The sequence below is a fragment of the Silene latifolia genome, chromosome Y (assembly GCF_048544455.1).
Source record: "Silene latifolia isolate original U9 population chromosome Y, ASM4854445v1, whole genome shotgun sequence".
In the NCBI taxonomy this organism is placed as follows: domain Eukaryota; kingdom Viridiplantae; phylum Streptophyta; class Magnoliopsida; order Caryophyllales; family Caryophyllaceae; genus Silene; species Silene latifolia.
In genome coordinates this window covers 469,239,726-469,311,814 of record NC_133538.1, presented here as the reverse complement: position 1 = coordinate 469,311,814, position 72,089 = coordinate 469,239,726, and the positions used below count along the sequence as shown (strand labels likewise).

The following is a 72,089-nucleotide window of genomic DNA, read 5'->3' as shown; positions in this document are numbered from 1 at the left end:
CAAGTCCAGGACCAACAAATCCAAAGCCCATGACCAACATTTCTTCCCTCCAAACTCCGGGACCAACAAGTACAAAACACAAAAATACAAAAACCTAATGTCAAAGAGCTAAAACAAGAGATCAAGACTCGTCAACAAACCCAACACTGCTTTACCCCTAAGTCCTTCCAGAGACTGTTACAGGGAGACCTATCAAGGATCCTGGGAATTTCCCTCAAGATCAAGACCAACAGTGCTTCACCCTTAAGTCCTTCTAGAGACTACTACAGGGAGACCTATCTAGGCTTCTGAGGATTCCCCTCAAGCTCGTAATATCACACCTTAACCTGTAAGGTCCAGACATGGAAATCTGATCCCATATTATTCACCAACCATTTTGTGCTCAGGCCACATCCAGCCTGAGACCCCATTCCGCACCACACTACAACCCGTTACCCGTCGGCCTAAACAACACAAAATTCTTGCTCCAGATTTTTATCTGTTAAGCAAACCCATTATTACCAAGCTCCACATTCCCTAATGTTGAAGCCATTTTTCACCACAATCCCCACGGAATCCTCGAATGCTTTGCTATCGAGAACGGGACATACCTAATCTACCCTTAGAGTCCACTTTTTAGTGTGCTCAAATGATAAGGAACATTCTCACAAATTACACCTCTTCGATTCATGATCAAGAGGTATTTATCTCCAATCAACCTTCGAGTCACCAAATGGAATTTTCTGTCGAGACGCTCATCTCCAGATTTTTATCTGTCAAACAAACCATTATTACCAAGCTCCACATTCCATAATGTCAAAGCCATTTTCACCCTGACCAAGATACGGAGTCCTCGAATACTTTGCTATCGAAAACGGGATATACCCAATCTACCCTTAGGGTCCACTTTTTAGTGTGCTCACATGATAAGGAACATTTTTACAAATTACACCTCTTCGATTCATGATCAAAGAGGAATTCTCTCAAATCAATTTTTCGAGTCACCAAACGGAATTTACCATCGCGACTCTCACACTTTAAGGTCCTAACATCTCGCTTAGGCACACACACATTCAGAACTACGATCTGGTTTGATTTCACATCACGTGAATACGTAGGCAGTCCTTCAAGGACACAACCATACACCTCAACATCACTTCAAGGTCCTAACATCTAGCTTAGGCACACACTCAGAAATACGATCTGGTTTGATTTTGCAAACACGCGAATACGTAGGCAGTCCTATTACTAGGACACAACCACACCCCCACACACATTCAATTTTCACACCTTCAATTTGCAACACATTGCACACACAGCTCAGAACTACGATCTGGTTTGATTTCGAAAACACGCGAATACGTAGGCAGTCCTATTACAAGGGCACAACCGCATACTCCTTTCACAACCCTTTCCAATTTTCAATCCTCAATAACCAGCTCAGAACTATGATCTGATTTGATTTCGCAAACACGCGAATACGTAGGCAGTCCCCCAACAGGGACACAACCGCATACCTCTTTCAATCTCAACCATTAACATCAATCCTCAAAAGCAGCCCACCCAGCTGCAAATTTTAATCGTACACCTCTTTACTGGGGGCTTCTTCCTTAAGACGTCGCCCATTCCTTGTTTTGTCAAATTCCCGCTTTCTCACTCTGGGGGCTTCTCTTTCAAGACGCCACCCATCCTTTACCCCCAAACATCTTTCGAGTCTCAACTACAGTCCAAAAATAATGGCCATAGCCTAGTGCTCGGTTCGGACGATGACAGGGTCTTGGTTCCGCTCTCCGAATCATCATACCTCGAGAAGGGATCTCAAAACAAGCAAATGATGGCGAAGATGTCTGGAGAAGATAATCAATTCATGTTCCCCAGCCGAGCGAACCTTCTACTTCAGAGATCTGATGCGCGTTGTCACCCTTTCTTGGCTAGGAGTTGCACTTACATGTGCAAAGTCTGTCAGAGTCACCCCCGTGTTATGTCGACACTGACTTTGGGTCACGTTCACAACTGCCCATTTGTCAGTCTGTCAGTGTGCGTCTGTGTGAGCTAGTATCCCAACGGTCACGTGTCTCTAATCTATCAAATCACAGATCTATGAGTAACAAGACTCGTCTTCAAGCTTCACAACATTCAAAACCTTATCTCCCCTCGCGTGAGATATTACATGCTGGTTGCTTATATGCTAACTGCTCACATGCTTATGTGCTTACGTGCTTATATGCTTACATGCTAGTTGCTAATATGCTAATTGCTCACATGCTTATGTGCTTACGTGCTTATATGCTTGCGTGCTACATGCCTGTCTATGCAACTGCGGATTTGTGTGGTCACTAACCATGTAGGTAATCTTGAGAAGACAAGCTCACTCCAACTGAGTACTGGGTTCTTCCCAACAAATGGCAACCCATCAAGTCCAAGAGCTTTAACCCCGCCGATTACATGGCTTACGCTACCTCCCAGCGAGCAGCAACTCATATCCCCGACGAGTCCTGAGAAGTTTCTAACTCCCAGCGAGTGTCAATTTTTTAAATGAAAGTCATACAGGCTATTTTTCACAGTCGATCATTCGACCATAGATGGTTGGCGAGCCTTACAACGCATATGGCTGGCGAGCCTTTATCCGCAAACAAGATACAACTCAAGGACGTATCCCGAAGATGCCTCGGGTACGACTCCTTATCACACCTGGCGAGCCTTTGCACGCACACAAGATACGACTCAAGGACATATCCCGAAGATGCCTCAGGTATGACTCCTTCCTATGGCTGGCGAGCCTCAAAACGCACCACCTTCAACACCAGCTGGCGAGCCTTTGTCCGCAAACGCGCAAGGACGTATCCCGATGATGCCTCGGGTATGACTCCTTCTTATGGCTGGCGAGCCTTTATACGTAGTCTAATGGACTTTAAACGACCCGAATCGAAAGTCGACGGACTCTAAACTGTTCGCGACGGCAGGTCCTTGACTCGAATCCCCGAGTCGCCTCGACATCGCCCTTCCCGACGGCGGGTCCTTGGCTCAAACCCTTTTGAGTCGCCTCGACGTCGCAATGGTCTTCAGGTTGTAATCTTTGATTGACCTGGAGATCATAATTTGACTTTCGCCCTGTCCAAGCCTCAGTCAAAGTGGGGGCTCTTAGATACCCAGTATCTGCACCTTCTAAAAACCACCCGATGATGATCGGCCTGTAACGTGTTTTTGATATGCGTGCGTGGATTGACTATATATGAGACGGTTTAATGCACTACTCGGATATGAAAAATGATTTCAAAAGTTTTCTAACTTCATTTGCATTAAAATAACACTATTTAGAGTTAACACCGTCTTCGGACCCAAAACCGACCCAGAAACCCGCAACTCGAGTCAACCTGAGTCAACCCAAATCTCGAATGTCAAAAATAATGCCATGAATGTATTCATCATGTCATTTCAATTAAAATAACTCTATTTAGAGTTAAAACCATCTTCGGACCCAAAACCGACTCAAAAACCCGCAACTCGAGTCAACCCGAGTCAACCCAAATCTCAAATGTCGAAAATAATGCCATGAATGTCTACATTATGTCATTTCCATTAAAATGACCCTATTTAGAGTCTAAACCGACATCGAGCCAAAAACCGACTCTAAATTCAAATCCCGACTCGCACGAGTCAAACCCAAGTCAAAGACACAAAATACCTACCCCAAATATCACCCAAGAGTAAGCTTACACGGCTAAGCAAACCTCAAAGACCACAAATCACAACTAACAAAACATTGGTTAGAATAAATGCAAAATCCAAATTTGCGAAAGGGACAGTACACCCCATTGAGTCATGGGGTGGCTCGCGCCTAAAGCAGGTGTCTGCTTAGTCTCTAAGCAAACACAACCGACCTACCATCCCACATTTCTCTATAAATACCCACCATCACACACCATAATCTTCACGCGAGTGTCCGCCCCCTCTTTTCTCCCTTAAAATTCTCGACTCGACTTCTTAAGTCACAATCCGACGCGTATTTACGACCTACCAATCGTAAATACAAGCCTTACACATTGTTTGGTACCGTCATCGTGCATTAAATCACTTGACTGACCACTTCGACCACTACACCGTCACTAAACTTAAAACACTCTTTTTACTTATCAAAACGGTTTTAAACCGAGTTTTTTCCGATCAAACGAGTTGTTACACTTACGTCGGTCACTCGCCATAACCAAACATGTAAGTATGAGGATGTAAAAATTCCTTTTATTATGTTTTCATTTGTTTCATGACTATAACATGCTAAAACGTGCATAACATGAACCAAAACATGGAATAAACGAGCCAAAACTGATTTTTGGCCTGAGGCAGAAGACCCTTTGGTTCGCCGGCTTGCCCGTGCCTAAATGGAGTGACCAGGTCAGAGATCAACCGTGTTTGTTCTCGTCATTTCCCTTTAATTCATTTTCATATTTGTAATCGGTTCGCACCATTTCAAATATTCTCAAACCCTTTTTATTTTATCTTATTTGTTTTAACCATAAAGCATTTTTCACCCTTGGTTCCATATACCATGACGGTTAAATCCGTGTTTCGGTGATAATATTTGGTTAATAACATTTAAAAGGTATTTTAAAACCTTTTATTTCATTTCTTTACATTTTCAAAATAAACATATTAGTCACCAACACAAAATCATCCTTGGTTCTACATACCATGCCGGATTTCAACCCGGGTACGATGACGAGTATCGACTAATTACATTCAAATGAACTTAAAACAATTAGTTCATAATTATTTTCAAAACTATCAATGTCAAGTTTGTCAAATCGAACCCGACACCGAATATTATCAAAATAATGATGATTATTCGAGTCTAGTTCTTCAAATCAACAAATGCAGTCTAAACGACCCTTTCAAATCAAACCGGGTTCAAACACCCATTTTTCAACACGCTTTATAACGTATTTCAAATAGTCAGAACACGGTATACAACCGTAGACTAACCCGCACCTTAAGCAGGCCTTTTCTTTCTCATTTTTAGAACCAGGGGAGGCCCCTTTATACCACCGGCTGGCTCACGCCTCATGTAGCCGTCTGGTACAGGGCCTGTTCCCTTCCAGCATTAGTCTAGGACGATCCCGACTCCGGTTAGTCCGGATATAGGACGGATCAGATGACTATTTACTCGTTCAAAATCATATTTGCAAAGTGCCTTATTAAATGGATCACGTTATGCACCCTAAACCTAATACGGTAAATGAATGTCTAAATTCCGTCCTGCATGCAAATCAATCATTAATCCAACTCAACATCTTATACTTGATACTTGGATTAAATCAACCGACTTAGAAAGCTCTCACATGTTAGGTTTAAATTAATGGATGCGCATTCATGCATTTAAACCGTTTTATCAACTTTTGCATTCAACCAACCAAGATCGATCAGTAGAGGTCGCTAACGCGGGCGGGATTGGGTGTCTGATTAAAGGGCTTCCCAATACGTACCTTCACCTCTTACTCAGAAACTTTGGATAGTGGACGACCTTATCTAGGGCGTACGAGAGTCATTCTAGAGATAAGATGCTAAAGAGGGGCGATTTCCTTATCTTTAGTACCTATGTCAAACGATGCTTTGTGCTTCGATTTGACCGAGGTATAAAGTGGAATTCGAACGGGTTCCAAGCATCCCACAAATGCTTGGTGGTGACTTCGAACATCTCTAATCGTTTTGAGACCCTTACCGAGACGAAACCGACCGATCTAAAACGATCCGGTCGAAAGCATTTTTACGCAGCCGAGCGTGGCTTTCAAAAGACCACTGCATGTCCACAGATTGGCCTGGCGTGCAGGTGGCCCGCGACTACGGACCGGTAGGTGGCCCCAAATCCACAGACCGAGACGTGGCCCATGTCCACAATTCTTATCACAAATTAGTGTTTCAAAAGGCCATTTTTCGTCTAAATCTTCAGACGACATATGTGAATATTTTATGATTAAATGTAACAACAATGATAGAGTTAGTTGCAACTTATGGAGCATATTTTTCAATAATGGTCACATTTAGTTGTAAAATGGTTAAAAAATTTGGTCTTGTTACTTAGACTAAAATGGCGCGTCTGAAACAATACAAACCGTATTCTTATTTCTAAATCCAACAAGTGGATTTACTAATAAGGGGTAGATTTCATCGCGTACGCAGTACGCAGGTAATTAGTCTCATTATAGACGGATATATCCGTCTAAAGTGAAAGACACGTCAAATATGCATAAAGTGGTGATATTTTTGGGTTCCACCATATAACTTACTAGTATTGGTGCCCGGCTTCACACGGGCTACCTCTACTTACCATTATTTTTTTTTTCATTAAATAGAATTACTTAAAGTTGCATAACGCATAAATTTTTTTATGATATATCCTAAAATTACGATGAAATAAATTTTGAGACAAATTCACTACTCCCGCTATTAATATTTTACTTTTATTAATGAAACAATAGTAATAACATTTCACTACTTGCCCGTTCATTGTTAGTTTCACTACTCCTGCCGTAATTATTGTTACTGTCACTACTGCCACATTAATATTGATAATTTCACTACTCCCGTCGTAATTATTGTTACTTTCACTATTGACGCATTAATATTGATTATTTCACTACTCCTGTTGTTGTTTCTACCACTTTCTCGATGATAATATTGTTACTTTTACTATTCAGATGAGTGATTACTATCATATAACTATATCCAATGTTACTACAATTCTTTTATTTACTGACGAAATTACTTTTACTACTTAGGCATGCAATTTTAAGAGGATTATATATTTATATAAATTTATTACATATATGCATTAAATCAAATCGAAAGAATTATGCAATTAATACTATATATTAATTCCAGAAAACAAGGGACTTCCATGTAATCAAATCGAAAGAATTATGCAATCAGATATTTTAATAGGCATTGAAGTAGTGAACGTAATAGTATTAACAGGGGATGTAGTGAAAATAATAATATTAACAACGGGAGAGGTGAACGTGTCTCATAATTTGTTGATTAATTTTACCTCTCATCATAATTTCAATATATAAATTGTAAATGTATGTGATAACCAAATTTAGAAAAATCATATTTCATAGAAAATAAAATTTAAATGTTAAATAAATGTAGCCCGGGCATAGCCGGGCACCAAACCTAGTATTATATATTATGGAATCTAACTTGAATTATTTATAACCTACTTATATTATATTTTTGTATGTTAAATAATTAACATCTCTATACATCTAATAAACTATGAAATTTAATAAAATTGCATAGATTTTAAATTTAATATATAATTTTATGATGATAATAATTAATACCATAAGTGTGCATGTTTATACTATATTTTATTTTAAGAAAATTGACCATCTTCTAGTCTTTTATAAATATTTAGGAAAATTATCAAATATCTTCTTTCTTTTAGTCTTCTTGAAATTGACCATCTTAATTAATTATTTTATTTTAAGGAAATTGACCATGTTTTAGTCTCTTACAAATGTTTAGGAAAATTACCAAGCTTATATATAATTTAATTTTAACCAAAACTATATAATATTTGCACTGAGATCCCTTAATCGGGTCCTTCACACGGTGCTAGTGATTTAAAACTATATAGTATAATTAATTTGTATAACTTTCTTTAATTACATTGAAATCCATTAATTTCTGGATTTAATATATAGTATAGATATTCACATTCTAGTCGTATTCTCTCTCTAGTCTAGAGAGAGCTTTTTTCTCTCATTTTCTGAGAGCCCCTAGTTTTCTACGTCTTGAAAAATTAAAAAACAAAACTCATCTCTGCATCTTCCATGAATATCTATTGGGTTTTTGAAGAACCCTAGATTTCTCTGACAGTTTTCTGTCATTTAATCCCAAAAAACGCTCCAAAAAATTCACTAATCATTACTCAACCCTTTCATTAGTGGTTGATTAATATTTTATTTAAACCCTATTTTCATTCTTCGGTCCTATTGGCTTACAGATTCTGTTAAGTCTTAATCAGATGATCTTTTAATCCAAAAATATTTCTTTATTATTACAATCATTGCAAAATAGTTCATTTAATTGGCGTTTGGGGTGCCTTGTGAGGCTTTTACAAGTTAATCCAATCAAATGATGCAGCTTTTTCTGGGATTGGGGGAGATGAATCGTTAACCCTTCCTTCTACATGCATTAGGGTTTTCCATCACACTATATATTCTGCTTCACCATCAAAATTCAAATCATCTTCCTCTTATTTCAAATATACTAATCATCAGACAAATAACTTTCAATCATCAACAAAAAAATCACAAAAATTACCAATGGAGTTTGAAGCTCAGTTTGGGCGGTTTGGAAATGATGGGCGTAATGGAGCTGATGTTCATCAGAACATTTATCATCATCAAAATTATCATCAACCTTATCAGAATGCTGATTTTAACCCTAATAATCCTTTGCATGCAAACCTATGGCGGTTTCCGAGGTCTGGTGAGGTAATTAATGTGGATCCTGCTGAGTTAGGACGATCTAGGGATTTTTGGGGAAATTGCTGCTTAGGGTTCTTGGTTGATTACAGATTATTTGAGGATGATTTAATTAATGACATGATTAGAAAGAAGTGGAGTACTGATGGTAGAATTACAGTGTTTAGGATGGGGGAGATATATGTTTTACACTGTGAGAGTGTATCTGATCTTGAGGGACTTCTGGCTAGGAGTACTGTCACGTTTGATAGGGCTGTTATGGTGCTTGCTAAATGGTATCCTGATACCATACCCAGAACGGTTCGTTTTCCGTTTGCAGAACTTTGGGTTAGGGTTTGTGGGTTGCCATTTGAATGCTTGAATATGCATGTGGCACACGTTGCAGGTAAACTATTGAGTCACCATTATAATGTTGAACCTTTTGAAATACTGCCAAGGAATGATTACCTAAGGTTAAGGGTTTGTCTTAAACTCAATGAGCCATTGATGCCAGGGTTCTTTCTGGCTATGGATGATGGTCATCTTCTGTGGGTGCAATTTAAGTATGAAGAGGTGTTCAAATATTGTATAAGATGTGGTAAGATAAGGCACAAGGGTTCACAGTGTCGGGAAAATATGATGTTTGTGGTGTCGTCTGTGAATAGTATGTTGGATAGATCACTTGAGAGAGGGTTTGTGGTTTTTCAGGCAAATAGTAACCACACGATGTTTAATTTGGATTTGAGGGCGACACCTTCTACTACCAGGTATATCTCTTCACGGCTGCATTTAGGAGATAGGCGCCTGGCTTCTGAAAATCCAGGAAGGCATACAAGAGAAAGGGCGGTAGATGATGATTTGGGGACTACGCCCGGTGGTAGAGTTTTGCCAGGTATGAGTTTTGCAGTCACGGCCCACCCTTTTGCTGGCCCCGTGGTGTTTCAGGTGGGTAGTGGGGCTGTTCATCTGGGGGAGGAGGAGGGGTTTCCTAATCAGGGGGTTCTGTTCCTCATATGGGTCAAACTAATTCACAAGGGCAGACTTAGGATGTGGTCATGGGTGAAGGGGGTGCTGGAGGTGAGGGTGGTTTAAGGACTATGAATGAGGGGGTTGAGGGAACACCTGTTACTGGTTTGAATGGGACTGATGGAGAGGAGGGAGATGGGAGTGGTGGGGTGCAGGGTCAGCAGGGGAGGAGGTTAGGTGCTGGTGGTTGGCTTGTTGAGGAGGGGAGTAATCCAAATCAGGAAATGCACTTTAGTGCGGGGGAAGACTTTGAGGGTCCTGGGGATCAGGTTGCTGGTGTGCCTGTTTCTGGTGTGCCTGTTTTGTTGCAGCAGGTGCAAGCAACTGATCCATATGTTATCTATGCTGGGATTAGTCAACAGAGGAGGACACTGGATCGTGATTTAAGGCTGCAGGAGGCAATTTTGAACCGTGTGGAAAGTGATATTGAATGGGCAAGGGTGCTTGATGATGATCGTGGATATAATCAGACTTTTGATCCACCAACTGAGGGGATACCCATAACATATCATTATCTGGAGGTTGTTTTGGGTGAGAATAATGTACATGTGGGAGGAGAATTGGACCCAATGAATCCTGATGTTGTTGGTAATAGCCCAAATAATGCTATTGTCATAAGTTCTGACAGTGAAGAGGAGATTTTTGGAGGGGAAGAGGAGTCTGACTCTTACCCTAGTAGCTGGATGATACAACCAGGTGATGGGAGAACTCCCTCTAATCAATCCTCTCCCTTTCATCATAGCTCTGCCATTAATCTTTTGACAAGCTCTGAATATATGGAGGATGTGACTGGGGATGAGGTAAATACTGAACTGTGTCTCAATGGTCTCCCTCAATCTGTGGAGGGGGGTGTGGAAGTTGCAGACCAAGGTGAGGCAACAGAGGTGGTTCTCTCAGTTACTCCAGCAGCAATCATCAGGAAGGACAAAGAATTGGAGGCCCAATTGGCTACTGTTAAGCCATTGAAAGAGCTTTGGAAGGACGTGCAAGGTGGTCACCTGTCTGTTTTGGATGCTGGTGAGGGTTCAGTTTTGAAGAAAGTAAAGCTGTTTGATTTCCCGTCTTATGGAACGCCTTCTGCCAAGTTAATTGCTAGGATGGATGATGGTCAGAAGGCGGCCAGTATATCTGATAGTTTTATGGGCTTAGCAGACTGCTATGCTAAGACTGATGTGGAAGGGGACTATAAGGAGGCAATTGTAGCTGCGAGGAAGAGAAAATGTTGTTCAGAGATTAATGATGGACTGGTTCCTGAAGAGGCAGTTGAAACTTTAGGTAGTGCTAAGAAGTATCTGTATCAGTTGGCTAAAAAGAGATGCTTGGGGGAAGAGTTGCAGGTTCTTGAGGCAGTGGGTGTTGGGGGTTTCAGAGTGGCTGTTTCTGATATGGAAATTGAGATTTCGACTGATTCATCGCATGCTAGTAACACTGGTGGTTTTGCGGAGGTTGGATCAAGTCAACCTCCTGGTTCGGTATGAATGGACTCACTTGGAATTGTCGGGGTCTCAATAATGCGCTCGCCCCGACAATTCCCAAATTAAGGGCGCTAATAACTAATAAGTATTATGATTTTGTTTTTTAGTTGAAACTAAATGTAATGTTGGTTGTATTTCTCCTTTGTTTAGGCATTTTGGTTTCCATAATAATGTAGGCATAGATGCCAATGGAAACTCGGGGGGGCTTTGGGTAGGGTGGAGGAAAGAGGCGAAGATGCGCCACATTTTGACTTGTAATAACTTTATCATTTTATTAGTCGAAAAATGTAATGGTCGATTATGGTACTTGGTGCTTTTTTATGGTGCCCCTTCCTTTCATTTGAGACAGCCAGTCTTTGAGGAATTGGAGGACTGCTTGTCTGCACTTATTCATCCATTCCTTATTTTGGGAGATTTTAATCAAGTTGAGTTTGGAAATGATAAACTAAGTTTAAACACAAGACCGATTAGTGGGGCAGTGGAGTTCAACCATTGGAAAATTAATAATCAGTTGGTGGATATTCCATTTAAAGGACCACGATTCACTTGGTGTAATAATCGTAAAGGTTCTAAGCGAGTATATGAAAGGCTTGATAGAGCGCTTGGTTCAAAGGATTGGCTTATGTTGTTTCCAGAAACGGGAATTAAACATTATCCTATACAAATATCGGATCATGCACCGATTGAATTGGATTTGCATCTCACACGAAATAAAGGTAACAAACCTTACAAAATGGATGCTTGGGTCTTAGAGTATGATGAGTGTATTCGTATCATTCAAGATGTTTGGAAGCGATATATTCGGGGATCACCGGCTTTCAAAGTTGCAAGAAAACTTTCTATGGTACGAGATGAAGTACGACACTGGGCTTTAGATAAGTGGCTAGAGTGGCATCAAAAATGGGACAATTTTGATCTAGAACTGGAAAAGGGTATGGATGACGCAATTAATAATGGCGATGATACTTTGTATATAAGGGCAAATGATAATGTTCGCGAATTCGCAAAGGCTGCTGCGGTTTTTTGGCGCCAGAGGGCTAAATTAAAATGGATGATTGAAGGGGATACTTGTACGAAGTACTTCTTCAATTGGGTCTAAGGACGAGCGGGTCGGAATTTTATTCTAGGGGTCAAGAATGGCAATGATAGTTGGATTTATGAGCCGGACCTTGTTGGGGATATGTTCCATGAATCGTTCTATAATTTATTTAATCCGCCAATTGAGGCTGATGATGCCTACAGGGGGAATTTGATAGAGGACGTTTTATCGGGGGTAAGTAAGAAAGTTCATAGTGACGACTGTGATGGGTTAAGCCGGCCCTTTACGGCTCAAGAAGTAAGAACTGCAGTATTCCAAATGGGTGCGCTTAAATCACCGGGGCCGGATGGAATACCTGCAATCTTTTATCAAAAATGTTGGTTTTATATTAAAAAGGATGCCACAACGGCAGTTCTGTCAGTTCTTAATTCGGGGATGGTTCTCAAGGAGCATAATAGGACTTTCATTACCTTAATTCCTAAAAGTGATAACCCGGAAAAGGTGGGTGATTATCGACCGATAAGTTTGTGTAATGTTTTCATGCGTATTGTCTCTAAGTGTATTACAAACAGAATGGCAAAGGTGATGTGTTATTTAGTTGGGGATTTCCAAAATGCCTTTATTCCGGGGAGACAAATATCGGATAACATTCTGTTGGCAAATGAAGCTCTTCATAAAGTCAATTCACATAAGAAAGGAAAGTCTGGTCGGTACGCTTTTAAAGCGGATATGAGTAAAGCTTATGATCGCGTACGTTGGGATTTTTTTGCGGGCTGTGCTTTATAAGTTTGGGGTGCCGGAAAGGTTGATTTTATTAATCATGAATTGTGTGACAACAGTCTCGTATCAGGTCCTTTTCAATGGAGCGCCTTTACGGCTGTTTCAACCGAAATGTGGTTTAAGGCAGGGGGATCCGCTTTCCCCTTATCTTTTCGTATTGTGCATGGAGGTTTTATCATGTAATGTGCTCAAAGCATAAGAGCGTGGCTCCTTGAAAGGGATTACTTTGTGCCGAGGGGAGGAAGCTTTGTCTCACTTGTTCTTCGCCGATGATGCGGTTTTCTTTTTAAATGATAGGAAAAATTCGACGAAAAATCTACGCCTAATTCTGAAGAAATATTGCAAGGTGTCCGACCAAGTAATGAATGAAGATAAATCGGGAATTCTTTTTAGTCCGAGTACTACACTTGCTCAGGCACGTTGTGGAATGCGGAATCTACGAGTAAAAGGAAATAAAGGATTAGGTAAGTATCTTGGTTTACCAACGGACTTGCACGGGTCGAAGAGGGAACTTTTCAAAGGACTTATTGACATTGTTATGAGGCGTATCTCCTCATGGAATGGGATTTTTTTGACTCCAGCGGGAAGGTTAACTTTAATCTCATCTGTCCTATCAAATATCTCTATTTACTTTCTATCGGTATTTAAAATACCGGTAAGTGTGACTAATAAGGTGAATTCCTTATTATCACATTTTTGGTGGGCGGGTGGTAGATCGGGGAGAACAATCCATTGGTGTAGTCAGATATTTCTCAGTTTACCAAAGAGGGAGGGTGGACTTGGAATTCGGAATATTGAGTGTCTTAACCAAGCCTTGCTTGGGAAGCATGCATGGAGGATTGTATCGGGGGATCGGTCCTTTTTTGCACGTGTTTTCCGTCAAAAATTGTTAAGGGGTGGCGGATGGAAGGAACACGGGGTGATGCAAAGTGGTAGCAACTTATCATGGGGTGCTAGAAGTATTCTACATGGTCTAGATTTTGTGAGCAAACATTTTGGATGGAAACCGAGTTTGGATTCTAATTTGAATATATGGAGTAATAAGTGGGTTAATGGAGAGTATCCGGAACCTAAAGAAGGTTTTTTGGACCTGGAACATGTGGCTCTTCGACACTTGATGGTTAAGGATTTACAGTTATATGGTACTCATGATGTGGGGATACGGTGGAATGAGGATTTTATTCGTACTATTTTGGTGGATGGAAGTGCTCAAGCTATTTTAGCAAAACCAATTTGTAGAACCCAAACTAGCGATGAAATCTATTGGTTGCATAATGGTGATGGCCAGTATAGTGTCAAAAGTGGTTATGGAGTTCTATTCCAAGCCTATATGGAAAAAAGAGGATCACCTAAGGATATGGGGAGGCTAAGTATTACGGGACGGAATTTTTGTAAGACTAAACTATGGAAATTGTCGGGTCCACCAACTTGGAAACTTCTTATTTGGAGGATTATTTCTAACTCTCTCTCTCTGTGGGCTTTAATTTCGTGAAGCGAAATATTGAGGTTGATCCGAGTTGTAAGTTTTGTGAGGGAGGGGAAATGGCCATTGAAACTATGGAGCACTTATTTCGGGACTGCCCGGTGTCCCGACGTTTGTGGGCTGGTTCCGAGCTAGGATTACGTACGGATCATGACTCGTTTCTGCGCATTGATACATGGATAATTGATTGGTTAGCATATTTGGAAAAAGACAAGGATAAAGAGGAGCAACAGCTGCGTTTTTTGGCTACAATTTGGTGCATTTGGGGTATTTGTAATTAGATTATTTTTAAAGGATTAGATTTTCATCCGATGATTTTCTTTAACAGTTGGGCGCAAATTGTTAGCACTGGGATCCAAGCTATTGCGGAGCTGAAAAAAGATTCATGCTTGGGTGGGAATAGTCTAATGTTAGAGGGGGCTCGTGTACATTGGGTGCGTAATAGTAACCCAGTGTGTGTTGTGGGCAGGATTGGTGAATGTGGACATGTTCGAGTAATGGTTGATGCCGGCTGGAAGGCATTAAACAGAGCGGGAATTGGATGGATAGCTATGTCTGATAATGGAGAGATTTTTAATAGCACGGAGAGGAAAATAAAAGCAGAATCAGCTTTACAGGCTGAAGGCCTTGGCGTATCTTTGGTGCTTCTATGGGCTCGAGATAGGGGTTTCCGACATTTGGAGGTCTCTTCGGACTGTTTGTCGCTGATTCTACAAATTGCAGGAACGGAACGACCACATCATCTGCTAAAGGCAATTTTGGAGGATATCCAAGATTGTTTTTCATCTTTTCATTGTTTAGCTTTTAGTTACATTCCTAGACGTTTTAATAATGTTGCCCATAGCCTTGCTTGTAAGGCTATGGATAGTTAGGTATAACTGAATTTACTGCTGCCAAAAAAAAAAAAAAAAATATATATATATATAGTATAGATTACCTATCATATGATTAAAGTGGGTGGATATTTGACTATTTTTTTTTTTTTTTTGGATTAGGAAAGAAAATTAGGTTGATCCTCTAGAATAAGACCAATCTATCTCATCCTTTCGAATGAGGAAGGTAAGTTGAAGCCACCGGCTATCAAACCACCTCGAAAGAGTTGGACATGAATGTCCAGTAGAAGCCATGAAGTCAGCAACCTTGTTGGCTTTACGAAAACAATGTTTAATTATCACTTCATCGAAAAAATAAAGGTCTAATTTCACATCCTTGATAATATTAGAAATTTCCCAAGGAATTTTGCAGTAAGGGTGGATATTTGACTTGTTAAGAGCATGTACAATAGAGAGGATTGTGTCTCCTCTTAGCACACTCTCTCCTCTTAGAGGAGGTCCTCTCTATTGTGGAACTAATGTAGAGGATCCTCTTAGTAAGAGGATGAAGAGGATATCCTCTAATTTTAGAGGAAGTTGTGTCTTGGCCCTTGTGCCATTCAACCAATCAATATTGTCATATATTATTATTTTCTTATATTTTTTAAAAAAAATTGAAAATTAGAGTGTAGTGATTAATATAAGAGGAAGAGAAAGCTTTCCTCTCTATTGTGGAAAAATATAAGAAAAATATAGAGGAAGAGGATGAAGATAGTGGAAAATGAGGTGGTTAAAAAGTGAATGAGGTGTCAAGAAAATAGAAGGGGAGAAGAAAATTAAGAGGATCAAAAGCTCCTCTCTATAGTACATGCTCTTATAGACGTATATCTCGCATCTATAATGAGAATTTGTGTTACGTAGGTGCTATCGTACTTTCCTCCCCTTGTCCCCAACTTGATATCCTTTGTTTGAACAGATCAAAACTCAGAAATCCAGCTGAAAAAAAAAGGGTTTCTGAGGGATCATCATAAAGTTTCAATCTTTCTGTAATTTCATTTAGATTAAATTAATCAAAGAAGATGGATCAAATATTTAACAAGGTGGGATCTTATTGGTTAGGCCAAAAAGCCAACAAAGAGTTCAATTCTGTTGGTAATGACATTAATGTATGTATCTTTTCTTCTTCTTCTTCTTCTTAATCATGCAATTATGTCATGTTCAATTCTGTTAATTTTATCTGGTTTTTTTTATTGTTTTCTGCCTCATCATCTATTTAATAACACTGGAATATCTAATTTTTTGGTCATAATTGTATTATAGAATTATTTCACAACTTTATGATAAGCTGATTGTTGAATCTGGTAATAAATAAATGCCCGGATCATGGAATTCAATTGTTTGATACTATCCTGGCTTGTATTCAGGATTTGAGGCTGTCATTTGCTTAAAGGGCGACATCTTTTGTTAATTTTTTTGTTCAAATGAGCGCGCACTATGTCGCGGGTGAGAATCGAACCCCCAACCTCACGGTTGGAGTAAAACAGTTTTTACCACTTGAGCTAACTCTTGTTCTTTTTTGTTAATCGTTTTATGCTATAATGACTCGGTCATCACAAATTATGGAATAAGACCCGTTTTACATAATGAAATCGTCCATCCCGTTTATTTGTTAAACACTCATTTAAACAATCAATATGTGTTTTTTTGTTTTTCACTGTACAAAGGTCTTATATATTAGTCCCTCATTTATTAATGAGAAATATTTAGTGAGCCTTTATAGACGAGTCGAGTTTATAAAATTTGATGTCATAGAGTTGCAGGAAATAGTTAACTAATTATTTAGCTCCTCTAGAGTTGTTCTAGTAAACCTGCATTTTTTATAAATTTTTCCTAATAAATAAAATTTGACATTAGTGTTATTGGCGTGCTCCATAGTTAATCAATATCCTAGTTTGATACCTTCTGCTAAGTGCTAAGCATTCATTTTTCTATACCTTTAGGCCTTTGAGCTGTGAACTGTGCCATTCCCTGTAAATTCAAGGGGCGATAAAGGAGTAGCTTCCCATTTTAGCTTTCTTGCCTTTATGACCTCTTGTTCTACCTTGACCAGTTTGCCTGACTAATACCTTTTCAAGTGATATTGACTCTTGAGTTATGTTGTTGCCATAATACTCAAACATTTTGTAGATTACCAATTTGGCTGTGCTATTGAAGGTGTTGATTATTTGATTTAATGGAATAGGATCGAGTTCTTTTCTTCAGTAGAACTAGGAATGGGTTGGATTAGTTAAAAACATACTCCGTATAATTCTCTGCGATGATGACAGTTGGAGGAGAAAGGGTGATTGATAGAAGACATAGCTAGCCTTTTGAATGAAATGTAATTCTGTTTGCCCAAATGTTACCATTGAGGTTAATGTTCAGGGAAAAGTGTTGACATACTGTCAGCCTAAGCAAACTTCCTTCCATGAACTTATCGCCATCTCTGAACTGTGATGGCTTTATGCACTATCTATTCATATTTTGCACAATATCTGAAGATCTTTTCATAGTTGCATTGCTTCTAAAGTAGCAATCCATATAATGAAAAATCTGAGAATTAAGAGGTTGGAGGTTACCTCATAGATGATGATGCCCCAATAAGCCGGATTTTGAGAATTGCAATTCCTAGTCAAAGGTGCTATTACATAAATACAAGGTTTTTTTTTTGTGTGTCGGAATTCTGATTTAAGGACTACGTTACGTAGTGCATAATCGGTATCCAAAACTCCATCTATATGACTTTAACTCATATGGTGGATTCACAAGCGTACTGAGAAAAAATTGTCCTCCTGAATCTAAAAGATTTGTCTTTCTCCATATTGAGCTAATTCGCAAATATTTCAAATTTTAGGTTCAGTTGCATTTTTTTGCTCTTGATTAAATGTTAGGGTTGTCATTAGAAAAAAAGTAAATCGTTAGTTGAATTTCGACTAAGAAACTCACTTTGTCACTTTCTTTAGTTCACATGGATTCTTATTCCTCCAGCCTAATAATGTCTTTACCCGGAAGTCTGGTAGTGATTATGCCTTTTTTTTTTCATGGATTAGATCAAACTAAATAGCAAATTTAAAACTTCTGCCTCCTGTATTGCTTGTTGTTACAAACACATAGTACTGGTCATACACGTTCAAATTTCTCTTTTTCGAAGGATCTCCGTAGGACTTTTTAAAGGAGGGCAGTGGGTTAGTATTTGACAACCGGTTTCCTTGCACATGAAGAGCTTATTAGCTTGTGCCTTGTGGTCCTTTTCTTTATCGTACATGGTATAAATGTGGGATTAGTAACCGTGTAACATAACAGATTGTGGCCATTGTGGCCAAATTTCAGCAATATTTGTCGAATGCGTTAATTCTTCACTTCTTCTTAAGATCCAGAATTTAGGTCGACTCTCCATTTTGAGTCAGGAATGTATTGATAAAGTCACAGTGGTATTTAGAATTATCAACATACAAGGATGATATTGTTCCGATGGAGTCCGTTTTGGTAAAAACTTACGTTTTGCATACTAAAGCTTATTTTTTCATTGTAAGCTATAGCTGAACCGGTGTCCAAGATTTCTGCAGTAGCGTGTTGTTTAGGTTGTTGCTGTTTCTATTTGCTGGTCTATGTTGTGTATAACTCCAGGCATTTTGTTTTAAGAATATGGCCTGAATTCTATCCTGTTTATTGTTAGTCACTGGGAAGCAGCATTGGAGAGGGCACCAAGTGGATAGTCAATAAACTCAAAGGTTTGAGATGTTTTTGCTCCTTATATATATATATATATATATATATATATATATATATATATATATATATATATATATATATATATATATATATATATATATATATATATATATATATATGTATACTATTTGCTTTCTAGTCTGAACGCTTTGCAATTCGACTTTTTATCTTGGGTTTACGTAGATAAATGCTTCCAGCTCTTTTTTCATATCTATTGGGGCAGAAGATGGATCGTGCGTTGGCATTGGAGTAGACAGTTGGATATATAGCTTGTTATATTTTCGAGATCTTATTATATTTCTATATTATATGTTGGAAAAATCAGTCGTGGCTGTCTTTGTTTTTTTGCTTATAGAGATAAATTTGCAGGTAAGATGCAAGTGCCATTGCCAGATCTTCTAAAGGAGTATGATATTGCAGTAGGTATCTTCCCTCGGGATGCAACCCATTATGAGTTTGATGAGCAAACTAAGAAGCTTACGGTATATGTACCTCAAATTTGCGAAGTGGGTTACAAGGATTCATCTGTCTTGCGGTTTTTCACCACTGTGACTGGGTACCTTGATAAAGGTAAACTAGCTGATATAGAAGGGTTGAAGACAAAGGTAATGATCTGGGTCAAAGTAACTTCCATTACTTCCGATGGGTCAAAGCTCCATTTCGCAGCCGGGGTAAAGAAAACCCGAAGCAGAGAGGCATACGAGGTTCTCCGTGATGGTGTTGGTGTAGATAAGTTTTAATGTCAGCTTAAGTTGTCCGAGCTATGGATGTTTGTCAGTTGTAATGTGATTTGTGAGATCTGAATTCTAACCAAATCCTCAAATGGATGCGAGTTCTTGTGAGACAGACTTGGCCAACGCCAATGTGATCATGCTAGTTCATTCATGTGTGCTACGTTTGTATTTAATACCAATGAGTTTAAGTCATATATTCTCCGCAATTGTTCTAAAGTATGGTCGCAGTATAAGGATCCCAGAGCTTTCAAAGTAATATAGTCTCGGAAGATGCAATTTTAGACGTATAAAAGAAAGATGCCTATGCGCTAGCCAACTCTAACTGCTCCATCATCCCTTTTACGGAGTATAATGTTCTACTGGAAGTTCATCTTGGTGATTACGAACGCGTACTAAAATTTGTCCGACAGACCAAAAATAATGTGCACCAGCCGGGAATCGAACACGGGTCTGTACCGTGGCAGGGTACTATTCTACCAGTAGACCACTGGTGCTTGATGATTACAAGCTAGGTTAGCTTATCTTATTACCACACATTATTTCACATTTTAAATTTCTATTAATCAATAATTTCTAAAAAGATAAAATAAATGCTCAAAACTAAGTTAATTAGCAAAATGAAACTGTGTTGAATTTGGGTGTATGTTGGATCAAATTTTAGCTTATCCCGTTTTGCACAGATTACCGCGTCCATATTGAAATTTTGGTTCGCATAAAACTAACACTGGTGAAACTATTAAGCCACTTTACAATTTAACTCAACATCATTATCACTATGTAAGTCAACTTCTTAAAATAAATAAAAGAAAAACTTTAGCATGGTCCAACTTTTCCTTTAACCTAAAATCTATGAAAATTTCAAATTATATCCTATGAAAAACAGAAAAACACTTCGAGCATTCTAATGGTTGCTTTTAGTAACTTACTCGCAATATTTATAAAATTACAAGCAAATAGCTTACCATTGAAGAGGGAATGAATGAGAGTTGTACGAAAGCATTGTAGAAGCTTTGTAGCAGGAGGTGTTTTCCATTAGAGGGTTTGTAACCGAAAAGCAAAGTAGCTTAAAACCGACTTGACAAATCTAGCTATAATGTGTTGGAACTGTCCATTGAAGATGCTCTTACACTTGAGCCCTTCGTTATAAATTGTTTTTAAGTGTTCACCACTGACCATAACAGCATAACCCCATTTTGATTATATCTTTCTTCCAGAGCATTATTTTTTATAATAAAACTAGTTTTATGCCCCGTGAAATTCACGGGCTCGTTCAAGAAAACTGTTTTAATTATCCTACATACATTGTGTAATAGGACACTAGATTAAAACTTTTAAAAAATAAAGTTTTTTTTTCTTCTCATTTTTCAATAATCGAGCAAAACATGAATTCCATAAATCGCATTGTAAATATCACTAACATTGTGAGGGTGATCTAGTAAATATAAAATAAGGGTTTTTTTTTGTCAAACACAACCTTTAAAAAAAAATTTCTTCCAAACACCACCTTTAAAAAAAAGTTTGTAAAACACAACCTTTAATAAATTTCTTATTGTCAAACACGACTTTTTGGCTAAAGGACTTAACATTTTGCAATGGGGTAACTTTCAATCGATGTTTGGGATAGCAAACGATGTCGGTTTGAGGTGTTCTTAGACTCTTTGGAAAGGTGGAAATACAAGCTTTCTATGGGTTATCAACACGATGGTCAAAGGTGGTCTTATGTGGAGTCTATTGATGTGTAAAGTAAGGCTGGTTGGAGAGATTAGCGAGTGGTCGGGGATTTTTAATGGGTCTGTTAAAGAGGTTATGATGCTTTGTTTGGTCTGAAATTTGGTATGTAGGTAGCGGGGAGTGTAAGGTAGGTCTTAGTTGTGTTGTTTGTGGTAGTTGTTGGTTACAAGTGGTGGTTCGAGGGGAGTTAAATTGAAGGTAAAAAACATTCAAAAGAATGTCAAAGTAAGATTTTTTTTGTGGGTCAATTCACTCACCTCAAACCACCACTTACAGCAAACAACCACAAAAAAACAACACAACTACGGCCTACCTTACACTCCCCGCTACCTACATACCAAATTTCAGACCAAACAAAGCATCATAACCTCTTTAAAAGACCCACTAAAAATCCCCGACCACCCGCTAATCTCTCCGACCAGCCTTACTTTAGACATCAATAGACCCCACATAAGGCCACCTTTGACCATCGTATTTATGACCCCTGGAAAGCTTGTATTTCCACCTTTCCAACGACTCTAAAATCGCCTCAAACCGACATCGTTTGCTATCTCAAACATCGACTGAAAATTACCCCATTGCAAAATGTTAAGTCGTTCGGGCAAAAAGTCGTGTTTGACAACAAAAAATTTATTAAAGGTTGTGTTTTACAAACCTTTTTTTTAAAGGTGATGTTTGGAAGAATTTTCTTTTTAAAGGTTGTGTTTGACAAAAAAACCCAATAAATAAAGTAGTCTCTTTTATATCCGTCTTAACATTAAAACGGGTAAAGTATCATCCCATATGTGCATATAAGACAAATTTGTTGTTTTTCCCTATGCATTCTACTTTTGTTTTACTTCAATTACTTGACCCGTTTTAAGTTTAAGACGGATATATCAGTCTTAAATGAGAATTTGTGATATAAAATATACTCTATATAAAAGAAAAGTAGAAGGTAGTGTTGGTGGTGGTCGAAAGAAGAAAATATATAAGACAGACATTAGATGACAACCATATCATGGCGCGGATGAAAATGAATAATAACACCTGATAAGAGACTAGTTTTGTCATCTCACCGTGTTCTATTTAAAATCATAGGTGCTCAATTTTATTATTCATCATATTAATTTTCTTAGAGTTCATTAAAGATAGAATCATAAATTCACAATTTTAAGAATTAAAATCAAAATACAGAACATTTTTGCTCAAATTAAAACTATGCTCAACGGCACACATAATGAGTCTAGGGTTCCTAGGTCCGTCTATTCTTCTTAGGGTTTCTGTCTAAAATTCTTGGTTTTTCCTCCTTTTCGAGGCTCATCTTACGGTTTCGATCGTAAGATTGGCTATGTCTTTGTTTGTTTTTTTTTTCTTTGGGTGCTTTGTTTTCTTGTGCAGGGTCAGATGTCAAACGTAGCAAGGGGCCAAAAACGGAATGGGAAGGATGTTGTGACGGTTGAGGAGGGAAGTGAAGCCCTTGAGATTGAATGGGAGGAAAATGCGGAGAGTACTAGTGTTAAGAATAAGCCGATGTTAGTTGCGAAATTATGGGCGTCGAGGGCTATAAATGTGAAGGCTGCGATAGAGTCTATGGTGCGGCTATGGAATTCATCACAATCCATTGCTCGGAATGTCGTGGATGCGAAGGATAAGACTTTTATATTTCGATTCGATCTGGAGCGCGACAAAGCTAGGGTTTTGGAAGGACAGCCGTGGCACTTTGATAATTTCCTTTGGTGTTTCAATGAACCGAATCAAGTTGGTAAGCTTACTGATGTTCCTCTTTTTCATGTCCCAATTTGGGCTAGGGTTTATGATTTACCATTATCGGGACGTACACGTCGATCAAATGCCATGCGTATTGGGAGTTGTTTGGAGACCTTTATTGACGTTGAAATGGGACCAAATGTGAACTGGATAGGGCCATTCGAATCAGGTTCCTTCATGATGTTCGAAGACCGCTTAAATCCTTTGTTCCTATCAAAATGAAAAATGGCAATAAAGTGAAATTTAATGTGAAATACGAAAGAATACCACTGTTCTGCTATGACTGTGGAACGATTGGTCATGGCGAGAAAGATTGCGAGGATGGACCATACGAGGAAGACTACTTAATGTTCGGGGAGTGGCTGAGGGCATCTCCTTGGAAGGTGGTGAAGACAGCGAATGAGGGGCCTGGGAGAGCTGCTCGTGATTTGAGGGGCAAATTTGATGAGGAAAGTGGCTTTGATCAGGAGAGGGACATTTCTACAATGATAGCCAAACTTCAATCTATTGCTATTGATTTACGATGTAAAAAAGGGCAGCCAAAGCGGGATACGGATGAAGAGGTGGGGGACAGGGATAAGGGTGGACAACAGACGGTATTATCTAATAATGTTAGGGCAGAGGAGGAGGAAGATGGGGAGAGAGGGGGCCGAGACACTGTCGTAGGGAGACCATTAGTTGCGGATGGGGTGCAGCAGTGGGGACATACAATGTTGGGAGGGGCAGAACAAACTAGTTTGGAATCTGGGTATGGAGCAGGGAAGGGGAGTACGGATATGGATGGGGGAACTGATCAGGGAAGGTTGAAAGCAAAGAAGGGCAGCTGGAGTGGGGGGAAGGGTGATGGAAGTGAGGGAATGGCTGGTGACAACAGGGGGAGAGGGTGGACACGGGTGCCTAGGGAGAAAGGGGGGGAGGGGATAAAGAGGCGAGAAGGGGAATGCTTTGATAAGGTGGGAAAAGAAGCAGAGAGTGCTCGGTTCTGGATGAAGGGCAAAAGCGTGTGAAGATAAATTGTGATGGGGGCGTCGTTATACTTGAGGCGGAGGTTGATGGTGACCAACCCCGCCGGGCCCAATGAATATCTTAAGTATTAACTGTCGGGGCTTGGGCAACCCCGACACGGTGCGTGCTCTCCGGTCCCTTATACGGAGAGAAGCCCCGACCATGCTTTTTCTATGTGAAACTAAATTGTGTGGTCGTGATATGAGGAGAGTGAGGGAGGGTATGGAGGGATATTATGGGATGGAAGTAGATAGTGCGGGAAGGTCCGGAGGGTTGGCGTTTATGTGGAAAAAGGAAATTAATTGTGTTTTTATGTCCTCATCGATGCATCATATGGGTTTTACTATACGAAGTGAGGAATGGGAATGGAGGGTCACTGGGTTTTATGGGTGGGCTGCGGTTGCGGAACGATACCTGTCGTGGGATCTGCTACGTCTTCTTAGTCAGCAGACCTCGCTACCTTGGCTTTGTATTGGAGATTTTAATGAAATTCTCTTTTCTACCGAGATGAAGGGTGGGAGCCGACCGCAATGGCAGATGAACAATTTTCAGCAGGCTGTTGATGAGTGTGGGCTGCGTGACGTATCGTGGGAAGGGTACAAGTACTCGTTTGATAATGGGTAATGTGGAGAAGCGAATAGGCAATGTATGTTGGATAGAGCGATGAGCACTTGTTCGTGGTTGGATTTATTTCCTTATGCAAAGCTAATATATATGGAAAGGGAGTGGTCAGACCATGCTCCGATTAAATTGGTGCTTAACAGAAGGGAGGTAGACATAGATAGGACGAGACCCTTTCGTTTTGAGCAGGTGTGGGTGGGGGAGGAGGGATGTGCGGAGGCTGTTGAACGTGGGATTGCTCGGGGTTTTGGCGACTTGGGGACGATTTTGAAGGAGTGTACTGCTGAGTTACAGGCATGAAAGAAATTTAATATCCGGAAAATTGGGTGAGCTATTCAAAGGAAACGTAATCAAATAGCAAAGCTTAATGCGAGGGATAGGTCCGATTTTACCGTGCGAAAGAGGAAGAAGTTGGTAGCGGAGATAGCAGGTCTAGAGCGACAAGAGGAACAATATTGGCGTCAACGATCCCGAGCCCTATGGTTAAAAGATGGAGACCGCAATACTAAGTTCTTTCACACGCGTGCGGGGGAAAGAAAAAGAAAAAATCATATTCAGAAATTGATCGATGATAACGGGGTGGTGAGGGAGGGGAATGAGGCAGTGGCAGCTGTGGCTGTGGATTATTTTAAAAGCTTATTTACCACCTCGCATCCCCTGGAATTCGATGAGGTGCTGATGGGGCTGGAGGGGAGGGTTTCGAATTTGATGAATGAGGGGTTGAGACGAGACTTTGATGAGGAGGAAGTTACGGAAGCACTGAACCAAATGAACCCGCTTAAAGCGCCCGGACCCGATGGGATGAATGGTCTTTTCTACCAGACATATTGGAATTGTTGGAATATGTGTCCTCCGAAAATAATGCGATCATAACTGTTGATCATGATGATCACATGTTTAAGTCTCATTCTAAAGAATACAATTGGGAAGTAATATTTTACTGTCAACTGGTCCACACATATCGGTAATGATTGGCTGACTAGAGTTTGACATTACTATCGTGCGACGGTTGTAACACCCGCGAATTTCGCATTTTTGACATTTAAAATTTATTTAACCGTTCAATTACCTTATTTTATATTTTTAAATTATTTAATTTTATTAATTCACTCTAAGCAAGATTTTAATGAAAAGAATATTTTAAAGTTTAATTTGTATAAAATACGTATTTTTGGTCGGATAATAATAATGACCATGATAATGATAATAATAATGCCCGTCTTAATTTCCGTCTAACATAAGACCGTCACATTTCTCTTGATAAGACTAGAACTAATCTGAACCAATCCGATCCCGACAACACGTACACACACTCAACAAATATCTTATTCTATGACTCACTCTCTCACCCTCACTCACAATTCCCAACCACCCAATCCCCTTTCTTTTTCGAAAACAAAATCAGCAAAGCAACAACAACCAGTAGACCTCAAGACGCCATTTTTGTAGAGCTTCAATCCCAGATTTCGGCTCCATTTCTTCACCATTCCCCTTAATTTTTGTACCATTCTTCTCCTTATTTCCTCCTTCATCTTCCAAGGTAAGAAAGACTCGTTTTTGTGTTGGTTTCGAATCTCGCTGTCTTATAAAAGTTTCGATTTTTGCCTCAATTTCTTCGTTTTCTCGCTCCTTGTTGAAGGTTTCGAAGACCCGGTGGAAGACTCAAGCTTTGGAGACCGTTTATTCGAAGAATAAGGAGCGTTTAAGGTAACGATGATAGGTTACTCGACAAAATGTCGATATTTCACCCTTCCTACTCGTTTTTCACCTTTGTGTGTGTAAAGTTTAGTCCTTTCTGTTTTCCTCTTACCTGTGGTTAAGTTCGTGGTGTTAGTAGTGATTTCGCGCGGCTGTTTGGGAAGCTTGAATTCGTTTCAAGCTGGAATCGAGTATGGGAAAGGGTTGTCGGGTTCACTGCGCGTCCCGTGTTTATGTGCTATCACTATTTCTGTTTTATTCCCTTCCTTAGCCTTCTTAGAAGAGATTTGCGTGGGCTGTCAGTACCCTGAGCTTGTTGAGTCCCGTCTCGAAATTAAGCGGGAAATGGACTGTTTACTCCTCTGTTTTGGGACGGACCTGAGAACGGATGTATACTACATCTTTGTACTATTTTTGTGTTGCTTTTACATGTCCAAAATCATCTGCTAGTACTTATTTCATTGGGAAAGCTTAGTCTGGTTTGCACTCGTAAATATCGTGTCTAATTGTCATGGTGTAGTATGTGTTGGCGGGTCTGGTAGCCTGCTTTGTGACTCTGTTTTGGGCAGGGATTGGTATGGTGCGACACGGTTGTCGGGCTGCAATAAAGGCTGTTCGTGACCTATTTTTGTGCTGCACTTGGCTGCCTTGTCTAGGCGGTAGTAGGTACTGTTTATGGGGTGTTGCGGTTGGTTGTTTGGTGACGGGTATGGGCTGTCCATTGGCTCTTTTGAGGCGTGGGTTAAGTGTTTTGGCGCAAGTTTGGATACTTGATATATTTGAATTTCCGTCTCGTGTTTTTATAACGCGATTCATTAAATATCATTCTTTTACTTGCTTATTTTGTGGGATTCATTTGTTTTGTTGGTTGGGCTCAATTGATTTAATTTGTTGGGCTTTATGTGAGTAAATAGTTGGGCTTTATGTGAGTAAATATTTGGATTTTACATGAGTAATATGTTGGGTCTAACATGTCTTGTTTGTTGGGCTTAATGTTATTTAATTGTTGGACTCCCCTTTAATTTGTTTATTGGGCTCATAAATGAGTCCCTTGGACACGGTCACATTTTATCCCGTAAATTTCACATAACGTAAATTATGCATTATCACTCATTATATTTTATTTAACCGGCATGTTAAACTATAAAATGGAACATTCATTAATATAATACGAGTATGAGATATTCATTATAAGTACTTGTAAGAGTCACATTCTTGATTATGTCTTGTATTGTTCTGTTGTGAGAGTCTTGGTCCTATCGGATACTAGGGGTGAGCTATAAGCCCTCTAGTTGCGATATGATCGTCGGGATTGATGTTCCCATCCGTACTCATGGTGAGATGCAAGCCATGAGTATGAATGTGACATTAATGGTCCCGTGTCATATGATGTTTGCATGATCATTTTTACTCTTATTGTGACTCAAGTGTGACGTTTTACATTGCGTGACTACTTGACATTCCTTGTTTACCCCTTTCGGACCTTTGGTTACGAGTGTGTGCCATGTTTCCGGATTGGGTTATCTTTCCTCTTTCGGACCTTTGGTTACGAGTGTGTGCCATGTTTCCGAATTAGGATATCCTTCCGCCTTTCTTCGGACCTTTGGTTACGAGTGTGTGCCATGTTTCCGATTAGAGGTTACTCGACCTTTGGTTACGAGTGTGAGCCATGTTTTGAGTCTTGGATACGATTGGTATATCGTTTGTCGAATCGGGTGACGTCCATCCCGAGAGTCTGGATCCAGGTTTAGACTAGGACAGTATTATGATCGTCGTCCTACCAAGAGGTTGGAGTCTAGATGGTTTGTCTTGTGAGTTCATACTAAGTATATGTCTTACACTTGTTGAGTCGAGTCAATATGAGTTGGTTGACTTGATTGTTCTATGCCCTTGATCGCATGTTTATTCTATCGTATCATGCCTATTTCATTAAGGAAGTATTATGCCTATCTCATTATGATTATCAATTATATCCTCTCTTGTTCTTTGTTGTTCATATATGATGTGTGATTAATATGTTTTTATTAAGTGGTTGTTTACTTGCATTTCGACATATTGTGACTGGGAGAACCTTGAGTTACTGCCCACTGACTGTGGCGTTCATGTTTACATGAATGACAGGTGGTGAAGATGCTTACGTGGGGAAGACGTGTGGGCTAGCGAGAACTAAACCCTTGGACCTTAGTTTGCTAGTTAGAAACCCTTTATTTGTTTATTCGTGGGATATCTTTTCCCCGCTTTCTAGACTTGGGTTGTAATAACCTAAATTTGTCTATTATCGTATTTGTTTCATTTCGTTTTTGGCACCCGCGTGTTAATCTTTAGCTCGTAATAAATTTTTTTAAAAATATCACAAATTCCGCTTTAGTTTATTAGTTATATTTTTCGCTTTATCGCGGGGTGTCACAGTTGGTATCAGAGCCTATGTTGCTCCCGACGCACACACGTGTACCCCAAATTTAAATTGAACTTGACCTTGAATAATGAATGAGATATGGGTAGACTTAAGGACCTAAGGTGGTAGTCTGTAGTGTGTTTGCTCTTTGTTAGGTTTTAACATGTTTGTTGATTGCCATTTTAATAATTGTTGTGCCCTTGGATCAATGACCGTAAGCCTACCAACGTGAAGATCAAGATTTGGTGCCTATTGCCAGAAATGGAAGATTTGTTCAACTTTGAAGAATGCTTCTACTTCCTCGAAGATGTTTCTCAATCTTTGTGTACCTTGCCTTATTCTTTAGTTCTTGATGCTTATTTCCTCTTCTTAACCTTCTTTTCTTTTCCGTGGAAGTTATTCTTGTACCCTCCTACCTTGTTCTTTGTTCTTTGCTAATTCTCCTTAACGCCCTTTTATAGTACTCTTTCTTGAGGGATGTTGACCTTGGTTGGGGATTTTGACTTTTGAGGAGATTGCTTGTGGTTGACCCTTAATCCTGGTTTTGAGAGGATTTGATGTTGGAAAGACTTAGGTAATGTGATGAGACATACTTGGGATTCTTATACCTAGTTCCTTGATAAAGTGATTGCGGTTGTTTAGTGGGATTATTTGTGTTGTCAAGTTTGAATTGCATTTGTTACTAAGGTTATAGAGCTTGGCTTTGTTGTTTATGTCTGGGACTTGAAAGGCTTGGGAAATATAGTGAGACGTGTCATGGGATACTAGTGCTTAGTACTTAACTTAAAATGGATGAAATTGGATGGTGGATTTGAGGATGTAGGATTGACTAACTAAGTCGAGTTCGTGATTGGCTTTCGTAGTCGCTTTGGATATGAGGACCTTGTGGAATATTTGAGGAACCTTTTCTGAGAATTTAGAACTTGAGATTAGGACCCTTGATTGAGGATTTTACCATTTTGGGAAACTTATAGATGACACCAGTTGGATATGAGTATAGCTTTGCTGGAAACCTTGACCTTGATCTTGTGGAAGTTGTTTGTGGATGTTGGAGGATTTGGAGTGATGAGATCACACTTATAGTGGAGTACCTTGTTTCAGGGAGTAGATTAGGATGAAGTAACATGAGTGTTTTGAGGAAATCCTTGGGAGTGCTATGTTTATAAGTTTTGTTGTTAGGAAGATTTGAACAGATTCGGATGATGTTGTTGTTGAGATATGAGTACCTGGCGTTTCCTTCTTGTCTAATTCCCTTTCTTCTTTGGCCATAAGCGTTATTGTTCATACCTCTTTTCCTCGCTTCGTCTTGCTCCCTCCTAAAATTTGATGCTAGTGACCTATGAAAACTCTACCCTTGACATTCTTATTGTTTTGAGTTCAATTCTTACCCTATGAAGTTCATCATAGCTCTTTTTGTCGGTTAAGTTAGGACTCTGTTAGCGTACCTGGTATTTATGCTGTCTAAATTGCTTTTCATTTCATACAATTTCTAAACATTTCAAGCTACCATTTTTGTTTCGTTGTCAAAAGTTTATGTTACTTTTACAAAACCCTACGTAATTTAAAGGTTTGAAAATAAAAACTTGGTTTAATTCCCTACTTGCTCTTTAAATATAAACTTATCTATCATGATTTTGATTACTAAACCCGAGATTTCTTAGAATTTTATCAAATTTCTGTTAACTTTGATCTAATTATGACTTCTTTGTCAAAGTTTAAGATTTCATTTTCAGAAATTCGACCCCCTTTTGAGTTTAAAAGTGAAACTTCTATTTCCATTTTTGGCTCTTACAAGAGAAATTTGAGTAAATTACCTTTCTCTTTTGATTTTAACGTTGATCGGATGATAGAACTCGTTATTGGAGACGTTTGATAACTTGTTCTACGCTTGTCGGCGAATGATTTTGTTTTAAATTTGTCTTTGACTTGGAGAGTAAGTGTTCTTGTGTGCATGATAAGAGCAATTTCGTTCCATGAATGAGACTTACAATTTTGAAAACTCATTATTAATGTTTATGAAAGTATTTTGATTTTCGATTTATACAAATGATTTGCCTTTTGACCTTATCATTGATTTGGAATGTGATGTTCTTGAATACGTAACGAGAACACTTTCGTTCCTTTGATGAGAATCTGGTTCTGTCGAAAAAATTTATTTGAAATTTTTGAAAGAATTTTAATTCTTACTATTTGTAACCTTTTTAAATGCTTTGGTTACCGATTCCAAAATTCCAGTTTTGTTTTATGTAACCTTTCATTTCTACTTTCAAGTTTCGAGGACGAAACTTTTTAAAAGGTGGGGTGATTGTAACACCCGCGAATTTCGCATTTTTGACATTTAAAATTTTTTTAACCGTTCAATTACCTTATTTTATATTTTTAAATTATTTAATTTTATTAATTCACTCTAAGCAAGATTTTAATGAAAAGAATATTTTAAAGTTTAATTTGTATAAAATACGTATTTTTGGTCGGATAATAATAATGACCATGATAATGATAATAATAATGCCCGTCTTAATTTTCGTCTAACATAAGACCGTCACATTTCTCTTGATAAGACTAGAACTAATCTGAACCAATCCGATCCCGACAACACGTACACACACTCAACAAATATCGTATTCTATGACTCACTCTCTCACCCTCACTCACAATTCCCAACCACCCAATCCCCTTTCTTTTTCGAAAACAAAATCAGCAAAGCAACAACAACCAGCAGACCTCAAGACGCCATTTTTGTAGAGCTTCAATCCCAGATTTCGGCTCCATTTCTTCACCATTCCCCTTAATTTTTGTACCATTCTTCTCCTTATTTCCTCCTTCATCTTCCAAGGTAAGAAAGACTCGTTTTTGTGTTGGTTTCGAATCTCGCCGTCTTATAAAAGTTTCAATTTTTGCCTTAATTTCTTCGTTTTCTCGCTCCTTGTTGAAGGTTTCGAAGACCCGGTGGAAGACTCAAGCTTTGGAGACCGTTTATTCGAAGAATAAGGAGCGTTTAAGGTAACGGTGATAGGTTACTCGACAAAATGTCGATATTTCACCCTTCCTACTCGTTTTTCACCTTTGTGTGTGTAAAGTTTAGTCCTTTCTGTTTTCCTCTTACCTGTGGTTAAGTTCGTGGTGTTAGTAGTGATTTCGCGCGGCTGTTTGGGAAGCTTGAATTCGTTTCAAGCTGGAATCGAGTATGGGAAAGAGTTGTCGGGTTCACTGCGCGTCCCGTGTTTATGTGCTATCACTATTTTTGTTTTATTCCCTTCCTTAGCCTTCTTAGAAGAGATTTGCGTGGGCTGTCAGTACCCTGAGCTTGTTGAGTCCCGTCTCGAAATTAAGCGGGAAATGGACTGTTTACTCCTCTGTTTTGGGACGGACCTGAGAACGGATGTATACTAAATCTTTGTACTATTTTTGTGTTGCTTTTACATGTCCAAAATCATCTGCTAGTACTCATTTCATTGGGAAAGCTTAGTCTGGTTTGCACTCGTAAATATCGTGTCTAATTGTCACGGTGTTGTATGTGTTGGCGGGTCTGGTAGCCTGCTTTGTGACTCTGTTTTGGGCAGGGATTGGTAGTGGTGCGACACGGTTGTCGGGCTGCAATAAAGGCTGTTCGTGACCTGTTTTTGTGCTGCACTTGGCTGCCTTGTCTAGGCGGTAGTAGGTACTGTTTATGGGGTGTTGCGGTTGGTTGTTTGGTGACGGGTATGGGCTGTCCATTGGCTCTTTTGAGGCGTGGGTTAAGTGTTTGGCGCAAGTTTGGATACTTGATATATTTGAATTTCCGTCTCGTTTTTTTATAACGCGATTCATTAAATATCATTCTTTTACTTGCTTATTTTGTGGGATTCATTTGTTTTGTTGGTTGGGCTCAATTGATTTAATTTGTTGGGCTTTATGTGAGTAAATAGTTGGGCTTTATGTGAGTAAATATTTGGATTTTACATGAGTAATATGTTGGGTCTAACATGTCTTGTTTGTTGGGCTTAATGTTATTTAATTGTTGGACTCCCCTTTAATTTGTTTATTGGGCTCATAAATGAGTCCCTTGGACACGATCACATTTTATCCCGTAAATTTCACATAACGTAAATTATGCATTATCACTCATTATATTTTATTTAACCGGCATGTTAAACTATAAAATGGAACATTCATTAATATAATACGAGTACGAGATATTCATTATAAGTACTTGTAAGAGTCACATTCTTGATAATGTCTTGTATTGTTCTGTTGTGAGAGTCTTGGTCCTATCGGATACTAGGGGTGAGCTATAAGCCCTCTAGTTGCGATATGATCGTCGGGATTGATGTTCCCATCCGTACTCATGGTGAGATGCAAGCCATGAGTATGAATGTGACATTAATGGTCCCGTGTCATATGATGTTTGCATGATCATTCTTACTCTTATTGTGACTCAAGTGTGACGTTTTACATTGTGTGACTACTTGACATTCCTTGTTTACTCCTTTCGGACCTTTGGTTACGAGTGTGTGCCATGTTTCCGGATTGGGTTATCTTTCCTCTTTCGGACCTTTGGTTACGAGTGTGTGCCATGTTTCCGAATTAGGATATCCTTCCGCCTTTCTTCGGACCTTTGGTTACGAGTGTGTGCCATGTTTCCGATTAGAGGTTACTCGACCTTTGGTTACGAGTGTGTGCCATGTTTCGAGTCTTGGATACGATTGGTATATCGTTTGTCGAATCGGGTGACGTCCATCCCGAGAGTCTCGGATCCGTTTTAGACTAGGACCGTATTATGATCGTCGTCCTACCAAGAGGTTGGAGTCTAGATGGTTTGTCTTGTGAGTTCATACTAAGTATATGTCTTACACTTGTTGAGTCGAGTCAATATGAGTTGGTTGACTTGATTGTTCTATGCCCTTGATCGCATGTTTATTCTATCGTATCATGCCTATTTCATTAAGGAAGTATTATGCCTATCTCATTATGATTATCAATTATATCCTCTCTTGTTCTTTGTTGTTCATATATGATGTGTGATTAATATGTTTTTATTAAGTGGTTGTTTACTTGCATTTCGACATATTGTGGCTGGGAGAACCTTAAGTTACTCCCTCATCGACCGTATGCGTTCATGTTTACATGAATGACGGGTGGTGAAGATGCTTACGTGGGGAAGACGTGTGGGCTAGCGAGAACTAAACCCTTGGACCTTAGTTTGCTAGTTAGAAACCCTTTATTTGTTTATTCGTGGGATATCTTTTCCCCGCTTTCTAGACTTGGGTTGTAATAACCTAAATTTGTCTATTATCGTATTTGTTTCATTTCGTTTTTGGCACCCGCATGTTAATCTTTAGCTCGTAATAAAAAGTTTTAAAAATATCACAAAATCCGTTTTAATTTTTTAGTTATATTTTTCGCTTTATCGCGGGGTGTCACAACGGTGGTGATCAGTTGATCCCCTTAGGTCATACCTAAAGGGTAACACTCTTAATTGATTATTTAATTGATCGTATGACGATACGGGTTGATTAAATTACTTAAAATTGACGGACGATTTTGGAAGTTATATTTACGTATCTCATTATAATTTGATTAAATAAGATACGGTCTAAGTGATCGAATTGTTTTATTACTTAGATGAAATTATTGTTTAAGGAAACAATTGCATTTGAATGAATAATTTATTATAAATACAAGATGTTGTGATATATAATTGGTAAAATATTTTGGTACAAGTAATTATGAATTACTAAGTCAATTTTGTATATGACGTATTTTTATTAATGCGTTGATTTTTAATATGTTAAAAATACATAACAATTTTACATGACATGTGACATGTGACAAATTGACAAAGATAAAATGGAATCCATTTTACCTTAATATGGACCGAAATAAGTGGGAGTATTAGGAAAATATTATGTTAATTAACTTAGTGGTAAACATAATCATTTTTGCCTAAACCTAGCCATGCAAACCTAGTGTCTCTTGTGAAGAGCACCTTGCTCATGCATTGGCCCCCTTTAACCCTCCCTCTACCCGATTTTGTGAAGCAAAAACCATGGGTTTTTCTTTCATAATTTTTACCATATACATTACTAAAAAGATTAGTGTATTCATTCATTCATACACACATCTAAAATAAGAGTTTTAGTGAGATAAAATTCTTCCTCTTTCTCCCTTCTCTTAACCGAAATAAAGAGAACCAAATAATTTTTTTGGGTCATTTTTATTTAAATTAATATTGTTCTAGTAGTAATAATATTAATTTTATTAAGAGATTACCTTGGGTATTAATCCTTGGGAGGGATTCTATACTTGAATCCTTGTTCATCCAATATTTAGAGATCTCAAGAACAAGTGAGTAGGAGAACTCACTTGTGCCCAAAAATCCGAAATATCAATGTAAGGGTTGATGATTTTTTCCTTATTTTTATTATTGTTTGCATGCATAAGATCAATGTTTAATTTTATGACTAAATTAAATCATCACATATATGAATATGGTAAGTAATGAGACATAGATTTCTAACAAGCGGTATCAAGAGCCTTAGGTTGTTTGCATGCAAATCGGTATAGTTTTTCCGAGTTATACGATTAACATATAAACCTTATAAATTTGTGTTATTATGATATATCACGAAATAAATTATGCATGTTAAAGTTTCTGATCCTAAAATGTATTTAGGATATTTAGGTTAATTTATGGATTTTTATTGTTCATCTTATTTAATAATGGCATTAAAAATGTGATTTTATGATAAAAATGTCATTTTCGGACTAAAATTAGCTAAACTTCGAATTTTTAAGTGGTTTTTGGATATGTTTTCACATATATTATTTTTAGATGACCTGTACATTTTCAGAATTTTTGGAGTTTTTATGCTCGAAATATGGATTTTTCATGATAAAAATCGAATTTAAATGAAAAATAGGTTAATATGAGAAATATTTCGAATCTGGTCATAGAAATTTAGTATATTGTCCCATGAAATTATATAAGATGTGTGTAAAATAATAGGCTATAATGAAGTCTTTATGCATGATTTATGATTTTTTGATGAAAAATAACATAAATAGTGACTTAATTAGTGAATAATTGCTAAAACATACTTCATGACTAAGGAAAAACGTCACATGTTGCATTTTATTATCTTTTTCAGATCTAAAATTGAAAAGTTGATGAATATAATTTTTCTCATGTTTTTATGATTATAATTGATAAATCCGATAAACCGGAACATAGTTTTTCCGATAATTTTTCGAAATTTTAACCTAAGTTTTTAAACATTATGAGTGTCATGGTATTTTTTCAGAATGTTCATGAGTTTAAATTTCAAATTTCAAATTTATTTGAAATTTTTGTGATTTATTTGAAGTTTATAGCATTTTATTGTAATTTTGAGTCCATTAATGAACAATTTTAAGAAATATAAGTTAATTATAATCAAATGGTTAGTGGAGACTAATTTTGAGTCCTAAGTTGGTTAGGGTAATTAACTTGTGCATAAATATGTTTTTATGTAATTTATTGTGATTTTAAAAGGTTGAATCATGCAAATCCGTAAAAACCGTTTAATATACGATATTGGCTCCTTAAAGGCGATTTAGCATAAAATTGGGCATGTTTATACATATTATAATGCTGCATTTTATTTATGATTGTCATAATTTTATTTTATGTAATTTTTGAATTATGTAATTTTTACTTAGTATGGCCTTAGTTTTTAATTGGTATTACCTGAAATGTATGGAAATATCGATTCGGTTGTAATTTATTGTGATCTCGTATCACCATTTTGTAATTTAATAGATTTATTTTATTTTAATTACAAATGTATAATAGAAAATTATGTAATTTGTTATGTAATTTATTTATTCCGGAGTTCCTTGAAGACGGTGTCACTCAAGAAGGCGATACATAAAGACGGTGTTACCTCGAGATGCGTGCCAAAACCGAAATTCAAGGGACCAATGGAGTTGGTTTCCGAATATGTAATAGTTAATTAGATTTTCTATTTTAGGAAGGCCATACTAGGATTTATTTTATGCTTTGCATTTTATTCATATGTTGCATGCATCGCTAAATCGCCATAACTAAAACATGCATCATCCTTTTTAATCGAGTTAATCGACCGTGTCAATTATAATTATCGTATTTCACCGCTTTAGGTCACTTAAAACGTGAAAGATAATAAACTGACATGCCCTCTCGCTAAAATAATCAATTGAGACATAGCCTTACCAAAAAGTAGAAACCATGAAAACCTATTTCGTGAGGGAGTGCACTCGGCTTTACCGGGGTACAAACCTTGTTACGTAGGGGAAGTGGGTGATAAATGTCTACCCAAAGAATTTATAAAGATGAGGGTTGTTTTCGGCTTTACCGATGCCCAAGTTGATGTAAATTTGGATCATGGACACATTTATTCGAAATTTGGGTTGAACTCAACGAAAGTATTCTCGACGGTTGCCGGATGTGTTTCGGGCTAAAGATAAATTTTAATGTAAATTTATCGACCAAGAGTTCTAAAAGTAGAATCGATTAAAATGTTAATCCACCGAGTTATATTGATAAGGGTTGTTTTTCGGCTTTACCGATGCCTAAATTAATATGAATTTGGGTCTTGGAATCTTATCAAGTTGGGTAGAGGTCACTAGATAAATGCAATAAAACTTGTTTAAATTAAAATTTTTACGAGTATTATTATTATGAAAACGACATATGTTTTATTCCTTCTAATTTGTTTTGTAGACCGCTTTTATTTCTCATAACAAATGGCCACTCCAAACACCAACGCCACGCCTCTCACTAATACTTCATGGCTCCGATCCTTCATGGATCGTTGTAAACTTGAAAAAAATGGGTCAAATTTCTCCGATTGGGATGCCCAACTCAAATTAGCCGCCCAAGGCGACGACAAGCTTCGTTACCTCACCGAGGCCTCTCCACCCGAACCTCTACTAGGTCGACCGCCGCTACTAGGGAAGCATATGAGGCTTACCACAAGGAGTCCGCCGCAATGAAAAATGTGTTGATCTTTGCGATGGAGGCGGATCTCCAAAGGAGAGCCTTTAAGATGGGCACCGCTAATGAAATATATTCCAAGCTTGTGACAATGTTTTCACAAACTCCGCGGATCGTCCAATATGAGGCGGCCGCGGCATTCTTTGATATCGACTTTAAAGAGGGCCAAAAGGTTAGCCCTCACGTGCTCAAATTGATGGAGCTAGTCGAGACCTTGAAGATTCAAAAGGTTGAAATCCCCAAATAACTCATTGTAGATAGGATTCTACACTCCTTATCCAAAGTCAAAGCGTATGTTCTATTCCGGGTGAATTTTAACATGCAAGACAAGGACGTGTCTCTTGAAGAGTTGCACAAGTTACTTGTGCAAGCCGAAAGAGACATGGGGTTAAATGTTAACCCACCTAAGGATGTGCTTAACATAAGCACCAAAAGCAAGGGGAAGTTCAAGAAGAATGGGAAGAAGGGTAAAAAGCAAGCTCCCACTTTCACCAAAGCTAAGACTTATGAAGCTAGCACTTCCAAAATCAAGAAGGGTCCTCCTGATAAATGCCATTATTGTAATGGTGTTGGACATTAAAAAAGAAATTGTTCCAAATATCTTGGTGACATTAAAGCTGGAAAGATCACTCCAGTAGGTAAATGACTATCCTTTCTTTTAATGTTTCTAATTCAACTATGGTATTGTGATACAAAGTTGTGATAATGTATCCCCTTTTTATTGTAAATAGGGCCTCCACCAAGCAAGGACAAGGGAAAAGAAAAGCAAGCTTGAGAAACCATCAAGAAGCTAGGAGTAGCTTCCATGAAGCTTCGCTTTTTATTGTCTTATTTTATTTATGTTTCGGAATTTAGAACCTTTTGATTTCCGTGTTCGACATGGAAATGTATTTTGGATAATGGTTGTATTTTGGATAATGGTGGCTTGGTTTGCAACCCAAGTCACCCGTTTTATCGTATTTTATCCTTGTTCTAAATTTCGTCATTATCCGCTTGCTCATAGAAACATAGGATCATTCACTTAAAGTGATCTAATAGACAACTATAATGATGGGATTCATTATATGTCCACAAGCTTAAGGCTTGTGTATGATCAATTATAAAGTGATATTGAGTTGATGAACTCTCCTAAAGGAATGTCAATCACTAAGTACACTTATCAAATCTAAAACAATTAGTCAACCTATGAGATAGTCCTCCTTATACTTCAAAAATCATTATTTGTGTCTCATATGCTATCTTTGAATCTCTAGTGTATTCATTCTAAAGATAGAGTGGGAGAAAATGAAGACACAAAGAACACCAAGCAAAATTTGTGTACTTGTACAAAGAACGCCAAGCAAAATTTGTGTACTTGTGTAAATGAGATCTACGCAAGAAAGAATGATTTGTATACCTATATAGATAGTATACACGAATAGATGAGATCTATGGTCTCGAATAGATGAAATCTACATGACAAAAGAGACCAAGTGAAGTAATCAAAAGAATATGTTCTCAAGATAACTACACGAGGAGACCAAAAGGAAGTTTTGGAATAAGAATGACTAATGTAAAGTCTTAACAAAAGTTTTGACTAGTTTATGAACAACATTTGACCAATAGTTTAAATATTGATGTTTACTTAAGAGCCTAAATGAATCAAAGTTGCATCCTCGAAAATAAATGAGATTTATGACTAAAAGTTGCAAAGAATGATATGCCGATATCCTCAAGAGCTAAGTTAAGTATTAACCCTGCTAATGTCATTACTTAACCTCATTATAAAAATGAAATGGTTAAACCTCCTTCCGAAAAGGGTATTTTAAGAAGGACGTGTATTGGATATAATTCACATTTAAATAATGACATTACTGCGCATCATTATAAAATGAATGAGTTAGAGAATAAAATCTCTTTCCATAAGGTTAAGATGAAACCTCTTCAAAATAGGTATTTTGAAAGGATATGATGGGAACATATATGGTTTTATATTAATAACTTGGCAAAGCAAAATATATTTCAATTCTTGAAATGTTTCGATTGAGTAGTCAGTTGCGAAACATGTGGAATTAAGTGGGAGTTGGAAATTATCATGTGAAGACATGGAATTTAGTGGGATCAATCATCTTGTAAAAGTTTATAACTCATTACTCATTGAGAATGACGAGCTAATACCTTCTTTCACAAAGATGTATTTGAGTTTTCAATTCTGGATGAAAATGGACTATGATGAATCCAATCACATCATGAGATGTTGGATAAGTATTGAGATATACACATCAAATCAACCAGAAACAAAGGTTATTCATTTCAATGAAAATGGAATTACCATAAGCAGTCATGGTCATTCATTGAAGCTAAGAATGGTTGATGACATGATTAAAAAGTTACTAATGTTTCCGCCATTAGAATAATCATGCACATGTCCAATAATGAATCATATGCATAAGAGCATGATGATTCATTGGCGAGCCATAGAAGAATCGTCATGAATTCTCGAGGAGAACCAATGAGCGATTTCAGTGTTGGACAAAACACTCTGTTGTGTGTCAAGTGGTTGCACATATTAAAGTTTGAACACACGTAAGGATTTATGAAAATCCTGAGCTTTTCAAGCTAAAAGGAGAAATGAGAAGTTTGGAAAGATACTTAGTTGTAGTAAGAAGTTACTCAAAACTAATATTTTCTAATATGCTAGGACTTGTGAGAAGTGTTAGGCTAATCATCTTGACAATTGTTGCAAGACGCTACAAAACATATACCTAGTGCATTATGAGTGGGTGGAGTACTTGAACAGTGCAAGTCATATCATCCACCACAAATTCGTTGGTTGTGTGATAAACAACCAGGAAGTTATTTCAAGATAAAGAACCCAAACCGATGTTGGGAACCTATATGTGTACTTGGTAAGGTTCATGCTATGAGAGATACCATGAACGTAAAGGAAAATGCGATAAAAGAAGTTAGAACACGTGGACAAATGGTATGTTAAAACTTCTATTGCAATCGACTAGTGTTAATACACTTACGATATGTATCACAAGGTTGTAATACGGTATTGACTACCCGAATGTGATGTCGACATTTGTCGTTTGAGTTATTATTAACTCACCTTATACTTTGTTACATCCAAACGGGTTGTAGAGACAATTGAACCCCGTTAAAGTGAACATGGATTAGTATTGTATTCGCCCATAGTTACCTACATGAGGTGACGTCTCGAAGTGACTAGAATGTGATGCGATTGATGGCAAGTTCAAGTGCCATGGAGTCATGTGTGATGACTAGTCGATCACATAGGCAGACTGTTAGGAACACTTTGTCGGGCCTTATGACCGCTTATAGAGTTCTGGCAAATTTATATAGCCTGGTCATGGCGAGAGCTACTATAGTATTCTAATGAGTCGATTCTTTTGACTAAAGACTATTCGCCTAAGATGGCACAGTTTCAGATTAACTTTGATTTGTGTTACTACGACCTTTGTAAATGGGGTCAAATGGGCATATTTTGGGTTATGATGGCTGTGGCTAGTCGAAGGGAATGAGTGCGATAGGAATTGTCCACCCCTAGTCAGGGTTATAACAATATCTCAGGGCCACTCGAGGAGTAATGAACTGGAAATGCGTGGCCACGCTCGGAAGATATCTATGGTAGATAAATCCGGTCAATCAGTTATTCTCCAGATCGAGGAAACCACTCTCGATATGATCACTTGCAAGTACGACCTGAAAGACACCTTGCATTGAGTGGGAGATAGTAATAGGACAAGATAATTGGTGACATGACAAGTGGGAGATTGTTGGAATATGTGTCCTCCGACAATAATGCGATCACAACTGTTGATCATGATGATCACATGTTTAAGTTTCATTCCAAAGAATACAATTGGGAAGTAATATTTTACTGTCAACTGGTCCACACATATCGGTAATGATTGGCTGACTATAGTTTGACATTACTGTCGTGCGACGGTGGTGATCAGTTGATCCCCTTAGGTCATACCTAAAGGGTAACACTCTTAATTGATTATTTAATTGATCATATGACGATACAGGTTGATTAAATTACTTAAAATTGACGGACAATTTTGGAAGTAATATTTACGTATCTCATTATAATTTGATTAAATAAGATACGGTCTAAGTGATCGAATTGTTTTATTACTTAGATGAAATTATTGTTTAAGGAAACAATTGCATTTGAATGAATAATTTATTATAAATACAAGATGTTGTGATTTATAATTGGTAAAATATTTTGGTACAAGTAATTATGAATTACTAAGTCAATTTTGTATATGACGTATTTTTATTAATGCGTTGATTTTTAAGATGTTAAAAATACATAACAATTTTACATGACATGTGACATGTGACAAATTGACAAATTGACAAAGATAAAATGGAATCCATTTTACCTTAATATGGACCGAAATTAGTGGGAGTATTAGGAAAATATTATGTTAATTAACTTAGTGGTAAATATAATCATTTTTGCCTAAACCTAGCCATGCAAACCTAGTGTCTCTTGTGAAGAGCACCTTGCTCATGCATTGGCCCTCTTTAACCCTTCCTCTACCCGGTTTTGTGAAGCAAAAACCATGGGTTTTTCTTTCATAATTTTTACCATATACATTACTAAAAAGATTAGTGTATTCATTCATTCATACACACATCTAAAATAAGAGTTTTAGTGAGATAAAATTCTTCCTCTTTCTCCCTTCTCTTAACCGAAATAAAGAGAACCAAATAATTTTTTTTGGGTCATTTTTATTTAAATTAATATTGTTCTAGTAGTAATAATATTAATTTTATTAAGAGATTACCTTGGGTATTAATCCTTGGGAGGGATTCTACACTTGAATCCTTGTTCATCCAATATTTGGAGAGCTCAAGAACAAGTGAGTAGGAGAACTCACTTGTGCCCAAAAATCCGAAATATCAATGTAAGGGTTGATGATTTTTTCCTTATTTTTATTATTGTTTGCATGCATAAGATCAATGTTTAATTTTATGACTAAATTAAATCATCACATATATGAATATGTTAAGTAATGAGATATAGATTTCTAACAGGAATATCATTGGCCCCGACGTGATACGCAGTGCCCTCGGTATTTTTCGAGGCAACCGAAGTCCTCGTGAGTTTAATAATACAAATATTGTTCTTATCCCAAAAAAGAAAGCACCGGACAAAATACGGGACTTTCGACCCATTGTAGATACCCAATATCTGCTGAGACTCCAACAAACACCCGATGATTATCGGACTATAACATGTTTTGGAATCGCGGCGTTTGATCGACAATTTGTGTACAACTTTACGTCGGAAAACTTAAAACGATTTCGAAAATAAAATATTTCAAAACATTTCAAAAATACCTGGAGTGTTTAATGCATGACGACGGGGTCGCAATGACACTAACTAGAGTCAAACCGACACCGGACCAAAAACCGACTCAAAAATTCAAATCCCGACTCCAACAACGAGTCAAACCGAGTCAACCACCAAAAACAAAAAATTTCAAACCTTCTACCTTCAGTTTTCCCGGATTTATGTTTGGTCAAGTACCAAACATATGACTACAAAACCTACGATAGAACAAATCATGATTGCATTTGTGTGAAAGCGACAACACACCTCGAAGACCAGCGACGTGGCTCGCGCCTCTTTGAGCAGCCCAGGTGGCCACGTCGCTCAAAACTCACACAAACACTCATTTCCCTATAAATACCCCTCAAATGCCCCCCATTTGAGACTTACGCGAGTGTCCGCCCCCTCTTTTCTCCCTTAAAATTCTCGACTCGACCTCTTAAGTCACAATCCGACGCGTATTTACGACCTACCGATCGTAAATACAAGCCTTACACATTGTTTGGTACCGTCATCGTGCATTAAATCACTTGACCGACCACTTCGACCACTACACCGTCACTAATCTTAAAACACTCTTTTTACTTACCAAAACGGTTTTAAACCGAGTTTTTTCCGACCAAACGAGTTGTTACACTTACGTCGGTCACTCGCCATAACCAAACATGTAAGTATGAGGGTGTAAAAATCCTCTTTTTATCATGTTTTCATTTGTTTCATGACTATAACATGCTAAAACGTGCATAACATGAACCAAAACATGGGATAAACGAGCCAAAACTGATTTTTGGCCTGAGACAGAAGCCCTTTGGTTCGCCGGCTTGCCCGCGCCTAAATGGGGTGTTCAGGTCAGAGATCAACCGTGTTTGTTCTCGTCTTTCCCCTTTAATTCATTTTCATATTTGTAATCGGTTTTTATCATTTCAAATACTTTCAAACCCTTTTTATTTCATTATATTTGTTTTAACCATAAAACATTTTTCACCCTTGGTTCCTCATACCATGACAGTTAAATCCGTGTTTCGGTGATAATATTTGGTTATTAACATTTAAAACGTATTTTAAAGCCTTTTAGTTTTTTTTGGGAGGTATTTTAAAGCCTTTCATCATTTCTTTACATTTTCAAAATAAACATATTAGTCACCAACACAAAGTCATCCTTGGTTCTACATACCATGCCGGATTTTAACCCGGGTACGATGATGAGTATCGATTAATTATATTCAAATGAACTTAAAAAAATTAGTTCATAATTATTTTCAAACTATTCATGTCAAGCTTGTCAAGTCGAACCCGACACCGAATATTATCAAAATAATGATGATTATTCGAGTCTAGTTCTTCAAAGTCGAACCCGACACCGAATATTATCAAATGCGGTCTAAACGACCCTTTCAAACCAAATCGGGTTCAAATACCCATTTCTTAACACGTTTTATAACGTTTTCTAAATGGTCAGAATACGGCATATAATCGTAGGCTGACTCGCGCCTCAAGCAGGCCTTTTCTTTCTCATTTTCAAAACCAGGGGGAGGCCCCTTGTATCGCCGGCTGGCTCGCGCCTCATGTAGCCGTCTGGTACAGGACCAGTTCCCTTTCCAGCATTAGTCTAGGACTATCCCGACTCCGGTTAGCCCGGATATAAGACGGATCAGATGACTATTTGTTTATTCAAAATCACATTTACAAAACGCCTTACTAAGACAAATGGATCACGTTATGCACCCTAAAGCTAATACGGTAAATGGATGTTTAATTTCCGTCTTGCATGCAAATCAATCATTAATCCAACTCGACATCTTATACTTGATACTTGGATTAAATCAACCTACTTAGAAAGCTCTCACACGTTAGGTTTAAATTATTGGATGCGCATTCATGCATTTATACCGTTTTATCAACTTTTGCATTCAACCAACCAAGATCAACCAGTAGAGGCCGCTACCGCGGGCGGGATTGGGTGTCTGATTAAAGGGCTTCCCAATACGTACCTTCACCTCTTACTCAGAAACTTTGGATAGTGGACGACCTTATCCAGGGCGTACGAGAGTCATTCTAGAGATAGGATGCTAAACAGGGACGATTTCCTTATCTTTAGTACCTATGTCAAACGCTGCTTTGTGCTTCGATTTGACCGAGGTATAAAGTGGAATTCGAATGGGTTCCAAGCATCCCACAAATGCTTGGTGGCGACTCCGAACATCTCTAATCGTTTCGAGACCCTTCCGAGACGAAACCGACCGATCTAAAACGATCCTGTCGAAAGCATTTTTACGCCGCCGAGCGTGGCTTTCAATAGACCGGTGCATGTCCACAGATTGGCTTGGCGTACAGGTGGCCCGTGACTACGGACCGGTAGGTGGCCCAAATCCACAGACCGAGACGTGGCCCATGTCCACACCCATTAGTTTGTGTAATGTCATCTATAAGTTGGTTTCGAAGGTCCTTGCTAATAGACTAAAAGTGTTCCTTGGTGATATTGTTTTAGAAAACCAAAGTGCGTTCACTCCGGGTAGAATGATAACTGACAACATCCTTATTGCGTTTGAGATGTTCCTTCATATGAAGAAGACAAGGAGCGCATGGGGTCACATGGCTATCAAACTCGATATGGCTAAGGCGTACAATAGAGTGGAGTGGGTTTTTTTGAGACGGGTTTTGGATACGATGGGCTTTGATGAGAGGTGGACTGATAGAGTAATGGACTGTGTCACCTCCGTCTCATTTTTGGTTCTGATCAATGGCAATCCAACGGAGACGTTTCGGCATACGAGAGGGTTGCGTCAGGGGGACCCTCTCTCGCCTTATTTATTCATTCTGTGTGCTGAGGCTTTGTCCAACCAGATGAGACGTGCGATTGAGTGATGTGACCATTATTTGAGCATATTTAGTCCCCGACTTAGCCTTGTTCCCATGCTTTTTAGTGCATAATTAGGTCATTTATTGTCTTTAGTCCTTTGTTTTGCATATTCTTTGAGGTTTTGATCCCTTGGTAGGAAAGGAGTGCAAACCTTGCATTTTCATGGCAAAATGGAGCTAAATTGATTGAATTCAATGACCAAACATCAAAGAGAAGACAAGTCTAGAAGGCCCTTGTACATATTATAGTAGGTGGGCAATGATGAGAAAAGAACCTTGCATCTCCGACAAAATCCTCAAGGATTGTATGAAGAAGAAGGAAGAAAAGAAGAAAGGAAGAAGCTGACTCAAAATCCGAGCGGATTGCCCCCTGGACGCCTATCCAAGATAAGGAATCCGAGCGTCTTCCTCAGAGGGACGCTCGTCCAAAAGCTAGATAATCCGCCCGTCCAGCCCAAGAATCCGCTCGTCCAAAAGCCAGACAATCCGCTCATCCCGTGCCCTGGACGCTCGGATTGTGTTACAGCTATTTCATTTTCTTATTGTTCTATGAAGGATGCGCATACCTCGGAAAGACTGAAAAAAGGAGACTCGCATATTTTTCTGAGAGGAGCGATTCCTCAAGGACTTAATAGTCATTTAAGCCCCTAGTAAACCCTAATTTGTGTACCTCATCCCCACTATAAATACCCCATTAGTCTAATTAGATAATCATGTTCTTCTTATCAATCTCTAGTGTAGTTTATATCAATCTAATCTCTCTTTAATCTTGTAATCAACTTTTAATCAAGTCTTAATACAAATCTCATTTCCTTAATCTCTCTTTTGTTCATCTTTCATTTTGGGTAATTGAAGATTATTTGGGTTATTATTGGGAGATTGACAACCTTCCAATCAATCATCAAGTACTTCTATTATTCTTTGCTTTATTATTGGAATCATTAGTAGGTATAATTCTCTTAATCCCTTTTTAATTATTGTTAATCATCTTCATTTATTCATCATGTTTTACTTTGTTGGTATGATTGACAACCTTGCTAGCATGTTCAACATGATAATGAGTGAGTAGTTTCCTTAACTATGGTTAATGGGTAATTAGGGGAAACCAACATGGGGGATGATTCGTGCTTAAATTAATATGTTTTCATAGTTTATTTGCTTGCTTGTTGTGATCTCAACTTATGCACATGTTATGTTTTATGAAATGCGAGCCTATGAATCCTTGCATTTTTTACCCATCACTTATCTTTCAAATGAGACTTGTAAGACATAAACCAACTCGAGTCTCATTAGACCATGCATATAGTTGAGTAGGGAAGATTAAGTCGACTCATAGGTGTTGTACAATCTAATCGATTCGGCTCCGGGACCCAAACTTTCCTAGGATTGTAAGATATAAACCAACTCGATCCATCACAACAATAATTGTTTGCTTATAATTTGAGAATATGTTTGTATGATCAATTCCCATAAATCCCCTATGACCCCATGACACCCTAGTGCCTTTTATCAATTGTTTACATCCCTTTTTAATCATCTTGCTTGTTTACTTTCATTGCTATTTAGTTTAGTGATCTTCTATTCCAACCCCAAATTGTGACACCCCTAGACACCCCTACTTGCAATTGAAAATCTCACTTCAATACCCGTCCCTTGGGATCCGATCTTTACTTGCCTCTTTACTAATAGTAGAGTTGTTTGTGGAGTTATAAATTTTGTTTTGGTCTAGGTGCTCCTAATGACAAGTACCGAAAACTAAACCTCCCAAGTGAGTACGACCAAAAATGGCGCCGTTGCCGGGGACGGTGTTAACTTGATTTAGATTTTCTTAGATTGTTATTAGTTGTGTCTTTCTTTGCCTTGGGGAAGTAAAACTCCTCAAGGTTTGTTCTATTTATTTTCGAGTTGTTTGATATTTTGCATGTCTAGAAGATCACAAGGTAACTTGTTACCCTTTGATCACGAAATTGAAAGGACTTTGACAAACAATAGAAGACTTGCTAGAGGAACTTTGAGAGGTATTGGTGAGGTTGTAGATATTCAACCAAACATTATTGAGTTCGTTAACCCTTTTGCAAGAGAAGGTGAGGAGAACCCAACACAAAATCCAACACAAAATCAACCCACAATGCCTAAATTTTAATCACATTCCGTACCAACCGAGGAGAACCTACCCAATGGTACTCCCACACCACAACACTTAACCGAAAATTTCATTGCCAAATCCGCATTTATCCAATTAGTCGAAAGAAGCCAATTTGGGGGGATGCCTAGTGAAGACCCTCACTCTCACATGGAGACTTTTTGTGACTATTGTGATGTGATTTCTCAAACCGGTGTAACTCAAGACCAAATTCGATGGGTCTTATTTCCTTTTTCTCTAATTGGCACCGCAAAACAATGGTTGAAAGGCCTTGATAAGGCTACTCTCGGAATTGACTCTTGGAAGAAATTGGCTCTAGCTTTCTAAAAAAAGTTCTACCCACCGGAAAAGACTAACATGCTAAGAGCTCAAATTACGGGCTTTAAGCAAAGAGATGAAGAATCTTTGTATGAAGCTTGGGAGCGGTTTAAGGGAATTTGTCGCTCATGTCCTCATCATGGACTTAGCGAGTGGTTCTTGGTACAACAATTTTGGAATGGTATTTATGAAGACTCAAGAAACATTCTCAACATGGGATCAAATGGTATGTTCACCGAAGTTGACGATAATCAAACTTGGAACAAGATTGAGGAAATGGCGGTCTATAATTCACAATAAAGTAGACCTCGCAAGGCTACTAGAGGAGGAAAGCATGAAGTGGACTCTATTACTCAATTGGGTGCTCAACTTAGTGCTCATATTGATACCATCAATTTGAAGTTCGAAAAAGCTATGGCTAGACTTGAAGAAGCCTCAAAATCACCAAAGCAACATGTTAATGCCTTGACGGCATCTTCATCAATCCCAAGTGGGATATGTGAGAATTGTGGAACTTTGGGACATGACAAAAGTGAATGTAGGGGAACAAATGAACAAGTGAATGCCTTTCAAGCATACAAGAGTGGTACCCCTTATTCAAATTATTACAATGAAAACACCAAATTCCACCCAAATCTCTCATACAAAAGCAAAAATTTTCAAAACCCTCAACCAACATACACCCCACCTCCCATGAGAAACCAAAATCAAAGACCCTTTTACAACCAAAACCAAGCATACCAAAACCAAACTCCATACAATCAAAAAAATGACCAAGGTTTTGATGTTCAAAAAGCGGTCCTCCAAATGCAAAAGAATCAACAAGAGTTTTTCACCCAAATGCAAAAGGATAGTCAAGCAAAGGAAATCACCATCAACAACATTCTAGCCCACACCAAAATGTTGGAAACCCAATTGACTCAACTAGCATCTTCAAGCTCACAAAGACAAAAGGGGCAATTACCACCTCAAAGTAATCCCCCAAGACATGAAACGGTTAGTGGCATTCACTTGAGAAGTGGTACGAGGTATGAAGCACCAAAGAAGCAAGTTTAGGATGAAGTTGTGGAAGCTAGTGACAAAGAAGAAGTTGTGCAAAACTCCAAGGATGGAGAACCATCAAAAGAAGAAGTTTCAAAGAGAAATGAAGACAAGGCCAAGGAGAAGGAACCCATTGTGATTAGACTTCCTTTTCCAAGTCGTCAAGCTCAGCCCAAATTTGATGACCAACTTGGAAAATTTATGGAAATCGTGAAGAATTTGGAAGTCTCGATTCCTTTCACGAAATTAAGCAATCACGTGCCGGCCTATGCAAAGTACATGAAGGACATCCTTACGAAAAAGAAGTCGATCCGGAAGCTTGAAACTATCGCCTTCACTAAGGTGAGTAGTGCAATCCTTCAAGGGAGTTCACCTCTGAAACTTAAAGATCCGGGAAGCTTCTCAATACCGTGTACCATTGGCGACACAACGATCAACAAGGCCCTATGTGATCTAGGGGCTAGTGTGAGTGTTATGCCGTATTCGGTGAGTAAAAGGTTAGGGATGGGAGAGCTTAAATGTACCAATATCACACTCCAAATGGCCGATAGATCGACGAAGACACCATTAGGGATATGGGAAGATGTTCCTGTAAGAGTTGGGAAATTTTTCATCCCGGTGGACTTTGTCATTGTTGACATGGAAGAAGATTCCAATATTCCAATCATTCTAAGTAGACCTTTCTTGCACACCGCGGGTGCGGTGATAGATGTGAAGCATGGAGAGCTCACTCTAGAGGTGGGAGATGAGAGCATAACTTTCAATCTTGACAAGACCATGAGAGCTCCCCGTTTGCATGAACCATGTTTTATGGTCGATCATTATAGCCGGAAGGATGATAGGAAGAAGTCGGAATTTCAATGGAAAAAGAAAGTTGATGATGCTCCATCAAAAGAGCAAGTGAATAACAACAAAGAGAGCTTGAAAAGCTCACCCATGACAAGTGAAGAGGATGGCCTCATTGGCCAAATCAAGAAAGGAGGAGAGTTGTCTCTATCAACTCAAGAGATTTTTAATGATCAAGTAGACGAAGTTTGTGGTCTTTGGGACGATGAGTTTGAAGGGATTTTAATCCCTATATTGGTAATGCTATCGATCAAGACCAACATGAAGGACAACAAGTGCAAAGATATATTGAGGATCTTTATCATGATAATGAACAAGCTTTTGACTACTTTTTCAAGGTGTTGAGCAACATCAACAACACCTTGGCCATGCCCCCATGGCATCTCACTAAGGATGAGAGTTTGGTGGAGTCCTCTCCAAACCACCATTTGTAAATATTTCTAACTCCCTAACTTACATTTTAATTCTTACATTGCATTTTTTGTCATTTATGGATTTTTGTGCCTTGATCAAGATATTCATCATTTTTTGAGAGAAGTGAGGGAGGGACTAATGATTTTATTGATGTGTAGTGCTTTAACTTAGTGTTGGGATAACAATTGCCTAGGCTATTCATGCCTTTGTAGTGCCCCTACAATGAAGAACACGGGATTTAAAGAATGAAAATGACACGGGTTATGCAAGTGCACGGATGGACCTGAATCCGGGTAGCCCGAGAGGAATCCGAGCGGCTTAAGGGTAATCCTCTCGTCTTACAGGAATCCGAGCATCTGTGGAGGAATCCGTCCGTCCAAATGAGCTGCAAAATGAAAAATTTTGGTCTGTAAGAGAATCCGAGCGTCCAAGCTGAGAAGACGCTCGTCTGAAACTGGCCGATCGTCTTTGTAGAAAGACGCTCGTCTTTTTGCCAGTGCAGATTAAGCAAAGTTCCTCTAAGAGAATACACTCGTCTTTGAGGAAAGCCGCTCGTCCCACATTCAGAATCCGCTCGTCTTCACTGAAAGACGCTCGTCTTTAGGCGAGTTTTCCTGAAGCCCATTTGAGCAGAATCCGAGCGTCCCGACGGGAATCCGCTCGTCTTCCCCTGCTGTTTTGAATTTTTCGGGTGTTTTAATACACCTTCCCACATTCATTTCATTCATTCATTCATTCATTCAAACACTACCCATAAACCCCAAAACCCCAAAACCCTCATCCTCTCCATCACCAAAAACAAGATTTCCTCAACCAAATTCAACAAAATCAAATTCAAACTTCCTTAAAACAATAATTAATCACTCCTTTTGCAACAATAATCAATTCAAGGACCAAAATCTTCAACCTTTGAGTCAATTTTTGAAATACAAAGCAAAATCCTTCTATCTTAAATGGATTTGGGTATAATTAGAAATTGAAGATTTTCAATCTTTTCTTGGTATAATCAACAATTGCAAGGACAAAAGGAGCAACAAAGGCACTCAAGGCAAAGACACTTTCGAAAAGGCAACAAAGCCTTCAAGCAAAGAAAGCTTCAATGGCTATGGTGGTTTCTAGTGCAAACTTGGAAGTTCAACAACAACAAGATCCTCCCTTGGAAGCAACAACAACAACAACTCCGGAAATCGCTCAATTTTCCAACTATCCGGAGGTAATTTTCATTTCCAACTCCCATAGGGATACATTTGCCAAGTATGCTAAGAAAGCCATTTTGCCCACCAAATTCATTTGTGAAGATGCCTTGAACAAATTGAGTGTCCTTGAACAAACAAAAGCCTTCTTTGAAGCCATGGGTTTGGGTAAATTGTTCACCATAAGAGAATTGACATACCCCTCCCTTACCTTGGAATTCTTAAGTTCATTGAAAGTGACTAAGGTAGAGACTAGAGAATACATCGAGTTTCGTCTTGCGAATGTGAATAGGCGCATCACCTTTGATGTTTTGGGTAAGATATTAGGCCTTAGTGATACACCATATTATCACAAGATGCCTGAAAAGTATGACCCCGCTCCTCTTTGGGAGCAAATTTCCGGGAAGAAATTTGTGAGCTTTCATGCTTGTCGCGCTCTATTAGTCCACCATCCGGGCATTAGAGTGTGTCACAAGGTCATCGGGAATACTATAATAGCAAGAAAAGGCACTAATCACTTTACCAAGCTCGATTGTGTTCTACTTGAGTCGGCCTTAAATGTAGGCAGAGAATTCACTAAGCCCTACAATGCTCTAAGGCTTTTGATGGAAAGATGGCTTAATGTTGATTGTGGTAAGGAAGGCACCGCTCATATTGTAAATGGAGGTCTAGTTACTCTCTTGGCCAAGCACTTTGACGCAAATTTCAACAAGGATAACACCTATGTGGCGATCAAAGGGGGTCATCTCATTAACATGGATGCCATGATTAACATGTACAAGTGGGTCAAGCATAATTCTCTTGACACCAACTATGGGTGGCTAACCATTGATGCTAGATCCTTCACTTTGCCTTCCAAGATATGCCGATTAAGTGCCCACCAAACAAACTACCTTCTTCCACTCTCCAAGGGCGCCGAGTACATCATCCGTCAACAAAGGGTCGAAATTGAAGAGCCCTCCTCCTCCATTGTCACACCACCCTACCTATTCAAATACCAAGAGTTCAAACCCAAAGATGTTGAAGTGGGCAATGATTACATGATTCTCCTCATGAGAGAGATGCATAAACAAGCTTATAATAATCGAGTAGATGCATACTTGGCCCAATATCCACCCCTCCTTCATTTAGCTAGGTAAGGACTACTTGATCCATCATGTCCTTTGCCTAGTTGGGCGGATAGGAAAGTTTTCTTTCCAAGCACATCTAGGGGTGAAAGACCGGGTGAAGATGAGAATGTCGATGATGAGGTTGTTGATGATGAGGGTGTTGATGAAGAGGTCGATGAAGAAGAAGAGGCTAATGAAGATGATGAAGGAAGTGAGCAACATCAAGGAAGTGAAGATGAGAGTGGAGATTATTCCACTTCCATGGAGGAAAATGATGACAATGATGATATGATGGAGGATTAGCAAACTTTGGAGGCTCCTACCCTCTTGAGGTTTGTCTACTTCTTTCTTTGTTTTCTTTATTTTATCTTGATCATAGGTTGGAGAGTCCTAGCAACATGAGGACTAACACCTTGGCCCCATTGAGGTGTTCTTTTTATTGTTCCCACATGAAAAATCCAAAATGACAATATATAGTTTCATGCATTGCATCTTGTGTGCATGAACTACCCCAAAATTTAAGACATTAGAAATAAGGTCTATCTCGGTTTGGGGCAGTACATGCATACGCAACGGGAGGTAATCTAAATTACGCTCTCCGTCATAAACAAAAACCCATGCATCATGTAGTGTTGATTAGTATAGCTTGCATTTAGTATAGAAATCATGCATCATACTTGCATAATTTCCTATCATATTGGCCATTGAGGACAATGCCCATATTAGTGTGGGGATGAGAAATTATAACTGAACTTTTATTCAAAACTCCAAAAAAAAAAAAAATCAAAAATTTTGAAAAAATCAAAAAATTTAAAAAGTTGAAAATCCAAAAACAAGTTCATTTCCTTTGTAGTGTAGTCTTGTGTATTTATTGTTTGTATATATTATGTTTGTCTATCCTTGTTCACATTGATCGACTACGCCAAATCCGAGACATGAGGATATTGAAGACCGCATGGTATGATCTTTCCAATCTCCTTTTTCCTCTTTATGTTAATGACTATGTGGCTTTATTTTGATTGATGCGGTATAAACAATGTGAATCTAGGACTTGCATTTAGATTATTTAGCATATTAGTTGGTAGAATCATATGCATTAGGATGTATATATGTTAGTTGCATCATGCCATGTAGTTGCATGTTAGAAAAATTTTGTGAAACCGTCTACTTGGGAAGCTTGACAAGTGTATATAGGCCCTAGTAGATGCTTTTTCTTCATAAGACTTTGCTTGTTAGAATACTTGTAAAACACCCTAGGATGTGTCATGCTAGTATCCTTTGACCCATGGATCTAGCCTAGTCAAGAGTACCTGGTGGTGTGATAACTCCTTGGCTACCGTTTATTCCAAGGTGACCCTTGAAACCATGAAACCATCATTCATCCATGTTCTACCATACATTTTTGTCATCAAAGGGAATGGGCACAAAAAAAAATTGATTTGAGTTCAAGAAATGAAATGAAAAGTGAAAGAAAGTTTGCAAAATGCATCAAATGAAAAGAGGAGTAACAAAAATGAAAACTCCTATGCTTCAAATGTAAGGCACTCTCACTACATATGGGGTGACTTTGAAAATGTTCAAAAGAAAATGCAAAAAGTTGAAAAGTTGTCAAGTGTTGAAATGCCAAAAATCAAAAGAGATGGCAAAAGAAAGTGTTCTCAAATGTTATATGCCACAAGAAATTGGGGGGAAAAACAACAACAAAAGCAAACTCCCAAATGAAACTCAAATATCTATTGATCCCTTTATCCATCGTATCCATTTTTGTGCATGGTAGAGAGGGGACGACCCTTCTTCTTGTCTAGGCAAGAGGGGGAAATCCGTGATCCTCCAGTGTTTCTAACACCATAGGGAGTCTATTCTTGACAAAAGCATTTAGCGATTGAGGACAAAGGTACCCTAGATTGACACAATTTGGAGGTGATTTCTTGGTATCCTTCTAGGCTTAGTAGTTTGAATAAATTGCATCTATGAAGAAGTGTGTACCCTTGAATTGCTTCCCTTGTAGATAATTTTTGCCACTTAGATGAGGAAAGTGGCTATTCTTTTGTAGATGCATCCATTACTTGGTTTTATTTGCTTTAATGCTTGGATGTGTCGCCATTTTGGCAAGACCCACCTTGCCTTGCAAGAAGGCATCCTACCTCATGGTTGTCTTGTTGTGAGTTGAAGGGGCGGAGTGAGACCCGCTAATTGTCTCATATCGGCTATTCTATTAGGTTAGTTTAAATAACGGTCCCAGTTTTTGTCACCTTCTTTACTCGGGACGAGCAAAGGTTCGGTTTGAGGATATTTGATGTGACCATTATTTGAGCATATTTAGTCCCCGAATTAGCCTTGTTCCCATGCTTTTTAGTGCATATTTAGGTCATTTATTGTCTTTAGTCCTTTGTTTTGCATATTCTTTGAAGTTTTGATCCCTTGGTAGGAAAGGAGTGCAAACCTTGCATTTTCATGGCAAAATGGAGCTAAATTGATTGAATTCAATGACCAAGCATCAAAGAGAAGACAAGACTAGAAGGCCCTTGCACATATTATAGTAGTTGGGCAATGATGAGAAAAGATCCTTGCATCTCCGACAAAATCCTCAAGGATTGTATGAAGAAGAAGGAAGAAGCTGACTCAGAATCCGAGCGGATTGCCCCCTTGACGCCCGTCCAAGACAAGGAATCCGAGCGTCTTCCTCAGAGGGACGCTCGTCCAAAAGCCAGAGAATCCGCCCGTCCAGCCCAAGAATCCGCTCGTCCAAAAGCCAGACAATCCGCTCGTCTCGTGCCCTGGACGCTCGGATTGTGTTACAGCTATTTCGTTTTCTTCTTGTTCTATGAAGGATGCGCATACCTCGGAAAGACTAGAAAAAAGGAGACTCGCATATTTTTCTGAGAGGAGCGATTCCTCAAGGACTTAATCGTCAATTAAGCCCTTAGTAAACCCTAATTTGTGTACCTAATCCCCACTATAAATACCCCATTAGTCTAATTAGATAATCATGTTCTTCTTATCAATCTCTAGTGTAGTTTATATCAATCTAATCTCTCTTTAATCTTGTAATCAACTTTTAATCAAGTCTTAATACAAATCTCATTTCCTTAATCTCTCTTTTATTCATCTTTCATTTTGGGTAATTGAAGATTATTTGGGTTATTATTGGGAGATTGACAACCTTCCAATCAATCATCAAGTACTTCTATTATTCTTTGCTTTATTATTGGAATCATTAGTAGGTATAATTCTCTTAATCCCTTTTTAATTATTGTTAATCATCTTCATTTATTCATCATGTTTTACTTTGTTGGTATGATTGACAACCTTGCTAGCATGTTCAACATGATAATGAGTGAGTAGTTTCCTTAACTAGGGTTAATGGGTAATTAGAGGAAACCAACATGGGGGATGATTCATGCTTAAATTAATATGTTTTCATAGTTTATTTGCTTGCTTGTTGTGATCTCAACTTATGCACATGTTATGTTTGATGAAATGCGAACCTATGAATCCTTGCATTTTTTACCCATCACTTATCTTTTCAATGAGACTTGTAAGACATAAACCAACTCGAGTCTCATTAGACCATGCATATAGTTGAGTAGGGAAGATTAAGTCGACTTGTAGGTGTTGTACAATCTAATCGATTCGGCTTCGGGACCCAAACATTCCTAGGATTGTAAGATATAAACCAACTCGATCCATCACAACAATAATTGTTTGCTTATAATTTGAGAATATGTTTGTATGATCAATTCCCATGAATCCCCTATGACCCCATGACACCCTAGTGCCTTTTATCAATTGTTTACATCCCTTTTTAATCATCTTGCTTGTTTACTTTCATTGCTATTTGGTTTAGTGATCTTCTATTCCAACCCCAAATTGTGACACCCCTAGACACCGCTACTTGCAATTGAAAATCTCACTTCAATACCCGTCCCTTAGGATCCGACCTTTACTTGCCTCTTTACTAATAGTAGAGTTGTTTGTGGAGTTATAAATTTTGTTTTGGTCTAGGTGCTCCTAACGACAAGTACCGAAAACTAAACCTCCCAAGTGAGTACGACCAAAAATACAAGGGGTGATCCACGGCATTAGAATAGCAAGCTCGACTCCCACTATGTCTCACCTCCTATTTGCGGATTACTCTATCTTGTTTTTTAAAGCATCAAGTCAAGAAGCAGTGGCTGTAAAGGAGATTTTGCGTAAATATGAAGGGGCTTCGGGGCAACTTGTTAGCTTAGATAAGACTACAGTCTCTTTTAGCAAAGGGGTAAGGAGGGAAAGACGGGATGAGATTGTTAGTATCCTGGGAATTGTTGAAGTCGAAGAGCAAGCCCGTTACCTGGGGCTCCTTACGGTTGTGGGCCGATCGAAGAAAGCTATTACGGATATTTTGCGAGACAAACTGAGCAAAAGGTTAAATGGGTGGCGTGGGAAGATATTGTCTAGAGCGGGTAAGTAGGTCCTTTTAAAGGCGGTAGCCAATTCACTCCCTACCTATGTGATGAGTGTTTTCAAAATTCCTACGAACTTTTGTGAGGTTCTTCGTTCGATGATTTCTCGGTTTTGGTGGAGCCATGAAGAAGGAAAACGCGGCATGTTGTGGGTGTCTTGGCGGAAAATGTGTTATCCAAAGTGCAAAGGGGGCATGGGTTTTTGGGATTTTCGATTATTTAACCTTGCGTTGCTGGGCAAACAAGCATGGAAGCTAGTTATGAACACGGAGTCTCTCTGGGCGAGGGTTATGAAAGCTAAATATTTTTCTTCGTGTGATTTTCTAACAGCTGTTGTAGGGAACTACCCAAGTTATACGTGGAGGGGGTTAGTGGAGGCTCGGGCTGTGCTGAATGGGGGCTTACGAAGGCGAGTGGGAGATGGCTTGACCACGAGAATTTGGGGAGATGCGTGGATCCCTGGAACACAGACGGGAAGGGTGATCTCACCATGCCCGTATAGCCATGAACATATGCTCGTGGCAGAGCTGCTAGACGAAAATATGGAGTGGAAAAGTGAGAGCTTGTCTTCGCTATTTTTGCCATTTGAGGGTGCGCGAATTAAGCAGATTCGGTTAAGTCTGAATCCCCCGGCTGATACTTGGTTTTGGATGGATGAAAAGGATGGTGAATATACAGTGAAATCGGCTTATAGACGCTTAGTAGGGGAAGCTCTTGAGGGAGGAGAAATGTCAAATTGGGAACGTGAAAAATGGTTATGGAATCGATTATGGAAAATTCCGGTTTGTCCCCGAGTGAAACTCTTCTTCTGGCAGCTGTGCAACGAAGCCTTGGCGACACGAGCAAACATTGCTACCCGAATTGGAGGTGAGTCTCTTTTATGCCCTCTCTGTAATGGTCATATTGAGTCGAGTCTACACTTATTTAAATCTTGCATTGTGTCGAGTCGGGTTTGGGATGGGCTGGGAATGGGATATGACGAGGGGGTGGTCGAAGGGGAGGGAGTGAGAGATTGGGTTGAAAGCTGGTGGAAGGAGATGGGAGCAGCTGAGCATGTCCGTTTCATGGTGGGATGTTGAGCGATATGGGAACACCGCAATAAAATTATTTTTGAAGCGTGGTCCCCGAAACCGGCTAAAGTGGTGCAGAGAGTGCGTGATGTGGTTGACGAGATAGAGGGCAGTGGGTGGGTGGTGAGCAGACCTGGGCTAAACCGTGAGGAAGGAGGGACGAGGGAGGATGATAAAGATGGATGGAAAGCTCCTTGTAATGGGTTCGTCAAATTAAATGTGGATGCTAGTGTGCGGGAGGAGGAGGGTGTAAGAACGGGTGTTGTTTGTAGGGACGAGGGAGGACGGGTTTTATGGGGTTTGACGTGGGTCAGGGAGAAAGTTTGGGAGCCCCATGTTGCGGAAGCTGTAGCGATTTATGATGGGCTTGTTGAAGCAAAGAACCGAGGTCACTCACATGTTCAAGTGGAAAGCGATTGCCTAATAGTTGTTGAAGCTCTGAAGAAAAGGAAGCTCTGAAGAAGTTTTTTTAATCTTGTTTTAGACGATATTCTATCTATTTGTAATGTTTTTATTTCTATTATTTGGTCTTTTACGCGTAGGACAAACAACGCGGTTGCGCACGCCCTTACACATGTTACGCCTAGAGTGCTTGGTAGACGCGTGTGGTCGGATGCCTTACCTTCGATTGCGCACGAGGCTGTTGTTTTTGATTCGTCATTAATATAATTTAACCTTCGGGTTTTTCTCAAAAAAAAAACTATGCTCAACGCTATGATCTTGTTGATGAGATTTTGTTGGAGTTAGTGTCCTCCACAATAGTGCGTTAACATAATAAATCTCATTAATAGAATATCATCAGATATTTAATTATTTGATCCTCGTCAGTTGATTAACGTAAATCGATAATGGTTGGCTGACTAGAGTTTGACGTTATTGTCGTGAGACGACGGTGATCAACTGACCCCTTTCGGTCACACCTAAAGGAACGAACCCCAATTGATAACTAATTAATTGTATGAGATACAATTTATTTAGTCCCTTGATTTATAGACTAAGAGGTTAGTCGATTATTATTAGAGAGATTTCGAGTTGCGAACTCGAGGAGCGGCAGTTATTATTTAATTATGAGATAATTAAATAATAAGTTTTGGGAAACGGGTTTTAGTTAATTAACTGTTAATTTACTAAAATTGTACTAATTGATTAATGTGATTAATATTAGTACGTAAATAATATGTGTAGTGGTACACGTATATTTACGGAGTGTATTGGACGAATTAATTATGGAAGTATTTAAACATGATACGATGTTTAAAATGAAAATCACACGGATTTGTGCGACAAATATAAAAACCAACATGGACCCGTATATGGTCATGTGGACCGTGTAAAATAAGTGTAATGGATGATTACTCACATAATCATTTTACCTTATTTTGTATACTACCATAATATATATGTTATACTAGATTTTACATGTGATGTAAGATAAAATTATAAGACAAAATTGTCCACTCAAGGACTCCACCCACCCGCCACATTTCCCTCCTTAACACTCCATATATTTGTTCACATTTTCACTCTACCTCACTAACACACTTCACTTCTTTTGCATGTGAACATCTTCATCCATCTCTCTACAATAATTCACTACTAGTATACATTATTAATATTACTAAGATAAGTTAGTGATATTACTAATATTATTATCAAGGGTTCATATTAACAAGTTACTAGTTCATACTTGTTAATATTTTTGGGTTAGTTCTTGGGTGCAACTTGAAGGAGACTTTCTAGTTGAAGGTTTTTCAAGGAGGATCATCCATATCATTTTAGCTCAAGAACAAACTAGTAAGGAGAACTAGTTTGTGCCCATTTTATCATATATTCAATGTAAGGAAATTGTTTTTCCTTATACTTTCTTTTTATGCTTTCATATTAGCATGCAAGTTACATAGATCACATAAACAACAATTTATAAGATAAATTTATTTTATTAGAGAGTCTAATATGGATCTATGATCTTTCAGATTTAACACTTCTGCGAGCCCTCAAACCTTATTTGATACAACATTCCATAAGATGTCTCGTGATATAATATCAAAAAAGAATTAAATTTGATTGTACATGTAAGTCTGATATATGTTTTCATAATGCACAAATCTTCATCATGAATTCATTTTACCTACACAAAATAGAAATTTAACACCAAACTCACACAATTAAACCTAATAAACATAAGTTAGATCTTATAATTTTAAATAAGTAATATTAAGATCATATAGCTCTCAAAATCCTGGCTCGGGACACGTGAGGGGACCCACGTCTACTCGGAAATAAAGTACGATCCTACACTAGACCAAGTGCAACTGGCACTAGACCAAGTGCAGCTAGCACTAGACCAAGTGCATTTGGCAGCAGAACAAGTACAGCTGACACTCGACCAAGTGGAGGTGGCACTCAAACGAGTGCCACTAGCACTCGACCGAGTAGCATTTCACTCGACCGAGTGCCCTCTGGACAGGAATCCAGAGCTCCTGATTGTCTGTCACTCGACTGAGTGGATTGTTCACTCGATCGAGTGAACCGAGCAGTCGACTGAGTGCCCTATCGCTATCATTAGAAACGCGTCTAAACCTTATCTCTTTAACCCCCTCTTTTCAAATTTCCTTCCCATTTTTCACTCCTCACTTTATTCCTTTATCTCTCTAAAACTCATAAACTATACACTACACATTACCCATAAGATCTAGTTCATTCCTGTGAAGATTCACTCCCTAACTCTTGTTCTTGCTCATCCTTTGGCACTTGTAAGTTTATACTCACCTTCTCCCTTTGTTCTTTAAATAGTAAACCCTAACCTTGCTAGTAGTGGTATGATGGGATTTTAATTAGGGATTGATTAATTAAGTGAAGTAATTAGAGAGTAATTAGTAGTATTAGTTGTTGTAGGATGCTTTATGATAGTTGTTATGGAATTATGTAGGATGAGACGATTTTATGATATGGATGCTTGGTGGTTTCGGATTTCTTATAAAGAATGCTAAAAGCTAGGTTAATTCTACTCGGTTTTAATAATGTGGTCATTGCATATGTTGTGGTTAATGTTGTAATTAATGTCACATAATTAGAGTAATTGCATTATAACATGTTTAGTGGTTAATAGTATCATTAAGGAGATAAGTATGTTGGTTGGATTGCATTATAACATGATATTGGTTAAGATGACTTGATGAGTCGGTAATTGGTATATTGTGTGTGGTATCTTGCATTATTGTATTTGTCATGTATATTGGAGAATATGACGGTTGTGATTGTTTGGTGGTGTTAATTGGTTATTGAGAAGACGTAAGACAGTTGGGAGACCGTCTTACGCTTAATTCGCCTCTTGGAGCTTCCCACTCCATGAGTTACGAAGGGACTCGTGTGGTTGAGACACAACGTCTGGCAGGAGATCCGGTTGGTTTCTGGACCCGGTACGTCTGGGTGTGTCCCGGTACCTGTTTGTGGTTGTTGGTATGTTTCGGCGTGTCCCGGTACTAGTGTGGTTGTCGGTATGTCTGGGCGTGTCCCGGTACCGTGGTGGTGGTTGTTTGATAGCATGACATTCATATCATATTTGCATATTCACACACTCGAGTCGTGTCACACTTTATTTATTGAAACCGACGTTTGTTGTGTCTGTGTAATTGTCACCTATTTCCGGGGTGGCCTATGTCGATCCATATGATATTTCCGATCATATGGGGAGCGGCTTAAGTATAGGTTTTGCTTATTGACGTGATCGGGATTTGGGTTGCGCTTTGGACTTGGAGTCGAGTACTTGGATAGTTGATAGATAACATAGATAGTAGTCACAAGTTGTAATCTTTTATTTACTCATTCGTGTTTTGTAATCACTAAACTTGTTATTTATAATAAATATTTCTTGATTGTATCTCCGATTGACCACCTCGGGAAACCGAGATGGTAACATCTCCTAATTACCTTGGCTGGGTAAGAAGGGGGTGTTACAAAGTGGTATCAGAGCGACGATTTCGGAACCTAAACCAATGAACGAAAATGAACATAGGTGTGTCTAATAAAATGAACTCGACATGAGTACAATATGATGGTTTTGGGTGAGAAGGATCCTTCATTTCAAAAGTAGATCCTATTGTTTCGGTTGGTCACTATGTGGGTGGCTATGAGTCGGGAAACGTGAAGTAAAATGTTGTATGATATACTTGTGTATAGTTTTGTTGAGCATCTTGCATGATATAGTGGTTGTGTGGTGAATGATAACATATGATAGTTGAAAGGATGAAATGGAAATGTCTACTTGAATGGGGTATATGTGATATGAGTAGATAAGTGTTTCATATGAAATGCATTTATTTGTATGAGTATTGCGTGTTTGAATATGCTGAGTTTTGAAGCCCTAATTTGCATGGTTGATAGGATTCTTGGTTGATATAATTGTTCATATGGTATGTGATAACATGTAAGAGTTGGATTAAAGTAATGGTACCTATGACATGTTTTGGGAAAGCTTATTACGTGTTAGTGTGCGAGGAGTCTTAGCCCCGTCCTTTAGCATTTCAATACCGTATATATGTTTGAATTTCATTAATGGTATAGTTAGAGTGTGATTAGTAATGGTTGTTAGTAAAATAGTTGCTAGTATAAGAAAAGTAATCCTTAGTCGGAAATTGCAAACCGTAGAGAAGCACCCAGCCGAGTGCGAGCTAGTACTCGACCGAGTACCAGTCACTCGACCGAATGAACCCTGCCACTCGACCGAGTGGACCAATTTCCAGAAACATGAAAATTTCTGGAAGTGAGTCACTCGACCGAGTGGAGAAGGCACTCGACCGAGTGGACTTTTACTCGACCGAGTGGACTCAGCACGCGACCGAGTGCCATTTTTGGGTTGTGAAATTCGCAAGATTTGTATTATTACCTTGTTTCTTGCATTTTTTCATCATTTCTCATAGTAAAAATACCAAAAACTCTTTAATTTTTTTCTAAAACTTCATTGTGGATGATTTGTTGCTTGGACTTACGTTTTCTACTCCATTTTATCCTCTTAATTATTGCTAATTAAACGATGTAAATGGTTTTCCCATCACTCTTAATTTATTCCAATTTGATTTCGTTTAAATCCACGCGATTCTTCCAAATTTCGCCAATTAAGTGCATGCCTTGTTTGATTCATTATATTAATCACCTTCTTGTTAGTTATTTAGACCAAATTAATACTCATCTTATGACATTAAAATTACAAATTAATTTTTGATGGTCTAAATCTACATGCATGCAAAGTAAAATATAAAGAGATGGTATAAAACCATCTTAAGACAAAATGTCCTTACATTGTTGATGGTATATAAAGGGCACAACTCAAGGACTTCTTCCTTGATGTTGTTCTTGAGCTTATACAATAAGGATGATCCTCCAACACCTTAATTACCAAAATAGTAAATCTCCTAAGGTGGCACCCAAGATTAGCCCAAAATACTACTAAAATTAATAACTAGATAATATTAGTAGTAACCTTGTATTATGTAAATTTGATGTACTAAATAATATTATTAGTTAATTTATATGTGTTTTATATAAAATGATGAACAAAAATAAGAAGGAAAAATTGGTCTATGGTAGTGTGTAGAAACCGGCCAAATGAAGCAACAAAGGCCAAATTTTTTCTTCAATTTTTCAACCTTAGAGATAGTGGAATAACATGGGTATTTATAGGAAAAAATGGGAGACAAATATGAGTGGCAAAATGCCACATAATGGACACTTGTTATGTCCTCATAAAACCGGTCCAAGTGGACCAAATATGGCTCCATTTAGGTTTTCAACATTTGCCCCACAAATGCTTATAAGTCTTATATTCAATTATCTTACATAACTAAATATTAATTTAATTATTTAACACTTAAATAATACAAATTAACTATCAATGACTACTTAACTATTAAGTAATCATAAGACCATATTATCAACATACAATGTGTCAATATTATCCCAATTAGCTAATTTTACAACCTCTTGTAAAATTAAATAGCTAATTAATTCCACCTCAAAACATATACACATATCGTATAAAATTATTTAATTAACAATTAATTAATAAAATCAAAATTATCAATTTATTACTTAAATATGATATAATTAAATAATAAATCTTCTCTGCCCGAGTTCGTAACCCGTCATCAAATAATACTTTTACGTGACTAATTAAAAGTTAAATAATACAAGGAATTAATTATCTCGTATCTCATACAAACAGTTAATTCATTCTATTTGGGCGTCATCCTATAGGTGTGACCTAAAGGGATCAGCTGATCACCACCGTCACACGACAGTAATGTCAAACTCTAGTCAGCCAATCATTACCGATTAACGATGACCAGCTGATAATTAAATAAATAAATCCTTGATATTTCTTTAACGAGATTTGATATGTAAACGCACTTATTGTGGAGGACACTACTCCAACAATCTCCCACTTGTCCGACACAAGTGTGCGTTACCAATTCTCTTGTCCAATAATATCTCCCACTCAATGCAAGATGTCTTTCAGGTCGTTCTTGTACGTGATCATATCATAAAGTGGTTTCCTCGATCAGGAGAATGACTGCCTGACCGGATAATCTACTATAGATATCATCCGAGCGTGGCCACGCATTCACAGCCATCTCTCCTCGAGTGGCCTTGAGATACAAAATGACTTAAATGGACAATCCCGTTGACCTATTTTCTTCGTTCGATACAGATCACAATGACCCAGTAAATGCTCATCGGCCTCCTTTTACAGTGCGACCTAGAACAAAAACCAAAGTCACCGGAAAACCACACCAACTCAGACAAATAGTTACCAGTCTAAAGAATTGACTCGAAGGAATAAAATAGAAATCCCCGCCACGACCTAGCAATAAAAGGACTCTATAAACGGTCATTGCCCGACAAATTGTCTCACAATCTGCCTATGTAATCGATCAGCCATCACTATGACCATATGACAGTCGAACTTGTCATCTATCGCCTTACAATCTAGTCACTCTAAGACGTTACGTTATTAAGCAACTAGGGACAAAATACAATGTTAATCCAGTCCACTTTAATAGGGTTCGACATTGTCACTACAACTTATTTGGATAAAACAAAGTATATAAAATTCAAATATAAAACTGAATGCAACGATAAATGTAATTATCATATATGAAATAATAAGTACAATATTTTGATTATTACATATCATATAATTTAAAACAATTCTGGCATCCGTCTCAACCCTATCGAAACTACATGACTATCATGTTTAGCTTGAGACAAAGGCTTGGTTAAAGGATTAGCAATGTTGTCAGCTGTCCCAACCCTACAAACTATAATTTCTTTCCTTTCGATTAAATCTCTAATTATATGAAATTTCCTAAGTACGTGTCTAGAGTTGTTACTAGACTTGGGCTCTTTTGCTTGAAAAATAGCCCCACTGTTATCACAATACAAAGTGCTAGGATCCTCGGTAGTAGGAACTACTTTCAATCCCTCTAGAAATTGCCTAATCCAAACAGCTTCCTTTGCAGCTTCAGTGGCTGCAATGTACTCAGCTTCCGTTGTAGAATCAGCATTCATGGACTCTTTAAAACTTCTCCAACAAACCGCCACTCCGTTCAACAAAAAGACAAAACCAGCCTGGGATTTCAAATCATCCATATCGGTTTGGAAACTGGCATCCGTATAACCTCTTATACGTAATTCAGATTCTCCTCCAAACACTAAGAATGAATCCTTAGTCCTTCTTAAGTACTTCAGAATATTTTTGACGGCTATCCAGTGACTCTCGCCTGGAGTTTTCTGAAAACGACTCGTCATACTCAAAGCATACAAGACGTCAGGACGAGAACACATCATAGCATACATGATCGATCCAACAGCGGAAGCATAGGGAATCGATTTCATGCATTCAATATCCTTAGGCTTAGTAGAACACTGTGACTTACTCAAAATGATCCCACTGCCCATAGGTAGAAAACCTCTCTTGGAGTTTTTCATATTGAATCGGTCAAGAATCTTATCGATATAGGCTTCTTGACTCAATGCTAATATCCTTTTGGATCTATCCCTATAGATCCGGATACCCAAGATGCGCTGAGATTCTCCCAAATCTTTCATTTGGAAGTGATTTCCTAACCACTTCTTGACAGAAGTAAGCATATCTACGTCATTCCCAATGAGTAATATGTCGTCCACATAAAGAAGTAAGAAAACAACTTTACTCCCCCTAATCTTCATGTATAAACATGGTTCCTCAACACTTCGAGAAAAACCATTCTGTTTAATAACATGATCAAAACGATGATTCCAACTCCTTGACGCTTGCTTAAGACCATAGATGGATCTCTTAAGTTTGCATATTTTGTTAGGATTTTTAGGATCCACAAAACCCTCAGGTTGTGTCATAAACACTTCCTATTCCAGAAACCCGTTCAGGAAGGCGGTTTTGACATCCATTTGTCATATTTCATAATAATGAAATGCAGCAATTGCTAACATTATCCGAACAGATCTAAGCATAGAAACTGGTGCAAAAGTTTCATCATAGTGTAAACCATGAACCTGGGTGAAACCTTTTGCCACCAATCTAGCTTTGTAGACATCTTTATGTCCATCCATGCCGATTTTAATCTTGAATATCCACTTATACTGAAGAGGTCGACCATCTTTAGGTAAGTCAACCAGGTCCCATGCCTGATTATCGTACATGGAATCCATTTCGGATTGCATGGCCTCGAGCCATAGCTTAGAGTCAGAACTCGTAATAGCTGCTTTGTAGGTCTTGGGTTCATCACTTTCCAAAAGTAAAACCTCATAGTCGCCATCTTCCTCGATAACACCAAGGTATCTATCAGGCTGGCGACTAACCCTCTCTGACCTCCTAGGTTCAGAAGGAACAATAACTGATTCAGATGTAGAAGGAACATCTTCATGTACTGTCACATCACTTTGTGGCTCTTGAACTTCATCAAGTTCAAATTTTCTCCCACTCTGTCTTCTAGAAAGAAACTCTTTTTTCTAGAAAGACAGCTTCACGAGCCACAAACACTTTGTTCTCTTTACTATTGTAGAAGTAATATCCACAACTTTCCTTAGGGGAGCCTACAAAATTACATTTTTCAGAACGAGGTGCAAGCTTATCGTCAGACTTGCTCTTTATATAAGCATCACAACCCCATACTTTCATGTATCGCAAACTCGGGACCTTCCCTTTCCATATCTCATACGGAGTTTTGTCAGTTGCTTTAGTGGGACTTTTATTAAGTGAGCGTATAGCAGATGAAATGGCAAAACCCCAGAATGACTTAGGTAACTCTGTTTGACTCATGATTGATCGGACCATATCTAATAGAGTTCGATTCCTCCTTTCAGCCACACCATTTAATTGTGGTGTGCCAGGAGGAGTTAACTGAGATACAATATCGCAGTTTTTAAGGTGATCTTTAAAGTCATTGCTTAAATATTCCCCACCACGATCTGATCGTAATGTCTTAATCTTCTTATTTAATTGGTTTTCTACTTCATTCTGAAACTCTTTAAACTTATCAAAAGCTTCACTTTTATACCTCATTAAGTAGATATACCCATATCTACTCATGTCATCGGTAAAAGTAATGAAATAGTCATAATTACCTCTAGCAGTGACTGTCATTGGACCACACACATCGGTGTGTATTAAACCCAACAACTCACAAGCTCGAGATCATTTTCATTGAAAAGGTGAACGAGTCATCTTGCCAAGAAGACAAGATTCGCATGTACCAAATGATTCGAAATCAAAAGGTTTAATTATACTAGTCGACAGTAGTCTTTTAATGCGTTTCTCGTTAATTTGTCCTAATCGACAATGCCATAAATAAGATAGATCGTGATGACCTGTTTTGAGTCTTTTATTATCTAAATGATAAACATTGTTGCAAGTGTCTAGAATATAAATACCATTGATTGAAATAGCTTCGCTATATACAATCCCATTAAGGGAAAAAGTACAACGTTTGTCTTTAATTACAAAAGAAAAACCTTTCGTGTCTAACACAGATACTGATATTATATTCCTAGACAACGTCGGTACAAAATAACAATTATTAAGAAACAACTGCAACCCCGAAGCTAAGTTAAGTACATAAGTTCCTACTGAGACGGCGGCTACCTTAGACCCGTTACCCATTCGGAGATCAACATCACCCTTGTTTAGCTTTCTTATGCTTTTTAGGCCCTGCAAATGATTGCACGGGTGAGAACCATAACCAGTATCTAATACCCAAGTTGTATTTGAAGCATAATTTATGTCTATCATAAAAGATTCGGTTGAGAAATTACATGTTGGCTTCACAATGCCAGCGTTAATGTTATCCAGGTACTTCGTACAATTACGCCTCCAATGTCCCTTATTATTACAGTAATTACAAGTATCTTTAAGAGGATTACCCATTATAGGTTTAGGCTTGGTAGAGCAATTCGCAATTGCTTTACCTTTGCCCTCCACCTGGACGGGTTTCTTACCTGCGTTCCTCTTAAACTGCTTCTTCCCCTTCACGTTAATTGCAAGCACATCTTTCCTCGTACTCCCACTCAATCCCATGTCCTTCTCTGCTTGCACAAGCAGATAATGGAGCTCATGTAAACTCTTTCTCATGTTCGTCATAATATAGTTTACCCTAAATTGGGTAAACCCTTTGACGTGAGAGAGAGAGTGGAGTACTCGGTCCACCACAAGTTCGTCGGGAATCTTGCATCCCAACCCCTCTAAAGTTTCCACGTACTCAATCATGTTAAGTACGTGTGAACTTACAGGTTGATCATCTTTGAGGTTAGCCTCAAAGAAACGAACTGCGGTGTCATATTGAATTATTCTCGGGGCTTGAGAAAACATAGTTGAAAGCCTCGAGAATACTTCATGTGCATCGCGAAACTTGACACATTGCCTTTGTAAAGCAGGATCCATTGAAAAAATCAAAATATTTTTAATTGCAGCGGATTCCTTTTGATAATTTGAAAAAGCCTCCCTTACATCGGCAGTGGCCCTAGTACTAGGCGAAGGGGGAGAGGGATCGACAAGGTAGCGTAATTTGCCATCACCTGCGGCAGCTAATTGAAGTTGTTCCTCCCAATATTTAAAATTACTACAGTCGGCTTTTGAAACATATTTGTCCATAAAAGAACGTAGCCATGAATCTCTAGCTATAGTGACGATTTGACTATTTGAAGCCACCGTGATTACTACAAAGGAAATAAAAGGAAAGATTAACATTTATCGTCTTAAATATTTTAACTTGTGAAACCTTTTTAACAAGTTCCCATTTATATAATGATCTCCCACTGAATTATATAAATGATTCCAAGATCAATTTTATATAAACACGGGCATGGTGGACCGATTCAACCCATATTTATATAAATTTCGTGAGTCAACATTTTGACTGATTCTACTACTAGAACTCTTGGTTGACGGATTTTCTTAAAATCTATCTTTTAGCCCCAGAAATAAATATGGGCACGGTGGACCGATTCAACCCACATTTATCCCGTTGACTCCAACCAATTTTCACACGTAATAACTTTTATTACCCTACTTACCCAACGTAAAAAGAGTGTACCTCGGTGATCCGAACCTACCTCTAATGAAGAAGGGATTCATAGGTGCTATTATTTGGTAAGGCTTAATTTCAATTTTCAAACAAAGGTGAGAGATCTTCTCAATTTAATTGTTTATCACTTTTAAGTGAACAAAATTGGTGAATGCTAGACAATTAAATCGATAACAACAAAATAAAACATGTAGTGACGATTTGGCATGAATGCAAATAAAAATAAAACAATCAAGTCCTAATATGGCCACCTAATTAATCTAATTAACTTAAACTATTACACTTCAGAAACCAACTCCTTGGTCCCTTGAGTCTTCTTATAAATGGCCTCCTTCTTCAGGATTTCGGAACGCCTTTCCGAAAACATCGTCTTCATGAAAACTCCGTCTTTAGATGCTTCATTTAATTACTAATAATTAAATTACATAACAATATCCTATTATACAATTTGTAATAAAATTAAAATAAAACTATTAATTAATTACAAATTAGGCGATACGAAATCGCAATCAATTACAAAACAAATCGATATTCCCTTACATTACGGGAAATACCAATTTCTACCTATGGCCATATTAGGAAAAATGCCATAATTATAATGCTAAAAACCATTCATCTAAATGAATAATAAAATGCATTATGAAAATATGTCATGCCAAATCGTCTAACTCACCAACAACGATCATTTGAGCTTCCTTTGACGGAATTTTTACCAATAAAAATTCATAACCAATTCTTAAAATAATTTTAAAATATTCTAATGATACTAATCTGGTCCAATATCAAAATAATTATTCTCACTAATTATATATGGGATTAAAACACAAATTATGACAAAAAGACATAATAATTCACAATTATTAAGGATGAATTCTATTTAATTATAAAATTTATGGAAACATAAATGTCAAAGCCATGAACATTCTGGTCATACACCAAAAACGACATGCAAGTGAAAATTTTTGGTTTTAAAATTTATTTAAAACGATTTTATAATTTAATCGGTAAAACGACAATTTTTACGATTTAATTCTAAATCAAACCATAATAATTGAAATAACTTAAAATAAAATTTTGTACATTTTTGGAACAATTTCCAGGGGTTAAAAAGTTCAAAAATTTTGAGCCCAAAAATTAAATCAATATTTATTTGCAAAATAACCATTATTTACCAATTTTTATCAAATAAAAATTAATAAACTACCTAAATCAATCACATTAATTTAAAGTATCTACTTATCTCATAAATAGAACATGCATATGGTTATTTCTAAATAAATATGCATAAAATTAACATGCAACCCAATTTAATTAACTCTTAATTAATTTTAATGCATTTTTACTCAATTTTATGCCATTTTAAGTTATAAAAAGTGGAAAAATATAGCAAAAATCAAATTTTCGTCCCATATCATCCTAAGACCAGATTATTTACATGAAAGACCATATTATGTGATAAAACTAATTTTAGTAACATAATATCAATTTTATTAATTTTATCTCATAAATTACTAAAACCGTCTTAAGACAACATGCATGTATGTAACAATGCTCTGATACCACTTGTTAGTTATTTAGACCAAATTAATACACATCTTATGATATTAAAATTACAAATTAATTTTTGATGGTCTAAATCTACATGCATGCAAAGTAAAATATAAAGAGATGGTATAAAACCATCTTAAGACAAAATGTCCTTACATTGTTGATGGTATATAAAGGGCACAACTCAAGGACTCCTTACTTGATGTTGTTTTTGAGCGTATACAATAAGGGTGATCCTACAACACCTTAATTATCAAAATAGGTAATCTCCTAAGGTGGCACCCAAGATTAGCCCAAAACACTACTAAAATTAATAACTAGATAATATTAGTAGTAACCTTGTATTATGTAAATTTGATGTACTAAATAATATTATTAGTTAATTTATATGTGTTTTATATAAAATGATG

General features: G+C 38.0%; 2 protein-coding genes, 1 long non-coding RNA gene and 1 other non-coding gene across 4 annotated transcripts; 3 read left to right on the top strand and 1 right to left on the bottom strand.

The window, feature by feature from the left end:
- The first annotated feature begins 14,324 nt into the window (after positions 1–14,324).
- On the top strand, positions 14,325–15,122 carry LOC141632958 (uncharacterized). The gene is made up of 2 exons (XM_074445457.1): positions 14,325–14,506; positions 14,579–15,122. The coding sequence occupies exons 1-2, from the start codon at positions 14,325–14,327 to the stop codon at positions 15,120–15,122; spliced, it is 726 nt and encodes a 241-aa protein (XP_074301558.1).
- Positions 15,123–15,885: 763 nt separating this feature from the next.
- LOC141633504 (uncharacterized protein At5g01610-like) lies at positions 15,886–19,773 on the top strand. Its single transcript, XM_074445965.1, has 3 exons — positions 15,886–16,228; positions 18,778–18,832; positions 19,203–19,773. The coding sequence occupies exons 1-3, from the start codon at positions 16,142–16,144 to the stop codon at positions 19,571–19,573; spliced, it is 513 nt and encodes a 170-aa protein (XP_074302066.1). The 5' UTR covers positions 15,886–16,141; the 3' UTR covers positions 19,574–19,773.
- Positions 19,774–25,995: 6,222 nt separating this feature from the next.
- LOC141627209 (uncharacterized) lies at positions 25,996–28,640 on the top strand. Its single transcript, XR_012536770.1, has 3 exons — positions 25,996–26,213; positions 26,313–26,380; positions 28,493–28,640. It is a non-coding gene; the product is annotated as an uncharacterized LOC141627209 (long non-coding RNA).
- Positions 28,641–48,476: 19,836 nt separating this feature from the next.
- LOC141636957 (small nucleolar RNA R71) lies at positions 48,477–48,583 on the bottom strand. The gene has a single exon (XR_012541522.1). It is a non-coding gene; the product is annotated as a small nucleolar RNA R71 (small nucleolar RNA).
- Between the last annotated feature and the right edge of the window lie 23,506 nt (positions 48,584–72,089).

What these genes read in the sequence shown, in the direction of transcription:
- LOC141632958 (XM_074445457.1), top strand. Translation starts at nt 14,325, where the DNA reads ATGGAGCACTTATTTCGGGACTGCCCGGTGTCCCGACGTTTGTGGGCT. An exon ending in CGTTTTTTGGCTACAATTTG is followed by an intron (nt 14,507 to 14,578) that starts GTGCATTTGGGG and finishes TTTCTTTAACAG; the next exon opens with TTGGGCGCAAATTGTTAGCA.
- LOC141633504 (XM_074445965.1), top strand. Translation starts at nt 16,142, where the DNA reads ATGGATCAAATATTTAACAAGGTGGGATCTTATTGGTTAGGCCAAAAA. An exon ending in CTGTTGGTAATGACATTAAT is followed by an intron (nt 16,229 to 18,777) that starts GTATGTATCTTT and finishes GTTTATTGTTAG; the next exon opens with TCACTGGGAAGCAGCATTGG. An exon ending in GATAGTCAATAAACTCAAAG is followed by an intron (nt 18,833 to 19,202) that starts GTTTGAGATGTT and finishes ATAAATTTGCAG; the next exon opens with GTAAGATGCAAGTGCCATTG.